At 38.5% G+C, this 71254-nt stretch overlaps 4 protein-coding genes and 2 long non-coding RNA genes across 12 annotated transcripts; 5 read left to right on the top strand and 1 right to left on the bottom strand.

Annotated features, from left to right (window-relative positions):
- Positions 1 to 4231: 4231 nt before the first annotated feature.
- Positions 4232 to 7919, top strand: LOC131329568 (receptor protein-tyrosine kinase CEPR1). Its single transcript, XM_058362771.1, has 2 exons — positions 4232 to 6836; positions 7294 to 7919. The coding sequence occupies exons 1-2, from the start codon at positions 4358 to 4360 to the stop codon at positions 7686 to 7688; spliced, it is 2874 nt and encodes a 957-aa protein (XP_058218754.1). The 5' UTR covers positions 4232 to 4357; the 3' UTR covers positions 7689 to 7919.
- Positions 7920 to 18491: 10572 nt separating this feature from the next.
- On the bottom strand, positions 18492 to 32540 carry LOC131328862 (xylulose kinase 2). The gene is made up of 11 exons (XM_058361820.1): positions 32189 to 32540; positions 31062 to 31713; positions 30537 to 30625; positions 29589 to 29653; positions 28463 to 28518; positions 27835 to 27955; positions 27384 to 27458; positions 27253 to 27306; positions 26676 to 26770; positions 26419 to 26593; positions 18492 to 18992 (listed from the first exon to the last, which is right to left on the bottom strand). Exons 1-11 carry the CDS (start codon positions 32245 to 32247, stop codon positions 18760 to 18762), a joined length of 1674 nt encoding a protein of 557 aa, XP_058217803.1. The 5' UTR covers positions 32248 to 32540; the 3' UTR covers positions 18492 to 18759.
- Positions 32541 to 33827: 1287 nt separating this feature from the next.
- Positions 33828 to 38349, top strand: LOC131329548 (snRNA-activating protein complex subunit). Of its 3 annotated transcripts, none has more exons than XR_009200788.1 (3): positions 33909 to 35973; positions 37340 to 38118; positions 38210 to 38349. XR_009200788.1 is itself a non-coding variant. In XM_058362725.1 (1 exon), exon 1 carries the CDS (start codon positions 34082 to 34084, stop codon positions 35993 to 35995), a length of 1914 nt encoding a protein of 637 aa, XP_058218708.1. In that variant the 5' UTR covers positions 33828 to 34081; the 3' UTR covers positions 35996 to 36100. The 3 variants fall into 3 exon arrangements, 1 of the variants encoding a protein (XP_058218708.1); XR_009200789.1 differs by having other exon boundaries at positions 37340 to 37619; positions 38210 to 38279; XM_058362725.1 differs by lacking the exons at positions 37340 to 38118; positions 38210 to 38349 and having other exon boundaries at positions 33828 to 36100.
- Positions 38350 to 45573: 7224 nt separating this feature from the next.
- On the top strand, positions 45574 to 46790 carry LOC131329505 (uncharacterized). Of its 2 annotated transcripts, XR_009200779.1 has the most exons (3): positions 45574 to 45704; positions 46222 to 46360; positions 46554 to 46790. It is a non-coding gene; the product is annotated as an uncharacterized LOC131329505 (long non-coding RNA). The 2 variants fall into 2 exon arrangements; XR_009200778.1 differs by having other exon boundaries at positions 45580 to 46360.
- Positions 46791 to 50766: 3976 nt separating this feature from the next.
- On the top strand, positions 50767 to 53056 carry LOC131328804 (probable inactive poly [ADP-ribose] polymerase SRO2). The gene is made up of 4 exons (XM_058361712.1): positions 50767 to 51797; positions 52132 to 52373; positions 52472 to 52611; positions 52729 to 53056. Exons 1-4 carry the CDS (start codon positions 50845 to 50847, stop codon positions 52822 to 52824), a joined length of 1431 nt encoding a protein of 476 aa, XP_058217695.1. The 5' UTR covers positions 50767 to 50844; the 3' UTR covers positions 52825 to 53056.
- Positions 53057 to 56078: 3022 nt separating this feature from the next.
- LOC131328805 (uncharacterized) lies at positions 56079 to 61972 on the top strand. 4 transcript variants are annotated; one of them, XR_009200519.1, is made up of 6 exons: positions 56079 to 57401; positions 58413 to 58695; positions 59888 to 60246; positions 60331 to 60621; positions 60909 to 60999; positions 61119 to 61744. It is a non-coding gene; the product is annotated as an uncharacterized LOC131328805 (long non-coding RNA). The 4 variants fall into 4 exon arrangements; XR_009200517.1 differs by lacking the exon at positions 61119 to 61744 and adding an exon at positions 61932 to 61972 and having other exon boundaries at positions 56079 to 58695; XR_009200516.1 differs by having other exon boundaries at positions 56079 to 58695.
- Positions 61973 to 71254: the final 9282 nt, after the last annotated feature.

Below are 71254 nucleotides of genomic sequence, written 5' to 3'. Positions count from 1 at the left end.
GTAGGAGTAGAATTTCATATTCTGAGCTTAACCTAGGATCTTCGATATGTCGCTCACGACGATAGATCAATCGTTGAAGATTAATGGAAGTCTCTTTCATTTGTCTTCAATTTCGTTCTTAATATCACATTTGACTCGATTGTCATTTCTCTTCCGGTGAAGTCCTGAAATACGGCATGGAACCACGGATCTGTCTTGTGGAGACGTAGCCGCATTCGCCCTTATTTTTGTTGTTGGCATTTTTTTTCCGAAATCTCTGTCGATTTCAATCGAGGAAAATTTGTAAACATCCCCCCTCTCTCTTCTCTCCCAAAAATACAATAACTTAGAACCCTTGGCATTGTAACATAAGACTGATCATGATCTTGCTTAACAATTCAAGCTGTTCATTTTGAAAGCTTCGATATGCTTATCACTTATGGCTAAAAATCAACTTGATGCAACATCAGTATCGAGCTGAACAAAGAATAATTGCCAAATGTGAAATAGACAGTCAGTGTCTAACTGTCGATTTCTCTTACGATCAATATGATCCGATCAAGCAAATTTTTGCCATGAATAATACACACATTTAGACTTATAAAATGAACGGTTTAAATTGTCAAGTGAGCTCGTGTTAAATCTCATTTCGGATTAACATGAATATCACATGAGGCGATGTTACATGATACGATCACGATTCTTTTTTATTTTATTTTTTTCTCCACTTCCAATATGTACCCTTTTACCATAGTTGGATGCCATGATTCACCCATGGAAAACAAAATGTTCACTAATAATAAAATACATAAAGCCATTCGGTCGGATCACACTAAAATAAAGTGCCAGCTCCATTAAGACAACTTTGTTTATTGTAACCTCTCGTTGAACACAAAATTAGCATGATGAATTGACTCTCCATAGCAAATCCCATCTCTTATTAATGCCTTAAAAAAAGAACTAGAATAATCTGCTATAATGCGCTGCGATGCGGCTTACCGCAACATGCAATTAAAATTTGGCAAATTTGTGGCCATTTTTAGGCACTTGACAAGTACTTCTGATTCTTGTTCCCCGGTGCAAATTGCCAACCAATGTCCATTAAGGAATTCCTATCACATCCTTCCAAAGTGGGGTCATTCTTTCCACCTTGCATTTTGCTGTTGTGCGCTCATTATTCGGGTGCTTCTCTTATAGCCTGATGTTCGGGCCTGTTTGCACGCACCTCGATTAATTGTCCCAAGGTTTGAAAGATATGGCCTCTGTGAAACTTGAACATACGACCTCATGGAAGACAAACACTTATTGCTTTTCTCATTCCCGATTGGCCAAGCCCTTGCGGTTAGGTGCTTGTTAGCACCCTCCAATGGGAAATTTCTGCAAAAGCAATGGCGAAAGCTATTTAGAAGGATTTGACATGGCATATTGCTCAATACCAAGCTTGCAAATTAATGGAAAAAAACCCAATACTTAAAATAAGGGAGTGGGCATCTTTGCTTTGCACTTCATCATTGAGAAACCCTATCCACCAAAGATTCCAATCTATGGACTCAACAGTCAACAACCCTAGGTGTCACTATGGTTTATCTACAAGCTTGCTTGGAGTCAAGTCTCTGTCTTTTCACGCCGATCAAAACAAAAGTCTGTGCCTTCTCTTTACCGAAAGTAAAACTAAAAGCTAGGAAAGAAGTTCTATGAAAACCAAAACTATTTAGGAAAAGAGATGAAAAGAAAAGAAAAAGCTAATTCAAACAAGGCAACAATAAGGTAAAAGCGAGTAGAAAGGGAAAAAGTTACATCCAAATCAGGCCAAAGTACTTCTGTAAGAGCATGTTTGAATGACCAGATTAGATATGATTGAATTTGGACTAAAAAATTCGTGAAGGCGTGAAGACGGAATTTTAGCATTTCAATACAAAATTGGTGGTGGAAATCCAACCCTTTGGGTGATGTATGACTATCAGTTATGTGGGATTACTCATGACACGGATCAAACGAAGAGAATGTCAGAATGAACATTAAAAGGAAGTAATAGTGGACATCTGAGTTATAAAAAGAGAGAGGAAGCAACAGTAAACCAAATGAAATTGGATTTGAGCAAATATTGAGAGCCGATGGGGGATAAAAATCAAGAGAACATTGTTTATATTGACATCACTCAATGAGGGTCCCACTAGATAATCTCCAACACATAACAACAAAAATCATCACATTTTTGTATTCTTTGATTCCTGCTATCTTTTATAATGGTCCATCCCATTGCATTTGTAAACATACAATAAGGACTTCAAAAATAAATATTTAGAATATAGTCCCAGATTATCCAATTCCATCCACTCAGGGTTCCTGCTAGGCTACCTGCCATTTACAATAAATATTGCAGAAGAACATCACAACCTAGTTCCGTACAGGTTGTACTGTACAGGGCCGAGTGCCACTAAACAATTTGGTCCCAAATAGGCCATATATTGAGTGGACATATATATAAATACTTTCATAAGCATATTTCCATTAAGTCATCACCTTGGTTTTGATTGAACAAAATCGATGGCTTGGTAATATGGGGCACTTACCCCATTATTGAAGTTGATAAATTACAATCTACCTTTTTCTCATACTTAGTATTCGATCCATTATCCATTGGACCGATAAAGTTAGGGACCAATCCTACCATCAACTAGTGGGGACCCAATTAATACCACGGGAATCAATAGAACTATGGTGGGAGGCGAATGCCGTACCAAAATGCTTCCTGAGGCCCTTGGTTGCCAGCCTAAGTGAGTACCACTGAGCCAACGCCACGGCGTCCCAATTTGTCTTCCTATTTCCTCTACTAGACAAATGTGTAAGTAGGAACACCACCTAGTGTGTGTGGTTGGTTTCTTACTCTCCCTCTTAAGGAAGAGGTCCTGAGTTTGAGTCCTCATGATGGAGATGTTCGACTCCTGTCGTACTCCCTCCGTCTTAGTTTGTTTGTCTAATTTTGACATACGTGTCTTCTAAAAAATTGTCCATATCTCACAATCTATAATGTTTTACATAATTTCGAAAACATCATATTTTAGATCTAATTAAGATATATTAATTAAGATATATCAAATAAGATCCATATTGCATATAAAAAATATTATAAATTAAAACATATAGACAATTTTGTAAGAGGTTCCAAATAGTGAAAATGGGCAAACAAATCGGGACGGAGGAAGTAACTACTAACAACTAACCCCTAACATCCTATTATTTGGCAAAAAAACCAAATTTGTAAGCGGTTGTCTCTCACATGTGTCAAAACCTCTAACAATGCCCAAGAGCATGCATCCACATAAAGTACGGGTTTGCCTCACTGTTGTGAAGAAAAGTGCGCATGTCTCCAAGGCCTAGCTGTTTTATATCGAAGCATTACCCAGGAAAGAAGAAGGAACTAAAATCACTATGATGACAGATGCATGGTTGTTGGAGGAACTAATAAGCAGAAAACATAAAGAATTGGACTAGTAGTGCTGCATGGGCCCTTGGCCGTGTCATGCATGCAACACAAATTTTTATTTTTAAAACTGAGGAACAACCCTCTAGCTAAGTCACTAAATGGACCCACCTGCACAACCCAAAACCTCCGGAGGAGCTAGCGCGGCCACACCAGTCACGACCTCCCACTTACTACAAGATACTCATCCTGTGGAAAAATCAAACCCCAGACCTTGAGGAATGCTCCCAAAGCCTGGGCATCTACCCGAATCACTGGGCCGGCAACCCCTGGGTGTGTGCAACATATTATTGTTACATATACACAGATTAAAATACATAGAATGTTAAGGTAATATTAAGTGTTAGTAAACGTGAACTTAGCCAAGAAAAAGAAAGAAAGAAAGTTCCATAAAGCAGATGACTACATTGGGGTGAGGCCTTTAATTTGGAGCTCAAAAGAGGCAATCACAAGGGAACAATTCTTGGAGTAGCATGCAGTCTCAAAAAAGAAAGGGAAAGAAAATCGTGATCGTATCGAGAGGTTCTGATCAATGAGAGAATTGCAGCGATTAGGTTCGGATGCAGTTTATTCAGACATACTATCCGTATAAAGGCTTCAAAACTGATGTTATTCTCTACAATGGTTGGTGGGGTATAAACGTAAAGCTTCTTTTTGCAAAGATATGCCCTCTCTCTCTCTCTCTCTCTCTCTCTCAACACAAGACTGCAAGAACCTCCTTTTTTTTCATCATCACTACTATTACTGCTGCACTGCACCCAATGATCCCCTCAATCATGCAATTTATAAACTTCTTCGCTCCATCACCTCCTCTGCATCAACCAACATATCTCTCTCTCTCTCTCTCTCTCCATATTAAAAAACCCCCTCTCATTCTATATCTCTGAGTCTCCCATGGCTTTTTATTACACAGTCTTTCTTATTCTGTTACTACTTGTTCCACTCAACCATTCTCAATCCACGGTAACTAACCAGTCTAAGTTCTTCACTCTAATGAAGAACTCTCTCACAGGAAACCTGTTGTCTAATTGGGATGTCAAAAAGGAAAAACCTTTCTGCAACTACACCGGAATCAGCTGCGACGAAAACGGGTACGTTGTGCAAGTTGACATCTCCGGTTGGTCACTATCCGGTCACTTCCCTGAAAACGTGTGCTCTCACTTTCCTGAGCTACGAATTCTTCGCCTTGACCATAACTACCTCCACGGCGAATTTCCTGACAGTATCAGAAACTGCTCTCTCTTAGAAGAACTCAACATGAGCTTCACATACCTCACCGGAACACTCCCAGACTTTTCCCCCATGACATCTCTCAAAGTACTTGACCTCTCATACAATTTATTTACTGGTGATTTCCCTATTTCCATCACCAACCTCACCAATCTTGAGGTTTTGAATTTCAATGAAAATGGCGGTTTCAACTTATGGAAACTACCGGAGAGTTTTTCCAGGCTCTCAAAGCTCAAGTCCATGGTCTTGACAACGTGCATGGTGAGTGGTTTTATTCCGGCGTCACTAGGAAACATGACATCCGTCATTGATTTAGAACTGAGCGGAAATTTCCTAGTGGGCCAGATTCCAGCAGAGATTGGGATGCTTAAACACTTGCAGGAATTGGAGCTTTACTACAACCAACTTGAGGGCGAAATACCAGAGGAGCTTGGAAACCTCACAGAGCTCATAGACTTGGACATGTCCGTGAACAAGTTAAGTGGGAAAATCCCCGAATCCATTTGCCGACTTCCAAAGCTCCAAGTCTTGCAGCTTTACAACAACAGCCTCACCGGAGAAATCCCGGACGCGATTGCCAAGTCAACAACCTTGACCACTTTGTCACTCTATGACAATATGTTGACAGGGGAAGTTCCAAGAGGTCTAGGAGGATCATCTCCCATGATTCTTTTGGAGTTGTCAGAGAATCGACTTTCAGGGGAATTACCCACGGAGGCTTGCAGTGGAGGTAAATTGCAATACTTTCTTGTTCTAGAAAATAACTTTTCTGGGCAAGTGCCCGAAAGTTATTCAACTTGTGAGTCTCTTCTTCGGTTTCGAGTTAGCGATAACCGTTTGGAGGGGTCAATACCCGAAGGGCTTCTTGCTCTCCCCCATGTTTCAATCATCGATTTTGGGTACAACCAATTGAACGGCTCAATTCCCAAGACAATCAGAAATGCTAAAAACTTGTCAGAATTGTTCATACAGAGTAACAAGATATCAGGTGTTCTGCCTCTGGAAATCTCTCAAGCTGCCAACCTGGTGAAGATTGACCTCAGCAACAATCTCATGTCTGGTCCTCTACCATCTGAAATTGGTAAACTGAGGAAGCTGAATTTGTTGATGTTGCAAGGTAACAAGTTTAACTCTTCCATCCCAGATTCATTTTCTTCACTAAAGTCTCTAAATGTCCTTGATCTCTCCAATAACCGCTTGGTCGGACATATCCCAGAGAATCTCTGTGAATTGCTACCAAACTCAATGAACTTTTCTGAAAATCTACTTTCTGGTTCTATTCCTCTCTTATTTATAAAAGGAGGGTTAGTAGAAAGTTTTTTAGGCAACCCAGGTCTATGTGTTCCAGCTTACCTCAATTCATCAGATACAAGTTTTGCTATATGTTCAGAGTCTCATAATCGAAAGAAAGTAAACTGTATCTGGGTGATAGGGATTTCAGTGGGAATCGTTGTAGTTGGAAGTATTTTATTTCTAAAGCGTTGGTTTAGCAAAGGAACTTCCATGATGGAAAATGATGAGACCAGGTCGTCTTCATTTTTCTCATACGATGTGAAAAGCTTCCACAGGATAAGTTTCGATCACCGTGAAATCATTGAAGCCATGATTGATAAGAACATAGTAGGCCATGGGGGGTCTGGGGTGGTATACAGAATTGATTTGAGCAATGGGGAAGTCATTGCTGTGAAGAAACTGTGGAGTCACAAAACAAAAGATTCTACTTTAGAGGATCAATTTGATTTGAACAAGGAGTTGAAAACAGAAGTTGATACTCTGGGAAGCATAAGGCACAAGAATATTGTGAAGCTGTACTGCTACTTCTCAAGTTTGGATTGCAGCTTGTTGGTTTATGAGTACATGCCCAACGGCAACCTTTGGGATGCACTTCATAAGGGAAAACTTCTTTTGGATTGGTCCACCCGTCACCGGATTGCGCTAGGAATTGCTCAGGGCCTGGCCTATCTCCACCATGATCTGAAGCCATCTATCATTCACAGAGACATCAAGTCAACCAACATTCTACTGGATATCAATTACCACCCCAAGGTTGCAGACTTTGGCATAGCCAAAGTTTTGCAAGCAAGAGGAGGAGAAGATTCCACCACTACCGTAATTGCAGGGACTTATGGCTACTTGGCTCCGGGTAATATTGTGTTTTGGCTCTTAAGTAATTCATGTTAGACCACATATTTATGCAGATATTAATTGATGACACTAGGATTGGAAATAGTTAAGTTTCAACTGTATTAGTATTGCATACTCCCTCTATCTCACATACTTGGTTTTTTTTTTTTTTTTTTCTAGTCGTCTTTAATTCAATCCATATAAAAATATATTCATGTGTAACAAAATTTGAAATTTTTTCCACAGATTAAAAGATCTCCATTAGTCGATTTGTTCTCGTAGACAAAGTTTACTAAATTTTCTAAAAGAGAGTAAAATAAGAACATATAGACAGCTTGTCAAGATGTTTGGAATAGCGAAAAGGACCTAAAACATGGGATGACGGTAGTCATTATTTGATTTATGCTATAGAATATAATTTCTGTAGTATGTTCATCAGCCTAACAATTCCTCATTTTCATTCATGCTTATAACAGAATATGCACACTCTTCTAAAGCAACACCCAAGTGTGATGTCTACAGTTTTGGAGTAGTATTGATGGAACTAGTAACCGGAAGGAAGCCAGTGGAGGCAGATTATGGAGAGAGCAAGAATATCATATACTGGGTTTCGACCAAAGTGGAGACCAAGGAAGGCGCCATGGAGGTTTTAGACAAAAGATTATCCGGGTTGTTCAAGGATGAGATGATTGAGGTACTCAAGATTGCTATTCGCTGTACATACAAGACACCTGCCAATCGCCCAACTATGAATGAGGTCGTTCAGTCGCTCATTGAGGCAGACCCATGTAGATTAGACTGTTGCAAGTCATCCGGTAAGGCCAAAGAAACAGCAAGTGTCACTAAGACAAAGAACCAGTATGATATATGATTGCAACAGGGTTTTGGTGGGTGGAGGTTTAAAGTGGAGTCTTATTACTATAGAACACGACAAGCACTCTAACCAGTGAGAGACTAAACTATACTACATATGTTTTTCTTTTCTGAAGTGGTAAATAGATTTTCCTTGAGGCTTTTTTTGTTTTTCTTTTTGTCGCCTTGGCATAATGTAAAGTAATTTAGGAAATAAATTCCAATAATAAAGATAACTGTGGTATAGAAAGGCATGGCATCTATATTTTTCATTGACACATGACAAAGTAATTACCCAGCTTTTCAGAATTTTGTTTTTTCCTATCCTTATGGATGCTCTTTATTTTACGAGTGCAATCCAAAAAAAAGGAGGCATCAAGAAAAGGCAGTGATATAGGTGAGGGTGAAGGGTGTGATTCCCATGTCACTTGCTTTTGATCTGAGTGGCTTCTTGATTCTACATTAAAAATTTGAGAATGATTTGTTTGTGGAGGACCCTATTCAGCTTAGCTATCCACTGCAAAGAACAAAACAAAAAATAAAAAAAGAGAGGAAAAAAGATGAAATAGGCTCTCAGTGATTGATTAGTAGCATCTTTGTGTCCATTTTAGCTAGGGACAATGGAGATGGCATAAGCCTTTTATCTTTTCCTTTTCCCTGTTCCTTCTTTTCCTATCCAAGTTTTATTGGCTTGTTGGGATAAGGGTGTAAAAAGCATGAAAAAAACCTCAGCTGATTAGGTCAAGTTATCTTTCGCTTCCTTGACTTTGATATCAAAGTTCTTCTTTCCCCTTATTTTGTCCTAAGGCTTGTCTTGGGCCAAAAAAGCCAACTCTTTTCTTCCTTTGTTTGATGCTTTCCTATCTCCAGCTTCTTTTCTGGAACTATCATTGAAGCCTTTTTCTCATGTAATACTTGATAGGCCTCCTTCCCATCTATCTTGACCGGGAAGAGGGACGAGGATCTTGCGTTAGTCCTTCCCACCCTTCTCTATTTTGAGAGATCCCTCATATTGAGGATTCTAGGCTTCCCAGACTCGTAAGAGAAGGCTAGGAACAAGAAGAGGGTCAGTAGTCTCTGCCTTATCCATGTAAGGAAGTTCAACTCCTGCACTACCAGGGAAAGAGAGAACTTCACGATCCACAACTTGATTGGTTTCTTTTGTGCAGGTTGTAAAATAAATGATTAAACACCTACCCTAACAAAAAAAAATGCCTAGAGCAACCACAAGATAGGTATTAAAATAGTTTCGAACCGATATAATATCTTCTAAAACTAGTAGGCATTGCAAATCAAGATAGAACGGTATTCGGGGACGGGATAAAAAAAGAACAACATGTAACACATGTTATCATCACTGTATGCAAGGATGAGAGCATGCATTTGCACGTGTGAGTTTCAACTTTGCAAGTGGTGGGCTAGCTAGAAAGAATAAGATTCATGGAGACAAATGCTCTTCTTTTGGGCATGGTGGAGAGTCCATAAACAAAAGGTGAGAAGCTAGTTATATTCTTCATCAACTGAAAAAGACAGACCAACAAAGAAAGCCTAGCTATAGGAAACAAGTACAAGCACAGCAATTCTCTAGACACGAGACTGGTATCCGTATCCCTACCTGTCATATGTACAATAACACAGAAAGGATCAATCTTTCAAAATGGCTTTCATTCTTTCCACCATTCTTTCAGTCAGTGCTTTCTTTCTCTCGACCAATGTTTCAGTGGAACAAGGGAGTATCTAATGATAGCTTTCACTGAATTACATAGCCCCAACAATATATTGGTTCTGTCCACTCTAATTTTTGCCCTTTTTTTCGAAATCGTGCTATTTTTTGGATGAAGAAGCATAGCACTTTCCTGCATAATTTTAAAGATTTTTTCCGCATTAATTGAAAGAACTAACCGAGATCTTTAATTGGTACAACGAAAGTTAGTACTAAAAGATAGGCACTAAAGTGCTTTATCTTTTTATAAAGAAGAGGTTAAAAAGTCATGCTCATGCACAAAAGTGTTTTAACTTTTTATTAGCACAATTTTCAAAAGGACCAAAACCATGGAACGGAGTATATCTTTGTATATCCTACATATGCACATACTATTGTTATCCCATAGAAGACGGCGATAAATTCTAAAACCAATTAGAGCATCTCCAACCAATCTCTATTTCTTATACTATCTTTTCTCCACTTTTTGTACTTTTTTTAGAGAATTTGAGAGTGACTCATCATCCCTTTTAGATATTAGATCTCCAAATATGGTGACCACACTTTCATTTTGGAAACAAAATCTCTACAAAATATAATGGATTCCTCCAAGATTCTTTCAAAAAGTACAAAAAGTGAAGAACAGCAAAGATAAGTAACAAAATCTTCCTTCAACATGTCATATCCATTCTTGAAGAAATAGAAATGGATTAATGATGCTATTGCAAACAGAAATGCATAAACACCGACACGAGTAAAGTTACTACTCCTAAAGAAGCAGTAGAATAGCATCACACTCGAAATGAAAAACCAGAAAGATGTACTAATAGAATTACTAATAATTCTGGGCCAAACGGTGACATTGGAACAACAAAATAAAGAAAGAAAGACAATGAGCGACAACAATCACTGACCCGGAAAGTAATTTCTGATGGTTCACAGTTCTTGTGACGTGATCCACGTTGAGGTGCTTTAACTCATTGAGGCATTTCCACAAACGCGTTGTGTGGGTCTTTAGACAAGACTAAAAGTATGTTTTGAACCAGAATCAGCACTGCGTGGTGACTGGCGTGTCAATATATTACTGGAAAGATGGCAATGAGCTTTGATCAAGCATTGGAGAATTGCTTGCGCTGTAAAAGTTTAGTTCAAAAATGGGCTGGGCAATCAAGTCCAAAAACAAAAATGCAACCCGAGGTGGATAGAAATCGTCAGATATCCGAGATGCAGGGATCTGGACATATCTGTACACTTTTATCTGCGTTTGTAGCATTGTTCGTCAAAATTGGGGCATCATCCAGCTCCTAAATTGCTCCTACTAATTATTTTTTACTAGTAGCAATAAAAATATGAAAACAAATCTAAACTATTGAAAATGCTAATCGACAGTTGCAATCACTTTAACTAAACAAGCCAGATCCTTTCAATAGTTTTGGTGTTATTTTGGCACCCATTTTTTTAGATACAGAGTATTAGCTTGAGCCATTTTTTAAACTTTGACGGTCTAAATGGTCTCATGAATGAACTTCACTATTACTGGCATAGTTGTCAATTCCGTACGCGAGGCTCAAATTTCGGATTTGCACCCGTGACGCGCACCTGGTTAATTGGTTTCCGAATCAATTTTTCCAAATTGCCTTCGGCCACGGCCCATTTTCCTAAGCGTGCGAGACCTCTTCTTGGGTCCTCATTCACAAGTCCACTAGTGTGCAAAGTCATTTAAGATGGAAAAGAATTTTGTAACTAGGCAATGCGGGACAAAAGACAAATACATAGGTGTTTTATGATGAATTGCATGGTATGAGAGATTTTTTTGAATTATAATTATATATAATTATTATATATATTGTAGTTGCGGTAAATTTGAAACGGTACCCGGTATTTAACCGGTACTGGTACGTACTGTTACAGTAGGAGAACCGGTACCCTGGCCGGTACGGTATTCAAAACATTGATTACTAGTCGAAATCTAAAATGTATAGAGTTTGTTTGTTTTTCTTTTAGAAAAAAAAAAAACTAATTAAAACGAAACATATATTTGTTGTATAAAGTGTTAAGTTAACTTGTCATATGTTCAAAAATCATGAAAACAGATATACGTTAAAAAAAAAAAAAAAAAACTTTTCATACGTTAAAAATACACGAAAACATCATGTCTTGTTAAAGATATTTTGTGGTTAAAGACCTTGAATTTGTGATAATTTTGGTATTCCAGTGGGATCAAACTAATATTCCATTTTTCCCATAATTTGAAGTAGTTAGAAAATATCATACTCCTCTGTTTTGTAGTCAAAATAAAAAATATACCTTCATTCATAAATTTGTGAAATTTTGTCGTACAATTCATATCAGTTTTATCTTTTTTGTGTGCTTGTTTTATGAACTTTGCTATTCACACAAATGAAGTGAGAACAGATCATCCACAGATTTTTTTGCGGAGCTCATTTCGGGTCCCGCAAAAATAATCCAAACTGCTCAATTTTCTTAAAATGTTGTTTTAGGGATCCTTGTAAATAATCATCTCAATTGGATATCGGTAAGGGTCTTTTCAAAATTCGTAGGATGAATCAGTCAGTTTCACTCTACGAATTTTGAAAAAGCCCTTATCGATATCTAATTGAGATAATATTTTATAGGAATCCCAAAAAATATATATCTTAAAAAAATTAAGCAGTTCGGATCATCTTTGTGGGGTCCAAAATAGCCCCGTAAAAAATCTGCGGATGATCTGTCCCAATAATTTTTACAGGAATCTCCAAAAAAATACAGTACTAGTTGTTTTTTAGTTCTCTTTCATGATTTTGTTGGATTCATTGGCATGTGGGAGTGTTCTCAACAAGTGAGAGAACCCTCTCCTAGTCGTAGGTCCAAAACCCAAAAGTTCTTTGTATTGGGAAATTTTGAATTGGGATGGACTTATAAAGCCCAGTATTAAAAATAACAAACAGACTAGAATTTTTGCGCTGTTGAGAACAACTAGCCTAAAGGCCCAAAACATATATACAATTCTCAGACTCAGATATGAACCTTCTCTAAGTTATGTACATGCCCCGGCCCCTCCACCATCACACCGACGTGTAGTGCTGAGGAGGCTTGAGACACCACGTCGCGGTGCCGTTAAAGGCAGTGATTGATCTCTCCTTCTGGAAGGTGCGGAATTGGCGTCTTTTGTGTTAATTTCTAAAAAAAAAACTTAACGGACTTTGCCAAGTCCATCCATTGCTATTAATGTACCAACACTATGGTTTGGTAATTTTATTTGCAAATTTAAAGCACTCCCATTGTCATTTTTTGACATCAAAAAATATCCATGACATCTTTGGTGCCCCATATTTACTGCGTGGGATCAACGCGTATTGAAAGATTTTCGAATCTGTGCATATATGCACGTTTCTAGTGTGTTTCTCTTTGAGTGCATCCAAAGCCTTTCACTTGGATGAGTTTATCTTTTTACCGATGTAGGTTATAATAAGTAAAAAAAAAAAAACTTTTTTGGTTCTTTAAATTTTCTTATTTTGTTTTCATGAATTATTTTTTTTTATCCTTCATTCAAAATCGTTTTAGTATTTCTATTCATTCTAAGATAGAAAAGTCATGAAAGTACAAAAAGATACGTGGGAATAATAAATTTGAATTCAGTAGGCTTTTCGGCACGTACGACATATTTTCTTTTACTTTTTCAACTCCATTATTTAATATTCTTAATTCACCAAATTATAAAGAATTTACAAATACTGTGATTAACCATGTTAATGTTTTACATGCAACTCAAAGAGGTGCGTTTACTATATATTTGGGTTCAATGATTCTATAGAAACATGGTAATGATGTCATATAGTAATATTATTCCACGGGGATTACTAATTTTATCATCATAAGTTTTTCTAATTTGATGAGCTCGCTTTCAGCCTCGAAAAACTTGGGACAATTCTCTCCGTCGTGGTCTTTGCATGCATAGCATTTAGACTCTCAAAATATATTACTCCTACAATTCAAGATCTAAAAAGTAAAGAAAACAATTTTAGCACTTTTACCATATCGTTTTGCAATTTTTTAATTGTCCATATTCATGAGAAAATTTTGAATTATTCATACTTTGTACTATACAATTCATTATATTTAAAAAATACAAGATAATTTTGCATAAATAATGACAAGCAAAAGTACAGTGGAAGAATAGGAGGGAAGTGTGGTGCGGACGAAATCATTCAAATCGGAATCTATTATAGGTCCACAAGCCCATAGGTGGAGGCCATGGCCGACCATCTATGTCTACCATAAATTTCATTCAACATATACCAACGTCACCTGCATCAAATAATGTTGAGTGTAAAATATGTGCGGGAGCACAAGCGAAATCAAAAATCGGGAGTATAAGCGTGAAAAACGTTTTTTACAAATATCGTAAGTTACTAAAATTAGTGAATGTAAAAATTAGGAGTGAGAACACAGGACAAAAATAGAGAATAAAAAACTGGCTTGGTGACATTTGGGACTGCAACAAAAATCCATTGAATTGCTAAATTGGTCCATCCGTAGGTTTTAGTCAAGAACCATGGATTAATAGTCAGACACATAGTCAAAAATTAAAAAACCGTGAGATATAATTTGGTTCACGAATTTTTGCCATAGAACCATGGATTAGCCAAACCGTTCACACGCGCGGGGTATTCCATTTTGTTTCCGTCTTATCTTATTTGTAGTGCGGCCTATTATTGAAAATTTGAAAACCATAAAGTAACTATGAACCGAACCGTAAATATGTGAATTGGTTCGTTTTTCCTCGGTCCGGTCTGAGATTTTAATTTTTTGGAATCGTGAGCCTTACTTCTTGAATTTGTACGAAACCGAACCAAACCGGATCGCGTGTATTAAAAGATCAGAATTCTTTTCCAAGTTTGGCATTTGGGTAGAAGTACAAAATTTGAGTGCTCCCAGGAAAAGGAACAAGGAAAAAGTTGAAAATGGCCTTTCACCGGCCGACCCAAAAACCCAAATCCAAAATCCCCCACCTTCCCTAAAAGGCCTACAGGCTATCTCTCAGTAGACCCACAACCGATCAAGTCCCCACACCACCCTCTCTCTCTCTCTCTCTCTCTCTCTCTCTTAACTCCCTATTTCACCCCCACACCTTCTCTCTCTCTCTCTCTCTGTCTAAAGAATCCGTCTGCAATGGCCTTTGGCGAGAGAATGTTGCTGTTGCTGTCTTCTACGGCTACCTCCGACAGTACTGTTGGCATGTGCAATGACCAAGCTACCCTTGTCCCCAAAGAGGTACTATCTGACCATTCCTCTGGGAATCGAACGTCGTTTTCGCCCATTTGCAGATGAAGGCGACAATGTAGGTCTCTATCTCTTTCTCTCTCTCACTCATGGGGGGGAAAAAAGGCAGACAGGATGAAGCCAGGCATTTAATGTTTTGATTTTTTATTTTTTTTGAAGTTTTCATAGTTTCACTCACAAAAATTCCCACACCCCTTAAGTTACTTTTATGGGTTTTTTTTCAGGAAAGATTTTATAGTATAGATTTTCGATAGTTTAGAAGGAGGTGAAAAGGCGAAAGATTCAAAGGATTTGTCTCAGGTCTTGGTAATGCAGAGGCGTTTGAATCATTTTGATGGCCTATTTGTTTGTTTGCATTTTTTACCCCAAATTTGCTATTGGTATTTGGTATACTTGAAGAAGACATTAGTTGTTCATACCTGGTTTTCATGTCTTGTTGTTCCAAATTTGTTCGTTCCGCTAAGGTTCTTCTTTTTTAATTATTTATTTTTCGTTTTACAAAACAAGTTATTCTCTCATAATGCATTGCCTTTAATAATCCTGAGTCTGTTTATTGTAATAGAAATTGTCGGACTATTAGGTGGTGACGGGAGAGAATCAAGACCCTTCACTTATTATTGTTATGGGTTTGTTTAGAGGTAGTTGATGTTGTATATGTAGATGTTTCCATTTGAGGTTGGGGATTTGGGGGTTCAAGTAAATTGTGAAGATTGCATATCAAAGAGAGAGAGAGAGAGAGAGAGAGAGAGAGAGAGAGAGAGAGAGAGAGAGAGAGAGAGAGAGGGAGGGAGAGAAGTAAATTGTACAGATTTGAGTGGGAAGTTAAAGAAAATGTTTTTCATATTGTTCTGCTACTTGAATGGCTAAGGCTTGATATCTTATCTCAGGTAACTTCACTAAATGTTTAGGAGTTCAGTCCACATCATTTGCCCTTGTTGTATGCATGCCTATTCGGAGGCAATCCGTAGTGTAGACTGCACTGTTTCCTTGCTTCAGTTTTTCATATTCCTTGCTATTTTCAGAGTTACTTTGTCTGCAGCCATCTACTACACATGGGTCGAACGAAATCTCCGTCATCTTCCAAAACTAGAGTAGCGATTGCCTTGTTCTTGCCCAGAATGTAATTAGAGATTAGAGATTAGAGCTTGTCTTTGTTCTTAGAAAAAGCTGGTATTTCCCCGGCTGTGAAGGATGCTTGGGTTGTTCCAATCAGATGATGTGTATGTGCTTGAATCCTCTGTCCTTCTGTGGTAGGCTTGTGTGTAGATCAGCTGCGTATTTTGGTTTGGGGTCTCCCCATTTTGTTTGGTTTGTTGGATTCTCAATCTATCCCTGTGGTCCGGTTCTTGGTTTGCTTGTTCTAAGTAGAGGGCGTGATATCGACAAAGGTAGCTAGAAACGATATGCACATCTATAATAATCGAGTAAAAAGAACCAGGCATCCTAATCCTACTGGGGTACAGTACTTGAAAGTTGAATAAAATCCGTGTCTGTTTCTTTTAGTTTCCCTACGTTTTTTGTCCGAGGAGATAAAATGATCTCATGCACCATTCCATCTTGTAATATCTCATTATCTCCACCGCTTGGTGAGTCTGATTGATCACTAAGAGGTAAGTTTGATTCTCTAAACTACAGTCTCTGTTTCTCCAACAAGATGTGTCCTCCTACAGTCTTGCTTGTGCTGTTCTGCACATTGAACCATTTACATTATCCGCATTGTTAAGACTTTTTAGCTGATTTTATGGTTTGATACTTCCGGGAACATCAGCTGACTTCTTTGGATGATGATAACTTCAGAGTGATCAAATAGTTACCTTGAACTTGTATCCAGAACTTGAAGGAAACAGAGGCTTTGAGTTCAGATCACTTGTTTCCTTTAGCACTAAGATGTAAAACCACTGGTCTTCGGGGGTTCAGACGTGAATTTCTAGTTGCGAGGCGATAGAATAATTCATACAACTGTTTTGATTATGTTGATATCTCTCAGTACCGTGGAAGAAATGTAATACATAAGCATTTCTTTTCCTTTTTCCTTTTTTTTGTTTTGAACATTATGGTGCAAAGATTTTTGTGGTAATGGATGGTTGGGGGCAGAATGCTTTCCTTTAGACTTACTCGTGCGAGGTGTGATATTGTGAATTACAGTAGTCTTGCTTGTGTTGTGTGTAATGTCTGCTTTAGAGTGTTCTCTAGAGATCTTTTGGAACTATGCATTATCAGGTGGTGAAATGTGGCAGGAAAATATTTTCGGAGGCGTATGTATAATACGTTCCGATTCAATGTTCCTATGCTTATTTTCTAAACAAGATTGTATTCCGAAAACATTGTTGTCCGATAAATATGATTTTTGAAGTGGATGATATTCTTGACAAGTTCTAAAAATAATTCTGATTATTAAAGCGATCCGGGGAAGGGCCCATACTTAGCGTCCAACCCATTTTACTAGTAACTGGCTAGGGAGGAGCTAAAAGAACCCTTAAGTTCCTTTGGGTGTACCAGAATGTTGGTTGACAAAACGTAGTTCAGAATGTTCATCCGTACCACTGAACTTGATCATGACCTCTCTTCTCATGTAATTAATCCATGCCTCTGGGGCAGCGCCACTTAGTGCCCCATACACTTCTATATCACGCATTTGTGTGGGTTTCATACAATTTGTTGCGAGGATCACACAAATGTGTGACTGAGGAAGAGTTTGGGGCACCACGTGGCGGTGCTAATTTTTCCTCTCATTGACTTTCAACCTTTAAGTTGTACTTGGTGGGTCACTCTGTTTTTGCCTCTTCATTATGGTAGGTATTAGGTCGCAAAGTAAAGGTTTAAAAACTTCTGTAAAAATGCAGGGAGGCATTTAACCTATTTGACCCAACAGAACAGCGCACTGTTCCCTCCTGGATTGCATTTAAGAAGTGCTGCTGTGCGTTAAATGTGTCTCCTGCAGTGCTTTGAATCAAATCTGTCCCTGTTTTGCCGGACATCTTTATATAACTGAGGTGTTCGGGCCAGTCAACGCACACCGACTAATCCTGGAGGCCGTCCACTAGCCTGATATGTGCCGAACATTGTTCCCTATTTTGCCGGACATCTTTATATAACTGAGGTGTACGGATCAATTAACGCACGCCGACTAATCCTGAGGGCCGTTCACTAGCCTGATATGTGCCGAACATTGTTCCCTATTTTGCCGAACATTGTTCGAAATTCCCACAACATTACATTCGTATGTGCACGTGGTCCTGAGGTGCCAATTCAACAGTCCTTGATCAAAATATAGTGATCCGAGTGTAGGGAATCATGACTCCCATTTTTGCAAACAAGAAGCATTGAAGCCATACACAAGTGAAAAAAGAAGCTAGTCTTTGATCCATGGATGTTCTCCAGGAAAATTAAATCTAGAAGTTGAAATTAAAGATTAAGATTAAGATTACTTGGGCATGTTAAATTCTGCACACCCAAGGGTCCTACTGTGAAGTGATTCTCAATTTTGAAATGTTTCGAAAAGTTTTCTATGTTTTCGAAAGGAATTCGATAACATAGAAAAGAAAATCATTCTAAAGAAACAGAATGTATCTTTAATCGAGGAATTCGATAACACAGAATGTATCTTTAGGCGATCGGAAATAATATAATTAGGTTAATGTCAACAGAAAAAATCAGTTGTTCTTTCATTAGTCGTTACACACGTACAGTAGAAATGATCAACAAATTGTATGTACAGGTACTTGTGGAATTCCAACATGTTTTTTTTTTATCAGAATTCCAACATGTTTAATCGATCCAAAATGCGACTCCAATCGCATGTCATATATATCATTTCTCCTGAAAGATTAAAGGAGAAGCCTAAAACTTAAATGCTATAATTTCTCAAAATATTACTAGTATCCAAATCATCAGGAAGTATATGGAACATTTTCCCTACTCAACAATTATTCACAATTTATTCTGTATAGGACAATGTCTATACACAAGTTTATTAGTTAAAAAAAACCACAAAAATGTAGATGATACTTTTATAGCTTAATCGCATACCAAAATCCCAGGCTAGATAACATTGGATGCCAGCCACTCACATAACCCTTTCAAGCTAGTGCCTTGTACTGCAACCTCACAGGCGCCCTAGCTTTTGAACAAGGCGATTCTCGATTTCCAGTCTCTTGTTCATGAATAAACCGTACTTGGCGACGAGTTCTTTGTCTCCAGCAGCTGCAGAAAGCTTGCAGCCAAGAGATGTCTTGTCCAACTTGTCGGCGTACATGAGTGAGATGGGCACAAAACTGCCCTTCTTGTTGCACAACCAACCATGAGCAGCCCTCAGTGCAGCTCCTAGGGATGCAGAATCTGTTGAGCAAAGTTCAGAGATTTTTCTATCAGAAGCAAGCACAAATTTTCATTAACTTCCTTAGATGGCTTATATCTTAGGATTCGCTCAAATTGGGGAGAGATACAAAAATTAGCTTTGGATATTTCAAACATGCTTGAAATAGGGTTTTAAGCTGATTTGGGGGCTTAAGATGACCACCATCTTTCTGGGTTTAAAACTTAACCTACCGAAAAGCCAAACAGAATAAACCCATGTGTTTGGAAATCCAATGTCAAGCCTGCCTTTTTTACGGGTTTCTGAAACATGTCTACCAACCTAACCACTTCCGCATTTTGTAATCCCATATAACTAAAAGTGCTAGGTTACTCATATATCCTTTGTTGTCTTTATTTTTAGTTTTTTACTAAGTTGGCCGAAACAACTTCCCTTCAAACCCCTTCGTGTCTGTATTAATTTATGACCGGGTGGAATCTCCCTGAGCCAATTTTCCGTATTGATCGGTGAATCATAACCGTCCTCAAGCATTGTGAAATGCGATTTTTGCTTTTGCAAGTCGATGAAGACAAATCCGTGCAGGGGCAGAGCCATGTGGTACAAGTAACCCCACTCACTTTGATTTCCTACCAAGACAAGTTATACTTTGGAACCAAATTTTACAATTTTGATGACACAAAAAACCCCTAAATTGCCCCAACTTGCTTCAAACATCAAACACAGTATAAATTCTCAAGCATTCTCTCCTCCACATGAGTTGATATCATTACAAATGTGTTAGAATATTGATGAGTATTAGTCTTAGTCCCACATTGGTTAAATGAGTTATGTAATAAGTAATCTCATAATATATAATATTGTTTTGTGTTAGGGGTTCATTAACACCCTATACACTTTTCTTATCCTTCCAAACAACATGGTATCAGAGCCAAAACCCTAACCCTAACCAACCCTAATGCTACCAGCCACAACCTGTAGCCACCGTGAACAGTCCTAAATCACCTCACCCAGCACTTCCGAAACCCTAAACCATCCCTACAGTGTTCGAAATCCCAAATCGGCAACTCTACAACCCTTTAAAACTTCAATCGGCACCCTTACAGTGTTGGAAACCCTAAATCGACCTTCAATATCCCTCGAAAATCAAAACCCAGTTGATTTCGACCTTCAAAACCCGTTGAAAATCAGGAGCCAGTTGATTTCGGCCTTTATACTTGTTCGAAATTCATTACCCAGTGACTTTCGTCCACTACAAACCCTTGAAACCCTAATTCCCACCTTCGAAACTCACACCCAGTGTTCAAAAATGTCTCTGTGCTCGTGATTGATGTCCGAAACTGCTTGAAATCGCATGAATCGCATGTCTTTGCTGCCAATTTGTGTTCCAAATCCACCAATTGATGTTCTTTTGCCGTCGGACACGTCTCTGTTCTCACAATTGATGGTCGCTTGCTGTTGATTCGTGGCTGCTTCTGGTATGGCAGTATGTGTTCGTTTTGTGCTCTAGTGTTGTCTGGTTCAGTGACCATGAGTTCGCCACTGTTTTCTTTGTTCAGTGAGTTCTTATCAGCCATAGACTTATAGAGTTTGTTGTTGCTCTATGTTGGTTGATGGCTGTTGGAGCTTTGTTGGGTTATTGCTATCAGATGTTTTTTTTTGTTTGGTGATCTATTTCATCGCTTATTAGTTGTTCGGCGGTTCGTAGTTGATTGTTCGATAGGTAGGTTGATTTGTGGTTGGTTCTTTATTGGTTGGTAGTTGGTGGAGTATGTTTTGGTTAATCTGTTAGTTGCCTCCATAGTTGTCAAATCGTGAATCAAATCGAGAATCGAAATGGTCATTTTTCGAATCGTGAATCGCTCTGATTCGGTCATGACTTCTATAATGCATAGAAACCTATGCTTATTGATTAGGGTAACAACAATATATACTACACATGAAAGATTTAGGCCTAAATCAATAAATACTTTCTTCTAAATGATGATTTGACAATAATGTGGAATATTAGGTAAGTTGCTTCTATTGCAACTACCAAGAGATGATGATTCGTAAAGCCTACTTATGGTTCTTTTTGTACGAAAGAGTTATAAGTACAAAACAAACCCTTGGAAGGTCTATAGGGTTGTTATATTTCATTTGTCTTCCTCATTTTCGATTCACTCTCGTAATAAATCTATTTTTCTTATTATTTATCCATATAACATAGACAAAAGATGACATATAACAATACTAGACCTTAAAAAAATATTTGAATCCTTTTCAAACAACAAAAGAAGCAAAACAAGAGTAAAAAATGAATTTCAGAAATTTTAAGTGAATCCAACGATTCGCTGATTCACTTACGATTCTCAGCTATTTCTGATTCAGCAGCCTATTCGTATCGATTACCCACCGAATCGTATCGAATCGTACGATACGAATCGTAAATCACCGATTCACTTACGATTCTCAGCTATTTCCGATTCGGTAGCCTATTTGTATCGATCACCCACCGAATCGTATCGAATCGTACGATACGAATCGTGAATCGTACGATTCTGTTGCCTCTTATTGCACGATAACATGTCTGTAGAAGAGACTAAGTCTGGTTCTTCTTCTACTGTTACGTGTAGTTCGTTCAGTTCTTCACGGTTTCGGGAGAAGCTTTCTATTACCTCTACCCTATTGAATGGTAAAAATCATGCTGTTTGGGCGAAAGCAGTTGAAGTTTATTATCTGGGCCAGACACAGTATCATTATTTGATCGATGATTCCCCCTCAAAGACTGCCTCTACTTATTCGACATGGGAATCTGAGGATGCCCGGATTCAATCTAAGTTGTGGAATAGTATGGAAGAACATATTGCGAGTACCCTTGTTTTCTTAGATACAGCCAAACAAGTATGGACATAGGCTCAGGAGATGTATTCTGGTGTTAATAATCTTCGTCGAACGTATGATCTTCATCAGTCTTTCTTTTCTATATCCCAGGGTGATTTGTCTTTGGAAGCTTATTATTCCAAATTTCGTGGTATTTGTGCAGAGCTGAGTATTTGTGAGCCTATCTCTTCTGATGTTCAGGTTATGCGATGCCAGCGTGAGCGTATGCAGGTTGCTCGATTTATATCTGGTGCATCATCTACTTATGATGCTGTTAGTCCTCAACTCTTGGGATCTCGAGATTTACCTTCTCTAAGTGAGGTATTTAGTTGCCTTCGTCAGTCTTCTGTATCTGTGTCTGTGCTTGCACCTTCTCCTAATCGTTCAGCATTAGCTTCCGCTGTTTTTGGTGGTTCTGGCTCTTCCTTCAGCCGTGGCCGTGGTCGCGGCCGTGATTCAGGGTTTAGTGGTCGTGGTCGTGATTCTGGAGATAGTGGTCGTGGTTTTGGTGATCGTGACTCTGGTTTTGGTACTCGTGGGGGTCGCATGTCAGGGGGAGGTAGCCATGGTCGCGGCCGTGATTCCAGGTTTTGTACTCGTTGTCGGGGGACCAATTATACGGTGGAGTTTTGTTATGATCTTCATGGTTTCCCTCAGGCTCATCAAGTTGCTATCTCTCAGGATGCTGGACAGCTTACTCATTCTTCTGCCGACAATGTGGTGACTCTTTCTGCAGAGGAGTACCAGCGCCTTCTGTCCATTCAGTCTCCAACTGCAGCTTCTTCCTCCACTGCTACGCTTGCTCAGAAAGGTCCATCCGTTACTTGTGTTGCATCTTCTGTTACTTCTACTCCTTGGGTTATCGATTCTGGTGCCTCTGATCTTATGACTAGTACTTCTACTCTATTTTCTAGTCGTTGGTAAACCATCTCATGTTACCTTAGTAGATGGCTCTTCCACAAAACTTACTGGTTTGGGTTCTGTTCCAGTCACTTCATCTCTTACTTTGGACTCTGTGTTACATGTTCCTAGTTTTCCTTTTAATCTTATGTCTGTTAGTAAACTTACAAAGTCCTTAAATTGCTCCATCACATTTCTTTCTCATGGTTGTGTGTTTCAGGATCTCCAGACGGGGAGGAAGATTGGTGGCGGTGCTGAACGTGGTGGCCTGTATTACCTTACCAATGGCGCTCATCCTCAGTCAGTTGCTCTTCAATCATCAGTTTCACCATATCAACAACATTGTCGGCTTGGTCATCCATCTCTTCAGAATCTGAAGCGTCTAGTGCCTTCATGTAGTCGTCTTAATAATTTGTCCTGTGAAGTCTGTGAGTTTAGCAAACATCGTCGAGTACCCTTTTATCCCAGAATTGAGCGTCGTGTATCGAGTCCTTTTCAGTCAGTTCATTCGGATATTTGGGGGCTTGTGCATGTTCCCAATGTTTTTGGTTTTCAGTATTATGTTATTTTTGTAGATGATTTCTCCCGTGTTACATATCTTTATCTTATGAAACAGAGATCTGAGTTGAAGTCTATTTTTAAGTCATTTTATATGGAAATAAAGACTCAGTTTAATACTTGTGTTCGTACCCTTCGTTCCGATAATGCTTGTGAATATTTTCATACTACTTTGTCTCAATTTTTTTATGATCATGGTATTATTCACCAGTCATCTTGCGCTCGGACCCCACAACAAAATGGGGTTGCCGAACGCAAGATTCGACATTTATCAGAAGTTATGCGTGCTATGTTATTTCAAATGCAGGTCCTTAAGTCCTATTGGAGTGATGCTGTCCTTACTGCTTGTTATTTGGTTAATCGTATGCCATCCACTGTTCTTGGCGGTCAAATACCCCATAAGGTCTTGTTTCCTGGACCTCTTCACTCATTACCCCCTCGGGTATTCGGTGCACGTGTTACGTTCATGCGCTTGATCCTAACCGGGGTAAGCTTGAACCTCGATCCATCCAGTGTGTCTTTCTTGGTTATTCGCGCACTCAGAAAGGGTATAAATGTTTTTCACCATCTTTACGCCGACATTTTGTGCGCTCTGATGTTACGTTTAATGAGTCACTGCCGTTCTTTTCTGTTCCTGTCCCTATAGATGATCTCCCTATGGTTGAGTCTGTTTTTCCTGTCTTCGTCCCTTCTGGTTCTAGTTCTGGGTCTCTTCTGGTTCTAGTTCTGGGTCTGCCCCCCCCCCCCCAAAAGCACTTTCGAAGGTGTATGTTCGTCGTCGCAAAGAACCAGTCCCACCTGAGCTAGCAGACCCACCTCAGCCCACTGCTCCATCTTCTCCTCCGTTCCGAGATCCAGACGACCTTCCTATCGCTCTTTGCAAAGGTATTCGGTCTTGCACTTTTCATCCTATTGCTCAATTTGTTTCTTATGCTCACTTGTCTCCTGCTTTTCGTGCTTTTACTACTTCGGTTTCGTCCGTTTTCGTTCCTAACACTGTTCAGGAGGCCTTATTTGTCTCTGAGTGGCGGATAGCTATGGAGGATGAGATGTCTGCTCTTCATCAGAATGGCACATGGGAGGTGGTTCCTCTTCCTCCTCCTGGTAAAGCTACTGTTGGCTGTCGTTGGGTATTCACTGTCAAGTATCTTCCTGATGGCACTGTTGAGTGCTATAAAGCTTGTCTAGTTGCCAAAGGCTACACTCAAACTTATGGTGTTGATTATTCAGAGACGTTCTTTCCGGTTGCCAAGCTTGGTTCTGTTCGAATTCTTATTTCTCTTGAAGCGAATCTGGGTTGGCCATTATTTCAGTTGGATGTCAAAAATGCCTTCCTCCATGGGGATCTCCAGGAAGAAGTCTACATGGAGCAACCACCCGGGTTTGTTGCTCAGGGGAAGCATAATCAGGTATGTCGCCTTCGTAAAGCTCTATATGGGCTTAAGCAGTCTCCTAGAGCATGGTTTGTCAAGTTTAGTGATGCAATTTTACGATTTGGCATGCATCGCAGTCAATCTGATCACTCTGTGTTCTCCCTCACATCAGACCGAGGAAAAGTATTATTAATTGTCTATGTGGATGACATTATCATTACCGGTGATGATCAGCGAGATATTGATGAGCTAAAAGCTTTCTTACATCAGCAGTTTCATACTAAGGATTTGGGAAAACTATGATATTTTTAGGTATTGAGGTGGCACGATCTAAAGACGGTATTAGCTTATCACAGAGGAAGTATGTGCTAGATATTCTTGAGGATGCTGGTTTGTTGGGAACTAGGCCTGTTGAGACTCCTATGGATCCCAACGTCAAATTGTGTGTTGACCGGGGGAGTTGCTCTCTATTCCTGATCAGTATCGCCGTTTAGTTGGTAAGTTGAATTACCTTACGATTACACGTCCGGATATTTGTTTTGCAGTGAGTATGGTTAGTCAGTTCATGTCTGCTCCTCGTCATCCACATTGGGAGGCAGTTATAAGAATTGTGAAGTATCTTAAGTCACACCCAGGACGTGGTTTGTTTTATCAAGCGAGTGGACATTTACGTGTTGAGGCGTTCACTGATTTGGATTGGGCAGGAGGACCATCAGATAAGAGATCCACTACAGGATATTGTATCTTCCTTGGTGGAAATCTTGTCAATTGGAAGAGTAAGAAGCAGACAGTAGTTGCCCGGTCTAGTGCAGAAGCAGAGTATAGAGCAATGGCACACACAACGTGTGAGGTTGTATGGTTGCGTTCATTTCTCGAGGAGATAGGATTCAGTTTGTAGTTGCCTGTGCCTTTGTACTGTGATAACCAAGCAGCTATTCACATTGCATCTAATCCGGTATTTCATGAGAGGACTAAACATATTGAGCTTGATTGTCATCTAGTGCGTGAGAAGTTAATTGGTGGTGTGATAGCTACCCCATTCGTGACTACCGGTGCTCAGTTGGCTGACATGTTTACTAAGTCATTGTTCAAGCCTCGGTTAGAGTTGTTGTGTGGCAAGCTGGGTCTTTATGATATCTATTCTCCAGTTTGAGGGGGAGTGTTAGAATATTGATGAGTATTAGTCTTAGTCCCACATTGGTTAAATGAGTTATGTAATAAGTAATCTCATAATATATAATATTGTTTTGTGTTAGGGGTTCATTAACATCCTATACACTTTTCTTATCCTTCCAAACAACAATACTATGATGCATCGTTTTCAATGTTGTGAAATGTCCTCCTGGTTAATTATAAAGCAAAAGCACATAAATTATTACACATCAATCTTTGATTAACCTCTTAATTAAATCATTTTTTGATTAGTAAATAAGAAAAATAAGTCGATATAATTGTTGCTGTATTTGACCCCACTAACTGAAAATCTTGGCTCTACCCCTGAATAGGTGAAGGCATTTTGTTTGTCGGCCTGCTCAGTTTAAACACTAAATGAGAAAAGCCAACCAGAAAAGCTAAAAGGCCTATTGACCCACTGCAAAATCCCCCCCCCCCAAATTAAGCCTCTTTAGGAGCCAAGAAGCCTGATTTTAAGCCCATACCAAAAGCACGAGGACATCCAAAAAAGCCTATGTTGAGTACTCGAGTTGAGTAACTCAGTAACCACATAATTTTGTAGAAAAAGAAGGGAATGTCCATGTACCTGTTCTTTGTACTGTATAAACATCACAGCCAAATATGGCAGCTATTGTTTTGAGAATGTTCTGATTTGCTGATGCTCCTCCAGTAGCTATTATACGTTTAGGAGGAGAAGGCATTCCGAATCTTTCAGCATGGCCTCGCATAGAGAGCAACTGGCCCTCAACCAATGCACGAATCTGCACTTTGAATTTACTTAGCCATAAGAATAATGTTTTCATCCCCGGACCTCATGAGATCTCATGTGAAACTACTACTAACCTCAGACTGAGAATCAAATTCCTCCACTTCATGTTCACTTGTGCCATCTAAGGTGTCACCAGTGAAGTTCTCAAGAATGTAGCGGTGGAAACCAACTGGATACATCAGCAACTTTTGAGTTTATAGATAATGAAAACCAGGAAAAAAATTCATGGTCCAGAGCATCTCAAAAGCCTTAATCAGAATTCCATTTTGCTAGGCAAATTGAGCGACCAATTGATGCCCAAGATTTCCAGTGTACTGAGTAGGACATAATAATCTTATAAGAGAACAGTGGGACGATAGTGTATGTATAACTTCCTAGACTTCTATATCCTATTTGGCAATGAAAAATTAAACTAGGAAAAATACTTGAATGGGGTAAAAATTACTCCGAGAACAGTCTCGTTCAACTTTAAATTCTGTCTGTTTGTAGAAAACTGAAGATGTACAATGACACCCCAGGTATTGGCTTTGGGATTACAATTATCTTCAAGGTTGAAATGTAGGCAATGCACCAAACTCAGTATTCTTTAGAAATTACTGTTTTCCGGAAGACTACTGCCGAAACATTTGGAAATCAAAACCAATGACTCACCCGGGAGGGGAGGAAGTATTTCATACTCCTTGTAGTAGAAACCAATCTTTCCACCTATACCGGAGAAAAATGTGAGAAAATACAGTAAAGAAAACACTCCTATGAACTCCTTCAAAAATGTATTTACTTACCATTCAGAGGTGGTGTTTGTTGTAGAAATTTACCAAAAACTTCCCAAGATTTATCCGCACATTGATTACGCACATCTGTGGCAATATTGACCGTCAGCAGTAGGAACCTTCAGAAATTTAGTTGTTTCAACCAATGTTTAAAAAGCAGGACCAGACCTGGTGGTCAAACAGCAATGATACTGAATCAATATCCACCAGATTGGTCTATCCCCTCATTAGTAGTTATTTATATTCCTAGGTCATGTAATCTCCTTTTGCTGATTTTTTTGTCAAAATCATTACTTGACTTGCAACGATCCCTTCTTTTTTCTTTTTCTTTTTTATCTTAATTTACCAATAATCAACATATCTGCTAACCCACCTCTTTACAATTCAAGGAATGATCCAATTTTGAAAACATTGGTTGAAATGTTTGAATGATATGTACAGAATTCAAATACGAGTAGTTCACCTTCACGAGTCAAAGAGCCATTCTTATAGACCAACATTACCATGTAGCCTTTTGTGTCAACAGGATTAGGAAATACATGCCCTTCTAAGCTTGGTTGGGGGTCACTGGTGATTCCAAAAACCTGAATGATAAAGATGAACATATCACTGACGAATGTAACACAGAATCTCAGAATATAGTAAATTAATAGATACTGATGTTCCACTCATCACTTGAAGGACCACAATTGGAAATTTGGAATGTGAACGATATCCAACACTAATCATCAATTAGCTCATTCACATCTATTCATTAATAAAACTAGGAAATAATAATCAATATTTTTTTAAGGCTGAGGTTGAACAACTCTAGAACTTATGATGGGCCTCCATAAACAAGTGTCACGAACATCTGAATAACCCTACAAAGTATTTTGTGGAGTTCAGACGCAGACATGATTGACAAGTTATGGTAGTAAAAAACGGATTTGATTTGGCTTGTTAGCATGCTTCAACTCGGACTATCTCAAACCATAATAAGTTTATGTCCTTGAAAAAAAAAAACCAAAATTAGAAATAGGATTAGATATACAGAAACCAACTTCAAGAGCATAAACAAGTAAATTAGGACTGTCTCTCTGGTAACTTACAGTGTCACTAGTGCCGAGACTGATTGCCAGATCACCAGGAGTGTTTAGAGTCAAACCTACATAGTTTCAGGTTGTCAAGTCAGTATGCAGTTATGATGAACTACGAGAACATGAGAATAGAGGCAAAAATCAAGAAGACAAGCTTTCATAAAGGTGGAAAGAACATAAGGAAAGAAGCCAGAATCCAGTCAAGTAAAACCTACGTAGCACCGACACAAACACAGGACACACCCTGGCAAAACACGGATAACAGAAAATTCCAAAAATAGAGGGCATGACATGCTAGGGGACATGTTAATTTTTTAATATTTTATATTATGTATAGATGTTTTATTTAGACTAATGAAAAAATATATGAAAAAAATAATCTACAAAAAGATGCACGTTCAATTTTATCATAGCATACATACTCTGCATTTTCACCAGTTTTCCATATTTCTACACATATTCTCGGTGAATTAAGAGAATGTAGGAATTGTAATAGTTGTGAGAATTGTAATAATTTGTGGTACAACGCACTCAAAACTTGTGAATCTTATAATTTAAACCCACTTAAAACGCTTTTATAATTGCATCTGCGTCCCAAGTTTTCCGGAAAGTTGTTGAGCATGTTCTTGGGGAGTCCAAGCATTTTGGGAGAGTGTCCAGACTCCAACTGAAAACAAAACAAAAAAATTAGAACACTTTGAAATTGAGTGTCTGACACATGTCCTTGGAGTGCCCGACCGTGTGAAGAGAGCGTCCAAGTGAAATGCAAAAAAAAAATCCGGACACTTTGAAATGGAGTGTTGGACAGGTGTCCGGAGCGTGTCCTTGTCCAGATAGTGTCCGATACCAGTACGTAGCCTTGGACGAAGTGTCCGTGCTACATAGAGTAAAATCAAGCACAGATACAGCACCAGGAAAGGATTAGACTTCGCAAGATAATGCAACAGATGCAAGATTGCGTTCACAATCAATCATTGCTCTACTAAGAGTGATATTGATGGAATGGAGGAAAAAGATGCTCCATGCCTCTTTAGGAAAATAGTGGAAAAACTTCTCAGTACGTAACATGCACCATGGCAGCTGAATCAGCAAAATTAAACATATTAGCAGAACTAAACGGATCAAAATGATCACTTACCTGCTAGGCTGTTAGGATTGTCTCCAGACCACTGAACAACCAAACAGTTCTTGTTGAAGCGGAACCTGAAAGTAGGTGGATATGATACCTAGCAGTCAAAAGTGATGTCAAAATAGTAAAAAATGAAAGAGCAATGCTATGGCCTTCCGGATTCATTCATCTTTTTATACCACCAGGGACATGGCAAGGCATCATCTTCTTCCTTTTTCTCTTCATGATTATCTTCTCACATAGGTGTCTTCCTTATTCTCTTTATATAAAACAGTGAGAAAAAACTGGTGCTCTATAGCATTTTTCAAAACGAAAAATATATTTTGACAAATGCCTATCTGAATAAACAAACGAACCACAAAAGAAAATACAGCATACAAAACTTACGTCAATGAGAAATTCAGTACGTGCCACTGTTTTGTAAAAAACGTGCCGGGAACTCTTTAACTCAGTACTTTCCTATGTGGTGGTTTTGTATCGTGACAACTTTTTATGAAACACACTGGTACGGGAAGTTCTTGTCATAGTTTTGTGTTTGACATTGGAGGCGTGAAATCTATCAACTCTAATTTGAAATTACCGTGCAGCATGCCCAATCTGCAGTTGAAAAGGGAAAAACCATGCGATCCCAATATGAACTTGACATAGTTAAACCCACCCGAATTCATGCACTTTGGACTCAAGCACATTAAAATTCCAAGGGACATGCATTGACTATCCTAGATATCATAGAGTTTAACTATGTTGAATTTCAGTAGCAGGCAAAAAAAATTGGTACATTTTGAATCATGCCTATGAAAAAAACATCAAACAACCCACATGATAGTAATGAAACCACAAATCAAAAGGAGGATACGTAAAAGGACTACTGCAAGTTAAAAAAAAGAGAGGGTAAATATCAGGATCAAAAAGTAAAAACAACGTTTAAGGCACTACTTGCATGCAGTTTTCACTAACCGATCCACAAAATAGGAAGCAATAAACCCAGCAACAGCATGTGCAGGAGCTAATTTTCCAAGCTTTTCCTCCAAACCTGGTGCAGTGGCCTGTAATGAACATGAAAGCTCAAGATCAACTAAACAATGAGCTGTAGCCTGTAGGATTGATCATTAGTCAATAGTACAGTATCAAAATACAAGTATTTGACGGACTATATGTTACACTTACATAGACTCTTAATGTATGACTAACCCGCATAAAACACTCAAGTCTCAACACCCATATTTTATGCATGAAATCCGTATGGCACTTTATAGACAAAATTTATATCCTTGAGAAACAAAGATAAAGCATGAATATTCTGGCATCCCCATGCCCTTGATATGGAAAGTTGGATGAATCCGACACACCACAACCAGGTCCAACTAACATACCCATCTAATGTGGCAGAGAAACATAATAAATAACACCACATGAAGAAAATACGGTAAGTACCACATGAACATGGAGCTGTAAGTGTTGTCTCAAAATTAAAATACAAACCTCCAAAGCAATTTTAGACCAAGCCCTTTGCTTAATATCCATCAAATTCATCCCAGCGCCATCAGTCTCATCAATACAAGCATATCCCCCTATAAGTAGAGATGCTACAAAGGAGCTAACAAGGGAAATCCTCTCAGTATCATGATAAACTTCGGGTTGTGTCTCAAATATCCTTCGAATTTGTGAGCCAGTAAATCTCTCGTGTGCCCTCGACCCAGAAATTCTAGATAACTCCAATGCACCTCCAACGGCTTTCTCAATCGCTTTGCACTGGTCTGTGGTGCTGCTGTCCATCCATATGGGTGATTCCTTTATCGAAAAGGCATCAACAAGTTGATCCACCAGCTGTTTCTTCGAGTCCAATGCTGATAACTTCACAGAACTTCCAGTTTTCCAATAAACACTGCCGTGCTGCTGCCCGCTTCCGGAAACAGCAGCAATTTTCGCAAAATCAAGTTTTGATGAGAGTCTTTCAAGTATGAGGTCCAGTGCTTCCACCCACATGAGAGTGGGCGAAACGATTCGGCCGGTGACTGATGGGTCTCTGTAGACACCATCTTTGGTTTTGTAATGGGGCAATTCTGAATCAAAATTGACTATATCCGAATGGACAATGTTGAGAGTGGCATCTAACACAGTAGCCTTCAAGGACCTAAACAATTAAAGAAGTAACAAAAATTGGTTAAAATCTATTGTGGTACTAAGTTGTAAAAAAAAATCGGTTATTCAGAGAGTACATGATTATTATTATTATTTTTTTTCAATCGATAGATTTGGTCATCTACATCATGTATGAAAATACAAAGTACAAACATGAGACAACATCAATTGTAATAACAGTTGGAGGTAACCAAAGCCAACAGCTCAACCAATACGAAAAATAAACCCATCTAAGCTCAACCAATACGAGAAATAAACCCATCTAAGGAAGAATGAAAGAAAGAAAGAAAAAACCATCTAAGGAAAAGAACATCCACACGGAGGGGAGTACATGATTGAAGAATCAATTAAAGATTCTAGGAAATTCAGATACAGAAACAAGGCAAACAAGTACAATTGTGATATGGGTTTAATGGTAATTCGTTATACCAGAAGCGGAATGGAGTTGATCAAGGACGGAGACTTACTGAGTAGAACTGTCGAATCCAAGGAAAAGAGAGTCTTGGGGGAAAGAAAAATCTTCCATTGTAGCAAACAAAATCACAGCGAAATTCTGAGGTGAAATTCCGAATACAATGGGAAGATGAATCTAGTGGGACTGTCAAACTAATTACTCCGGATAAGAAGGTACTCTAAAATATTGGCAGGATAATTACGAAATCCTAAAAAGAGGGTTAATCCACGTAGTTGGATTAGGGGTCTGTCCACAGGGAAATTATTCAGTACCGCACGGACACTGATGAATCGGATTTTAGTCCGGAACTGGATCAGCATTTTTTCAGGGCGACAAACGAGTTGAGTTGAGTCCAACCGAGCTCGAGTCTAAGTTATACTGTACTAACTTGATTCGTTTTATTCCTGAAGTGTTCGAGCACAGTCCGTTTATTACACAAGTCCATACAAATGAGTCGAGTTTCAACTAATTCTGCTCATTTAGACTGACCCCATTTTTTCTAACTTTTTTGTCATGTAGTATTTTTTTGATTTTTTTCTTTTGTGATATTTTGTTTAGCTTTTGATCGTAATTTTTTGGATTAGTTATTGGTCTCAACCAGAGGAATTAGAAATGAGTAAAAATAATATGGATCAAAATTGAAAAAAATTCATACAAGACGATACTTTATGAAAAAAAAAAGTACGAGTTGTTTGGTATTTTTGGTCTTTGGTGAATTTTTCAATTTTGGTCATAATTTTTTTTACATTTTAAAACTCCTTCCATCAAGACGGGTGCTTAATTCAAAAAAAAAAAAACGTGAATTTAACAAAATTCAAAAAAGACAAACAAAAAATACAAAAACGAGAAAGACAAAAAGTTAGGAAAAAAAAATTGAGCTCAAAACTTGAGATCAAGCTCAATCCTTTATCAAAACAATAGAGCGGGGCGTTCGTGTTCGTTTACTAGTCTTAGACTCCTGAAGGACCTAAACTCCTTCCTACCCTCCAAAGTCCAAACTCTCACTTCCACCTGAATAAAAATTTGTTTCGCAAAAAATCAACTTAAAGCATATTTAAATAGTTCAACTGAATAAATTATGTTACTACTAATATTTGATGAATTAAATAATTTGAAATATTTTTTTTAGAAGAAATGAATTTAATTTTTTTATATTAATGGTACAATAAAACTATGGGTGCATCATTTGTTGTACACCAAATGTACATCGCGTTGTGTGAGACCCACTTTGAACTCTCACAAGTTATTTAAAATATTTTTTTTTAAGAATATTTGCAAAACAAAAACTTACTTCCACCCTCCATTCCACCTCAATTTTCTCTCGAAAAATAATTTTAGTACTCCACATTTAGGAATTGAAACTCCACTTTTGTTTTTATACGATGTGAAATGATCAAATTATCTTTTATTTTGTTAATATTCATCCATTTTTTCACACATAGAAGGTTATTATTGTAGCTTCAAATAGAAAAAGGCAAAAAATGGAGTGCCAATAACTAGTTTCATTTTCTCTCGCTCTATTTGGAACTCAAGAGAAATAAAAGAAAATAAAAAAAATTTCCCTCCTATTATTTGGTTGGATGAGAAAGAAAAATAAAAAATAAAAAATTTAAGCTATAATAAAATTTTCATCCCATTTTTCTCTCATTTTCCTTCGGTTTTCTTTTCCTTTCTTTCCCTCGTCCAAACGGCTTCTCCGGTTCCCCAAATGTGTGTTTCGATTGTATTCTCGTAAAACCCTAGTCTCTCTCTCTCTCTCTCTCTCTCTCTCTCTCTCTCTCTCCCTCTCCCACACGCACACACTCTGCAGCGAGGACAGTGAACAAAGTTTCAATCTGAATTTTCATGTCCTGCTAAACAGCAAAACCCGTAAAGCTGTTAGATTTCGAATACACCTATCCCACACATGACGGAATTTGGCGCTCGATATGGCGGCGGCGGCGACACCGACGATTCAATTCCTCGCGGCGGCCCCATATTCGTTCCAGACATGGTCAGTCCTCTAACTAGGGTTTCTACCTTCGAGTCTTATGTTATCCAGGAACTTCACAATCTCCAAACGTGTTTAATTTCAGACTCCATCGAAGCGTTCGACGACGAAATCTCTGTTGATGAACTTAAGATTGTTACGGAGGAAGAGTTGGCAGTTAAGGCAATTGAGGAAGTGTTCAAGGATGATGGTTCCTTGAATGCCTCTTCTGTCCGAAATAATAATGAAGTAATCGCGAGGAGAAGCGAGAGAATCAACGGGAAGAGTCGGGATAAGGAAGTTCGAGAATATTGTGGTGAGGGTTCGGGAGTTGTGGAGGAAAGGAAGAGAATCAATGGGGAGAGTTGTAGCGGTGAAAATCAAGAAAATGAAATAATTGAGAGAATCAACGGGAAGAGTCGAGATAATGAGGTTCGAGAAAATTGCGGTGAGGGTGTGGGAGCTGTGAAGGAAAGGAAGAGAATCAATGGGGAGAGTTGTAGTGGTGAAAATCAAGAAAGTTGTGCTGGAAATTTGGAAGTTGTGGAGAAAATGGGGAGAATCAATGAGAACAGTTGTAATGATGAAGACCGAGAGAATTGTGATGAAAATTTGGAAGTTGTGGAGAAAAGGAAGAGAATAAATGGGAACAGTCGTAATGGTGAAGATCAAGAAGATTATGAAGAGAAGGTGAGAATCACGACGAAAAGGAAGAGAGGGAAGAATGGTGACGTTGGAGATCAAGAAAATAGTGCAGAAAATGCTGAAGTTGCTAAAGAAAAGAAGGGAATCAATGGGGAGAGTAATAATGTTGGTGATCAAGAAACTTGCGCTGAAAAATGGAAATTGAAGAAAAGGAAAAGAATGAAAGGGAGCAATCATATTTTTGAAGATGATGGTAGTTTTGATGCAAAAGTGGAGCCCTTTCTGAAAATTAAGCAAAAACAGGAGGAAGAAAAAGCATCAGCGAGGTTACATTCATTCAATGGTAGTCTCCAGAAAACCAATGAATGCGAAAACAAATCCTCGGATGATATTGAAAGGATGACATCTCTTAGGTCCATTGATGGTGTAACCAAAGTGAACACTTCGAATTATCACGGTGATCATGTACCGGTGATTTACCCTGAAGTTGTTCTATGCGTCGAGGTTTACAATAACAAGAATCAAATTAGGATGAAGACACAAGAATTCCTTGTTTTGGGATGTCAATTCTTGAGTGAGTTGAGAGACAAGATACACTGCTTAACTGATCAGGTTATGCAAAAGGCTGGACAACACGACCCTTCTGGGTATTTCCTTATAGAGGATATATTTTGCAATGACATGCGAGACGCCAATGCTACAGACTACAGCGAGCCTATTCTCGATTGGCTTAGAAATTCCAAAGACGAAGTGGTTGCGAAATGGGAGTGCATTTTATCTGGTCAGTTGCAGAAGAAGCAGAAGGCCCTGCTAGGGGACGAGAGAAGTCCAAACTTGCCTTGTTTCAGAGCAGTTGAAATGCAGAAGACGCGATTTTGTGATTTGAGTTTTCGAGTTGGTGCTGGGTATGTGTACTGTCACCAAGGGGATTGTAAGCATATAATTGTGGTGAGGGATATGAGGCTTATTCATCCGAAAGATGTGCAGAACCGGAGGGTTTATCCAATTGTCATGTTTCAAATGAAGGAGCGGCTTCAGAAATGTTCTGTTTGTAAGATTTGTATAGCGGAGAAGGTAACAGTGGACGACAAGTGGGCTGCAGAGAATCCATGCTATTTCTGCAAGAACTGCTATTACATGCTTCACTATGTCGATGGTTCGTTGCTATATGAAGATTTCTCAGTGTATGACTACGTTCATGATTGATTGTTTCAGTTTTCAATACAGATTCTTATACTATATTTTAATTCTGATTCTTCAATGTACAATTTTTGGGGAGAAATTAGAAGAGCTGATCATTATTCGCGACTACTTCGAAATCACATGTCAATTATGCAACCCCTGCACTTGTAGTTCTACTTGGAACAAATTTTTATCTCTTGTCAGCATAGAGTGATGAATTTTGAATTTGAGAGGTTCTTTTTAAACTTCATAACAGACAAGCTAAATGGCTATTGAATTCGCTTTGATGGAGTTCGATTGTCATTTCCATCTAAGACTGGATACCATAGCTTAACTGCTACCATGTCGCAGCTTCACTTATCTATTTCATGAGAGCAACAGCCACAGGATGTGGCAGTGATTGCAAGGCTGCTGTCATAATTTAGTATTTACTCAACACTTATTGTTTTCTTCTTACTTTTCCTACCCGAAAAAGGAGGGGGAATAAAAACCTTTTCAACTCCATTTTCTGTACTAGTGTTTTCTTCTTCTTCCTTTACACTTTTGTTTTCTTCTTCTTCCTTTACACTTTTCCAAACAATACTTTAATATCAAATAAGGGGTCGGAGAAAAAAAGTATGATGATGTGCTATGCGGTCTGGCATTCAGGAATACGACTAACACAAAAAGTGCTCCTGCCAAGGCTGTGCTGCTGGCAGCTGTTGAAGCCCTGGACTGCCTTGCTGCTTAAAAAATATTGTCATTACCAAACCTTCCTGGATGTTCACAAAAAGCCTTCAAAGTTCGAACTCTATCATTTGGAAGGGTATTCTTGACCTATGTAGCATGGATATGGATACGGATACGGGACACGGGATTTCTTAAAAAATGGGGACACAGACGCGGAAGGGGGCATAGCAAAAATAAATAAATGAATGAATAATATTTATTTTATACTAGTGGAAATATAGTTAGATATATAAGCATGAGCTTCAACATATATAAGCAATTATCAAATATATATCATCTTACACTTTTAACCCAAAATATTTGAAGTATATTTAACACCTGCTTGTCCCCATATGTGTCCCTCCCGTGTCCCCGATGTGATGGAAGTAGTTGACACTCTTCTTATGTACCTCTATAGAGCCTTTTATCCGGTAGAAGATATGGAGAGGCTTGCATCGTATGAGAACAGCTGTGTAGTGGTATATTTCATCTTCCTTTTGCTTCTGGTTTTATTATCACTGTTTTGCTACTATACTCTGCATATTTTCCTAACCCTACTTATGGAGAACCTACTAAGGCATTTGTCATTGATCCGCATTTTGAAGTTTTGGGGGTCACTAAATTGACTGGTGATCTGACACTTGAAATATGCTTATTTAGGATGATCTGGAAGATTCTTGTATCAGCAGCTCTACTTTCTGTGACTGAAGCTTGAACTATGATCTCCTTTTCCATGGGTGATATTGTAAATAAAGGAAGAAAGAAAAAGGGAAGACTATTTGTAGACTTTTCAAGTTGTAGGAGAAATGGAGTATACAATCCCGATCGTATCTGGGAAAAAAAATTAGAATTTCTTACACCTGAGTCGATGTCCTTAAGGAAATGAATTGCACAAATTTTCAGATCATCTAGCTCTTTCTTTAGGGAAAAGGGAACGGTGGTAACCAATTTATTACTGCCCGATTGAATAATAGTCTTTTAACTACAGACAGCTCTTCTGGGTGTCGCTAGTTGCAGTGTGAAAATGGTGATTATCCAACTGTTTTGGCCACTTACTCGGTTACGGGTTACAAAAAATATTTATTTTTGTTAGTGTTAGGGTAAAGTTCAAGTTTGTCTGTAGGACTCAATACAATGCACTATGTGCAGTTGTTTGTATAAAGTGGAATGTTAGTATTTCAATATATTTCACTGTGGGGGGCCGGTCAGATGCTTGTTTTCTTCTATGCGAGTAAAGGGATGAGCTCTAAGGCTCTTGCTATATGGCGTATATTTGCAAGAAATTATTCATCTGGCCACTGGAAAGACAATACTGGGGAACAGACTCACAGAAGTCCACCACTAATGTTATATTTGGTAAGGATATTGCAGCAATCGAGGTGTTGAAGATCCTTGAGAAGTCCTCTGATCAAGATTTAATACTGCAGCATCTTGGATGGGTATGCATCAATTTTTTTTTCTAGTTTTTTCGATGTCGGATGAAAGATGCTGTTCTGATATTCTGAATCTAGTGGTGGTTTCTCATCTTAGATTGCAGATATATACCAAGTACTTGCCATTCGAGTATTAACATCAGAGAGAACTGATCAGCTTTCACCAGGCAGGTCCCATAACATGAAACAATTCATATTTCTTAGTTTTCTGTTCATTCTACTTTCATTATGTTTGAAGTTATATTTCACATATGGGGCCTAGTACTTGTGAAAGTTTTTCGCACACACATACATGGACAGTCGGACACACACACATAGACACCCATTTATGTGTATTTATGCATGCATGTCTGTATGTCTTACGTACTTTACTGGTGCTTTTTTCCTTGACAAGTGAATGCAATCTATCTTGTAGTTCGCCGGTGCTGTATGCCCCCCCATCGCTGTCATATTTGTTAGTGGAGTTTTCAAACTTATCCATTGGTGACATCAAGAAATAATAATTGCTAGAAATACCTGTCCAACTTGTGCTCTTTTAAACTCAGAGTCAATCCAAAGAATTTAACTTGATGTGAAATGGAGTAACTATGAGCAGGGCATGCAAAATTTTCATAGGATTAGTAAACAGGCAATATACTTGCTGAGATGTCGTTAATGCACTAGTTTTCTTAATCTTGTCTAGATCATCCATCAGAAGATTTTTTATGAATTCGAACTTGAATGATGGATGTGTAGAGAGTGCTTTAAGTGGGGGAAGTTTGTAATGTATGACTGCAATAGGCGTACAATCAGCAATGAATGCAATGATTGAGGTTGAATATAGCAATTAGCATCTTCAAGAGGGAGCATGTAGGTTGTAATTTATTCTTCAAGTATTTGTTTCTATTGGGGAAAAAGGGGTGTAAGCACCAATTATCAACAAGAAAAGAGAAATTTGACAAGATGGCCAGTATTTGTATCGAGAATACTGAAGACTACAATGACTTCCCTATTCAGATGTGGAAAATTGGACTTGATTCTATGGCCAAATGATTTTGGGGGATAAATGGTATCCGATGTTCTCTCTATCATTGAGATGGAAGTATTAATCACAATAGAATGTGGAGTTACCAAAATGTTTTCGGGCCTTTGGCCATGTGTAACCTGGACTAATTACTTTTAGGTGTAGTTTGACCATTCTAGAGATGTTTCTATAGCTCTTCTTTGGCTTTTCTTGATAGTGAGAAATTTATGGGAAAAACTCACCTCCCACTTTCTGTTAGCGGTTCTATTGCTAGGGCATCTATGTGGTCCACCAGGGTTGTTAACCGCATAAAATTGTTGCAGATGCTTTTGGAGAGCTGGGTAGCAAATCAACAATTGAGTTTCCTTTGTTCCCACCATGTTCTGCATTCACTACAACAAACTTAAGTTTCAATAGCATAATCTTATAGCGTTTTTAAAAAAATGCTATGGTAGAGTTGCATCTATAGCGTGCATGGCACTATAGGGGAGCAGAAGGCTTTTTGATAGCGTTCCGCTGACTCAATTATAGCGTTCACCCAATTATAATAAGATGGGCGCCAGTCTCAATTCGGGAAATCCCTTCTCCTGATCTCACCATCGACATTCTCTCTCTCTCTCTCTCTCTCTCTCTCTCTCTCTCTCTCTCTCTCTCTCAGAAACACACACGAAGAGAGGAGAGCAAAGGATTGGCGTGATTCAAAGCCACCCTTCACCAATCGAGCACCAGCAGTACCACCATCCGACCTCGATCCCGTCATCTCCAAGCCCCATCGCTTGTCTGACCTCGACCACAACTCGGTAAGTCGAATAATTGCGCTCTCAACGTTTATTCTTGATTTACTTTGGAGTTTTGATTCAGGGATCTATTTTAGGGTTTTCAATTTGGGTTCTCAATTTTGGGGTTTTGTTTTGGGATTTTAATTTTGAGGGTTTCGATTCCAGGTTTAGTTTGGGGCTGCTCTTCTTTGAACTTTGTTGATATGTTCTGGGTTTGAACTTTTTATGGGCTTAATATTTGAGTTTGAAATTATATGTAACACAAATCTGCCCGCCACCTATTCAACTTTTTTTCCCAATTAGTTTCAGTCTATGGAAACAATGGTGTGGAGGGTGTTTAAAAGGGATGGTTATGCAAACGGTAGAGGAGGAAAAAAATGAAATGGGTGTGTGAATTTATACGTGGGTAATCTCAAATGGATGTTGTTTTGCTAGGCCAAATATTCAACCACTATGAACAAGTGGTTATTAACGTTGCCCTAATATCAACATTCTCCTTTGTGTATGTCTATTGGTGCGTGCTCGAAAATATAACCCAATTGGTTAATGTAGATGATTAGTGATTCCAATTCCTTGAGATGTTTATTCTTCTTATTGGTGGAGTGTGTGTGTGTGTGTTTGTCACCTTCTATTGAGTTCTTTATTTGTGTACAGGCTATGGATGTGAAGATCGATGCTGGAGGACGTGAATTCCTTGACCAAGCTTTTGCAAAATTTTCGGGAAATTGAATTCTACACTCCCTTTTTTGACATCTACACTCTCTTTTTTGGATTCTAGCAAAAAAATTACACACTTTCAACACTAAAATCCAAAAAAAGGAGTGTAGATGTCAAAAAAGGAGTGTAGAATTTAATTTCCAATTTTCGTTGCTAAATCTGCAATAGTTTGTTTGCAGGTTTGCCTAGTGTTAACTGTCATTTTCCTTACCATATTTGCGCCCTCATGAAGCTTTATTAATGAGCTCTTCTCCATCACAATCAGTTTTTCTCAGATACCCATGCCATCACTTGTGCTTTGTTTTCTTTCCTCCAAATTGTTCAAAATGTTTGGAGGAGAATAGTAATAGGGAATCCAATGTTTTGTGTGAGTGAGTGAGAAGCTCAAACTGCTACAAGTTGAGCTCAAGAAGTTGAACACTAGTGAATTTAGTGATATCTCTTCTAGAGTTTTAGATGCCAAGAGACAGCTGGAGATTGTTCAACATGATTTAGGAATTAATCCAAGTGATCAAATCAATCAAAATTGTGAGAAGGAGTTGTTTAAACAGTTTCTTACCCTTGCCAGAGCTAAAGAGAGCTTTGCTAGGCAAAAGTCTGGAGTCCAATGGCTTAAACTGGGGGACCAATGTACTTCCTTTTTCTTCAAATCAGTGAGCAATTCTAGAAATAGAAACAGAATCACCAGCTTGGTTCTTGATGATGGTTCTATCACTCAAGACATGGATGTCATCAAGAATACTTTTGTCTCCTTTCATATTCCTAGATGCAGTGTTATCACTTGGCTTGCCTCACTGAACAGACTTTCCACGGAGGATAGACTTGTTCTTTTTGGCTTAAAGCCATCTTCATCATGCATACTATGTTTGGGAGTTGAAAGTCATGAACATTTGTTCTTTGACTGTCCTGTGGCTACCCAGGTTAGGGGTATTCTTTCTCCTAAACTTCCTATGGGTTGGGTTATTCAGTCTTGGTCACATTGGATCATGTTGCTGTCTAGAAGTGCCTACTCCTACACCACACTACACTGATCAGAATTGGAATGAACGAAAAAATGTGAGTAAGTTCATTAAGGAGGAAATTATAACTCATGTTTTTTAATCTCCTGAAGCATTACAAATCAATGCTAATTTTGTCAATTAGTAGTATGCGGTGAAAGTATGAATCCTTTTGGTCCGAACTTTTATTTATAGTCAATAAACAAATCCTAGAATAGTAGTTTGATTTAGTCAATAATAGTACAGTAAAGTACGTTACGGAATGGTTTCCTGAGTGTAGAAGTTAAGCTTCTTACCAAATAACTAAAGGAAGGAGGATTATGAGGAGAATAAGAATAACAAGTCAGAACCTGGTTATGGTTTACTCTGCTACTTTTCGATCTTCATAAATACTAATTGAATGACAACAACTTTGCAGAAGCTCAGAGTTTCAGTGTACCTGTTGGGTTGTTTTCGTTGGCCAATTCTTATATGGAGTCCCTGTGCTTACTTGTTTTTTGATGCCAAATTAATTTGTTGATAATTTTCTGCAAAATTGCTTTGGATTTTCAGATAGATCCAGCGGTTTGGGGTTTGTCTGCCGGCGAAAGCAAGTTATCCAGTTCAATCTATAGGTTTCTCTCTCTCTCTCTCTCTCTCTCTCTCTCTCTCTCTCTCTCTCTCTCTGTTTGTTATGTGTCTTGTTGTCTGACTTGTTCTACCACTCTCTAGTAACCGTTGAACCCCGAACAGCCCCTTCCCCAGTTTTATCATTTGCTGTGATTGCCTATTGCTGGATTTATTGGGCTACTTTATTGTTATCAATGCCTATATGTGATGGTGTTGATGAGAGACATCCAGAAAGATTTTTTTCCTTCTATCCATGAAATTTTGGCATGATTTTGCCACATTTTGGTATATTGGTATATGGAATTAACTAAATGGTCTCAATTTGTTAAATGTCGTTGAATATATTGGTATATTGGCGTTATGACGTATCATGTTCTCACTGAATACTTTGACACATTCGTATGATTCTTAGGTATTCATATTTTAGAATTTCCTGCAAGTTAGTGTCTTTTATTAACATAACTATAGGTCATAGAAATTGCAATTGTCTAGGCATCTTATTGTTCTAAATATGAAACCTTTGAAGAAGATGGAACTCCCCCTACAAACGGGACCAGCAAAGAGTCAGCTGCTACTCTCCGATGGAGAAAAGAGAGGATAAAGCAGAAAAGGCTGCAAGCATTGGGGGATTGCATGTGGAGATCAATCCAACTCTGTGAAGCTGCTTCTCATGCTAGAGACTCTTATGGTAATACATAATAGTCTAAGAATTTTCTTTCTGAAGCTGTCTTTAGTTTTTGCACATGGTGCTTGTGGTGTGTTGGAAATGCTGGTGGAGTTATCTGACTTTGTCCTTGGCATATAGATCATCGTTTCAGCCTAGCATCTAATTTATATTCCTTCACCCTGAAGCTGATCAGGTTATGCCTTATGATGATTGACTTGGGAATATCAGCCACTTAAGCTGGGCATTGTGCCTTCAATTTTTCACTAATAAGTGGATGGAGCCCTTCTCTTCCCTCCCTAATATGTATACATCCTTGCTTGAACAAATGTAATGCAAGTCTTAAATCCTATTGGAAATTTTGTACAGGACCTGCAGCGTACTTTGACTCGCTGATCCTCAGAAAATAGTGACAATTTATCATTTCTCTTGTACAAAGTCTCAGACTTCCTGATGAAAAGCACCCCAATCTCATACATGCAATAGTTTCTCTGTTTCCCATGTTTTTGATTGAATAGATCATTGCAGACATGCAATTGATTTGGCCATTTCATTCAGGACTATCTTTATGCAAAAACCATATAGATGCCTCAATTGTATATTGACCGAACTCTGAAAGCAATTCATAATTATCCTTTTTCTGTTCCCTTTTCCTGAGATAATCCTTAGCACTTTCCTCATTTTACGGATGAATGTTTTTATTATGTTAGGAGCCGTCCTAAACATAGATTTCTCATCGAACAATATAGTCATGTCCTCAATCTTAATTTGAATTTTCTTTAATTCATCTTCTATTAATGGTAATCTCTTTCTTTCTTTTTTTTAAATCTCGAACACTTCTTCTTTATACTGAACTGATTTAGTCTTATCCAGTTGTTCACTGATGTTAGTATTATCTAGTTGTTCACTGATGTTAGTATTTTGTTGTGGCGATAAAGAATTGTAAAACTTATTCCAAAACCTACAAAATGTCAGACGTCGAATAGAATTACTATCTTTATGCAAAAATCATATAGATGCTACAAAATGTCTGTGATTTGGCCATTTCTCTACTTTTGGTAGACATCTCCCCAATCTCATACATGCATTATTTCCTTGTTCCACTGCCAAATGGAATAGCATTACTGTCTGTGTTAACTAAGGGAAGTAGGCATTGGAGATACATTGCAGTTGGCGGCATGAGGGATCTCTCGATGGTTCCAGTACTAGCAATGGCTATATGCTAAAACCCAACCAGGTTCAACTGTAATTGCACCTCAGGTACGTGATTTGGTATTTCTTTAATTGGCTCGTGCAATCTCTTTCTTGCTTACATGGGCAACGTGACTTTGAAATTTTTGGCTAGGTTTGTGCATGGTGCATTCCTTTTATCCATGATACGCATTCCTTTTATCCATGATACAGTTATGTCCGTGATGCTTGATGGCTAGGTTGGAGAGAAAGTAACAGAAGAATAAAAATTGGCCGATAAGAGTTTGCCAAAATGGCAATAAAGCACAATGTCCATAATGTTGAGATTACCGAAATGTATTTGAGGCCTTGCTCCGTATAAGAAAACGGACTCGTTAGAAGCTGCTTGAACACAGATTTGCCATTGTAGTGACAAGAGAAACAGAGAGCAATGCCTGTAGATTCTGCTGCTTTCTAAGTGCTGAAGATTCTACCATTTGGTTTGTTGCTACTTGTGGTGATGTATTGATGGTAATGCCTGCTCTTGTTTGCTTGGTGTGGATATCTATTTTGGTGTGGATGCTATTATAGCTCTTGCTGCAATTGTTTTTCTTTGGACTTCTACTACATGCTGCATCTTTCGGGGATGATTTTTGCTGCTACCTCTAATACAACTTCAACCTACGGGCATGTTTCCATATTTTGGAGGGTTCCAAGTAGCCAATTTATGTCGTTGGCTTTGGGAGCGGAAAGGGTATAAGCTCGGCAAAGAAGTAAGCTTCAAGTAAAGAAAATCTGCGGAATAATATGGTTGGCCTAGTGCATGATTACATTTTCAGGAAAGCAGAATTACATTATTTATTTTTCAATGAGTCCAATTAGTCGGACTCTTTTATGTAGTTTTTGTTGGGAAATTGTTTTCCAAACTAATGTAATGAATCTTTATTCAATGGTTGAATTATTTATTGTATATTGACATTTGGATATAGTTGGTGTTGAATGAAATAAATCATTTTTGTTTCTTAAATGAAATTACCATAATCTTATTTGAAAATGCTAATATATTGGTATTTATAGAATTTATAAAAAAAATTAAAAAATTGGCTAATGTAGTAGCGTTCATCAAATGCTATTGTTTACTTTCAATAGCGTTCATTGAATGCTGTAAAAATAGTATAGTATAACAGTTAAAAAATGCTATGGAAAGTATAATATAGCGTTCTAAAGAACGCTGTGTTAGTCGATGCTATTAAAAAGTCTTCGACAATCGATAGCGGGCAAATATCGCTATTAAAAGTTTATCAAAGACAACATTCAAAAAACGCTATTAAAAGTATATCTAAGACAACGTTCAAAGAATGCTATAAAAAGGTCGTATACAATAGCGTGCAATGAATGCTATTAAAAGTCTTGACTTTTAATAGCATCGGCTAATACAGCGTTCCGGAGTTCTCCGGAACGCTATCTATGACATTCAATAGCATTTTTCGCACGCTATAAAATGTGGTTTTTGTTGTAGTGATTAAATGGTGATTTGGAGCTGGTTTCTTTTTAGCCTGTCATTAATGTCACTGATGATTCCAAGGTACTCAAGAAGATTTTGAGGGAAGGGGAAGGGATTCTTACTGCAAATGAGTGTGCAGCTGTCAACGGTGAGTATCCTTTTGTGCACATTAAGTTTTGAAGCAATGTTGTCAAGATCAATCTGGATTTGAAAATTTTCTTGATATAGCTTGAGTATGAAGCTTCTACAGTTACAGCCAGTGGCGTATTAGATAGTGGCTTGAATCTAATATTCTAGTCCGGCCCATAGCTTTTATTCAATTGAAAGAGATTGTGTTGCAAAACGGGTATTTAGTATTCGTTTATTACGAAATGTTTCGATTCTATCCTTTCGTAAAACTCTATCTCAAGATGAACTATGAGCATATGCAACCAAGTTTCTGCAACAAGCTGAATCATGCCTTTATAAACCATCATAAATGACATTAACAATGTTCTTAATGCTTTCTCCTGTCTTTTGGCAAACTGTGTATGTCATACTCATAATGTTGTGTTCTGCTTGGTGGTCTTTCTGAAACTTCAGGAGTTTTTCCCACAGGCTAAAAGCCTATATATCTATCATTGATGCCTTGGATAATAACCCCAATCCCTCTCTTGTTGCTGTAGTCGCCCAAGCAACGGGCCCTCAAAATGAACGACTCAAGTTTATCCTGTGGATATTTACGGGGGGTGCTATACTGCTATGCCTATTGGGGATGTACTAGCTCCCAGATCCCATATCGGTTATCTGTATTGCCCTATATAGGTGGGCATAGTTTGAATGAGTTTCAGTCCATCTGTTCTCCCTATATGCCTTTGGGAAAATATGATTTTGGCTTGATTGTTGGGGTATCGGCAAGACTTTATTGAGATCAATTTTGATGATTCGTTCGCTACTGGCAACATGGGTTGTACATGCTGTGGTGGCTCTTCAAAAGACTTTTGTTTTCTCTTTGCAGGAACGAGCCCATGATGGTCTTGGTTTTTATGGCGAAAGCATGCGTGGATCAAGCTTTGCCCCCTCTCACCGCTTAAAAACCTGAGGCAGCTAAATCACATGCCTTCGGGTAGCTGAGGGGAAATCGACTGGATTTCTGTGTCTTGTGTCTTTCAAGGGCGATGGTCCACCATATCAAAACAATCAAAGTAGGAGCATGACAGGGAATCATCATCAGTACCTTTGAGTCGTCGTTGCTTCTTAAAGCTTCCTTTCTAAAAATTTAAGTAGCCTAGAAGTTTGGTTGCATTTATTTATCATTATCGGTAGGACGGCCACACTGCCTTTGCATCTCTCAGTCCCTAGTGGGAACTCTTTGCCTTTGTTTTTCACCTCCAATGGTTACAGTTGCTTAGAGTTGTCTAGAATTCTTAGCTGGTGACATTTTCCAGTTCCTTTATGCTTTGTCTTCTTATTCCAAAGGAAAAATAAGGAAAGCAAAAGCAAAAGTAAGTATAACTTGCTTTGTATTGTGCATGAATATTCTAGGAAGGATGAGGGGAACAGATGCCCTTAGATTTTTCACTATGAAAGCATGTCTTTCTTAAGTGCGAAATCAAATCGGGACAATATCTCAAGAAACAATATTAATTCTAGTTCCACAACCAATTTTACGTGCGCACATACACTCGCACAATTGTCGGTATCCCATACCTACGCACCCCTATGTGCAAAATAGGGGTGTGGAATTAACTAGATTAATTCCTGCAAAGCCAGGCCTTTTTTTTTTTCTTGACAACTAAGGAACAACCCTACAGTTAGGTCATTAAATGGACCCGACTGAGAAGCCCAAATCTCCGGTTTTAAATAGCACTGACAAGCTTCTCTCATCGGCTACAAGGGCTCCAAAATGGAGGCGTTGAATATAGAATCGAATTGAAGACCACCTCCCCCTTCCAGGATTTTCACTCAAAAGTTGAGCGCGGCCACACCAGTCACGACCTCCCACTTACTTCAGAGTACTCACCCGGTGGAAAATCAAACCCCGAACCTTAAGGAGTGCTCCCAAAATCTCGGCATTCGCCCGAACCGCCAAGGCAATCCTGGGTGTGTGCCAGGCCTAGGCCTGCTTTTAGCAATGCAGATCTTTATTTTCCACACTCAAACAGTTATAGAATGAGAGAGGCGGAGGCTTCTGGAGAGCTTCTCTAAGCTCTTTTTTGCCCCTCCTCCTGCCATCCCCCCTCCCCCGGCGGAAGCGGGGGTGCTGTTCCCTTGCCAAGGGGACAACAACCGATTTTTGGGCCCATTCCGGTCTCGCTCCGATGATCGGAAACGTTCACTTTGTAGAGCTCGTCGAGTAAAATAATTATGCAAAAAATCAACTTAATTGGATATCATTAAGTGTTTGATTGGAGCCCATATAACTCTTTGTCCATGGGTTACAGTGGATTTGATCCAGTATTTCGGATCCATTCTTTTCAAGATAAAAAGGTCCCTATCAGGCACTTAATAATATCCAATTAAGCTATTTTTTGCATAGTTGTTCTACTCGACGAGCTCTACAAAGTGAACGTTTCCGATTATCAGAGCGAGACCGGAGTGGGCCCAAAAATCGGGCACAACAACACGTTACTGCCCCAAGGGGACAGTAGCCCCCCGCTTCCCTCCTCCAGGCGGCTCCCTCGTCTTCTTCCCTCCTCCTCCTCCTCTCCTTCCTTCATGGCTATGAGATGGTTGAGACTCTCTCCTTCGGGAGAGTAGATCCCACTCTCCCCATTATATTTGGATTTCGGAGACACAGATCTGGAGTTCTAGGTCTGGGTATTGGCTCTTGAATCGGTCCGGGAGACGGTGTTCTTGAGCTCTCCAAACGGCGACGGTGGTGTCGTCAAGATGCAGATCCAGTGGTGATACTGCGGCGGGAACTGGCGATCCTTCACCCATCTCTTTGAGCGGAGTATTAGGTCCTCATCGGCACTGCGCAGTTTTTTGACTTTGTTTTGTTTTTGTTGTTTTTTTTAGACCGGTGGTGTCCTTTCTTGTACTTTGTTTTGATGTATATATGGAATTATCTTATTCTTCAAAAAACAATTACTCCGTATACAATGACAAGAGGCTATGCATGCAAATAGAAGTGTAGCATTTCCTATCATGGGGGATGGTTGCTTGCAAAAATGCTGCCCGCGCAACCGTTGTTGTTGGTTGTGCGCTTAATTCTGGCCGTCCAGATATGTTTGGACGGTCTAGATTTTTAAAAAAAAATTCTTCCAAGAAAAAATTTAACTTTTCCGGAGAAAATTTTGAGTGAATCCTCATCATTTATTACAATAATGAACAAATAGAAATTGATTGTGTATTGTGTTTTACACGACGATCGTGTATGTTAACACTTGGAGTTGATAACCCCATCCCTTAGCCTGGACCATTCACATCAGATGGTCAAGTTAGGAAACCACAGGTCGACACAACAACGTTAGCAATTTGATTTGATTACCAGTGACATTGAACATGTACCATTTCGAAGTACTAACTCCATTAATTATTCAACTAATTATTTTTCCTTAAGTATCAAGTTTGATGCTTTAAATTTTGGATAGCGATAACCCATTCTTAACATAATTTATAGTATTATCTGTAACGAATCTACAAGGATCTACATTTGAGGAAATTCCAGTAAAAAAATTAAATATGATATTTAATATTTTAACACCAGATGCCTATTAATTTTATGAAATACTATGATATTGCATCTCACTCCTTATCTCACGTCTCTATCCGTGTATCACGTATTTATTATTCATAAATTTTTCAATATCGTCAAATAAAGTGTACAGGATCTAAGATACATAATTCTCTGATGCTACCCGTCGCTCTAGCTCCCAAATCTCACGTTATGCTTCCGCTCCCGCTCTCATTTCAGGAATAATTTAGAGGAGTACTCTTTTCCCACTCACACTCGCACGCACAGGGTATGTAACGGCTCTAACAGGGTGTTTCCACTGAACTAAATAAACTGAAACTCATATTTTCACGGATTTTTATATAAAGATTCTCCTCAAATACATTAACCAATATACAAAATATCATTTAACGGAAATAACTTGGCTATACAAACAAAAAAATTAGCGGAAACGTAACCGTAATTTAGGTGTGGTCCTACATCATTCTTTTGAGAACAAAAGTCAATTAAAGACACTGTTAAGAAATGTATAATCCCTGTATAAACTTTTATGGGGAAAAATTGAAAACGTCAAAAGGTGGACTTTATTTTTTCCTATTTTCTTTGGGCCGAAGCAACCACGGAAAACGGCTAACGTTGCGTTCTTATGAACCTTAACAAATTTAATTTAAATTTAGAAATTTTGTCCTTATTTAATTTTTTTTAGCATTTATTAGTTGTGCGCCGAACTTTTGTATGTTATTGATTTATCTTGATGAGAGGAATTGAAAAAGTAATTTTTTTTTACTTAGAACAAAAAGTGACATTTTTTCTTTCTAAAAAGTGGTTATTTGTCAAAATATTTGAGTAAAAATAAGGAAATTAATTTTAGCACTCTAAAAATTGATGGAGGGGCTCCAAAACGATGTCGTTTTGTGTATCAAAACTGTTCAGTTTTGGAGCCCCTTCATCAATTTTTAAAGTGTTAAAATCACAATCCAAAAATAAAATTTTCTTACTTTTCAATTCCTTTTGTCGAGACAAATTAATACTTTACAAAAGCTCAGCGGACAAAATTTTGAGATTTAAATTAAGTTCATAACAACGCAGCCTAATTCCAGCCCCCGACCGGTCCCATTTAAAAAACACACACAAAAGAAAAGACAAAACAAACTTAGCGCACAAGTCAACTCACCCGTACCCCGTCAGCACCTATAAATCGCCCCCGACAGTTTGCCCCACAAGTTACCTATAGCAATTACCCAAATCACCCCTATTCAATTCAAATCCAAAACCTACAGTAAGTCACGTGCTGGCGTGCACGAGAATTAAGAGCGCAAACGCAGTACAAAAAATGAAAATAAGAGCGCGAAATATTTTGAAAGATTAAAAGATTAAGAGCGCGAGGACAGTATGGAAGTTGAGAGTAAGAGCGCGGACATTTTGAAAGATTACCTGAATTAAGTCCAAAACAAACGTTGCATACTCACCACCGGGGCAAAATAGTAAATTCAACGGCCAAGTCTCCTCACGGACCCCCTCTATATATACGCACATGCGGCAAAACTCTGGTTCTCAGAAGTTCTTCGTTCACCTCTCGTGGTCGAAAAAATCACTTGTGTTCGGAGCTTCTCACAAATAATTTCCAGCCATGAATTCCCGTGCAACGGCGGCGTTTAACCGGAGAAACTCCGTCGTGAAGGCCATCGCCGTTCGTCCCAAGCTTTTGTCGCCGTCGGTATCCGTGTCATCAATCCCCGACGATTCCGTTGATTCCGATTGCTGTAACGCTGAGATGCTGGTGCAGAACTACTCCAATTTCCAGCGGAGTGGGCCCCCGGCCCGGCTGATGTACTACGACGACAACGGGTCGTGGTCCGATTTCACCGTCGACGTGGCGGATTCGGTCCGGTTAGGGTTTCAGGAAGGAAAGGCGGTGGTGGAGGTCCGATTCGGTAAGGCCGTTCACCTGTTTGATCTCTACCGTATGCTGCAGGTTGACTTGGATACCGGCGATCAGAGGTCACTCGCCTGGATTGACGCTCACGGCAAATGCTTCTTCCCCAAGACCTTCGTCGGCAGCAGTGGAAAATTTCCAAATTCCGCCAAAGAAACAGTTGAAATTGCGAAGGTCAGCGTGGATTCGAAGAAGAGGAGGATAGGAAGCGAGGTTATCGAGCCTGAGGAAAGTCGTTGTGGAGCGAAAAAATCACGGACTAGTGATGATGACGTGGAATTTCAAACGCCTGCGTGGCCCAAGACGAAGCTGTTGAGGGAAGGGGAGAAGGCTCATGCGATAGTGAAGAGCCTGTTTCTGTCGGGGCTGGGGTTTACTGAGTCATCGGGAGCTAGGATCACTTCGATTCACCAGTGGATGCGGAGTGGTTGTTTGGACAGAGCTCGGTACGAGGTTTTCCAGAAGCAGCTGGAGATTACTAAGGTTGCCAGGGGAGATTCCAAAATGACGTTCGCTTGGTACGGGACTTCAGCCAGAGGCGTGGCGAGCGTTTTGAGCCACGGGTTCTCGGTTCCGAGTAAGGTCCCGGGCCCCGAGGCTCATGGAGTCGGTATCTACTTGTCTCCTATACGCTCACCTCACTTAAGGTATACACTGCATACATTATATACACTCTGTGTTTATCGACGAGTTGTTTTGGTTGATGATTATAAATTGATTGTTGAACTGTGGTTTTAGTGCTATGTTTATCCAAGGTAGATTTAAAAAGAACAAATACATTCTCTGTTTATCAATGAGTTGTTTTGGATGATGATTTTCGATTGTTGGTATTAGAGAGTGATGGTTGAATTGTGTTTTTAGTGCTTGTTAACCAAGATAGGTTTGAAAAGAAGAAGTACATTCTGTGTTTATCAATGAGTTGTTTTGGTTAATGATTTTATTGTTGGTTTTGGAGAATGATGGTTGAATTGTTCTTTTAAGTGCTATGCTATCCGAGGTAGATGATAATGGCGAAAAGCATGTTATCTTGTGTCGGGTTATATTGGGGAAATGTGAGAAAGTGGAAGCGGGGTCCAGACAGATGTATCCTTCCGGTGTGGATTTCGATTCTGGTGTGGATGATCTTATGAATCCTAAGTGGTACGTCGTGTGGCGCGCCAATATGAACACCCACATACTTCCCGAGTGTGTCGTGAGCTATAGATCTTCTGATTTTGTGCCAGGTAAATATAACTCTTGCCCTTGGTGGCATCAATTTTTTGTGCACATTTCTGTATCTCCTTCTTTAGAAACTAGGGTTTTTCTATTTATTTGTTTTTAGGGCAAATTGGAGGGCCATCTTTTGTTAAGTCTGCTAAGGATTCATCCACTCCGTTGTTTGCAAAGCTACAATTGAAGATTGGGACCTCTCTTCCTTCCTCAAGAGTTCAGGAATTTCGATCTTTGTGCACTGCATACAAGGTAAATTACGCAAGTTTTCTTGGGGAAGAGGTTGTTTGCTTTTGTTTAAGTTTGTCCATTATTTTATAGAATAACCATAGTTCTTGATGTTGATTGTAATTGTCCATTTTCTCCCAGGATGGGAAAGTGGCGAAACATGCTTTCATGAAACAGCTGCGATCAGTTGTTGGGGATGATATGCTGGCTTCGGTGATTCGTGAAGTTCGTGGCTGAAACGAGGTTTTCCAAGTTTTGTTTCAGTTGGGGTACTTAGATTTTGTTCCTGTTATACACAGTATACCATTGAAACAAACCATAGAATGTTACCAGAAGGGATTTCAAGAGGAAAGCCTCTTAGGTGTTCAAGAAAATACTCAGTTTTTCTTTTTAAAAGCTTTACTCCATCGTGAATGTAGCAACTAGTGACAATCTTCAATTTCATTTGGAAACTTTTCATTGGCTATTATTGTTTTTGTCTAGTACTTTCGTGATGCTTTTTATGTTTCTAAGTAGATAGAAACTCAGTGAATGGACATCCATGAGTTATGGATGAAGATGAAGTTGCCAACTTGACAATAGTCAAGTCTCTGTGTGCTTACGATCGTCATATTTGCACAATGTAAGAGAATCTGTGCTAATATGGGGGAGCATTTATACTTGCATCTTCGTGAGAGCAGAAGGGGAAGTACTACGTTTTTGCATGCATGCATTATATTTGACGTGAATATCTTTAATGCTTTTGGGGCTTGTTAGAGCTTGTCCCATATTAGTTAAATTATAATCTCAAAAACTACTATATGGGCCTAAGCGGCCTCTCCATTCATTATTGGTTTTGAGTTGGATGCTTTAACATGGTATGGTATCAAAGCTAGGCTTTTAGAGGCTTTTAGACAAGACTCTCTTAATTGATTGCCCCATTGTTTGTGCATTAAGCGCACCTTGTTTCATTGTTCGTTGTGATCTCAATGTTACAGATCCTTACTCCTTTGTTTACCTCTCCATGTGTGGGTCAGGGGTCGTACGTGCGATGGGGTGTTAGAGCTTGTCCCACATTGGTTAATTATAACCTCAAAAACTAATACATGAGCTTGTGCATCTTCTCTGCTCATTGCCAATTGATTTCTAGTTGGATGCTTTAACAGTTCTCATAGTCTTCTTCTTCTTCTTCTTTTTTCTTTCTGATCAGCTAGTATTCTTGGGAAAACTTTTTAAAGCAGCATGCTTCTTTCTCTCTCTCTCTCTCTCTCTCTCTCTCTCTCTCTCTCTCTCTCTCTCTCTCTCTCTCTCTCTCTCTCTCTCTCACATCGATTGTTAATACAGAATGTCATTTGTTTAGCGTTTGAAAGTTCCTGATGTGGATTTAGGTTATTCTTCCTTAACAAGTGGTTAGTAATCATTATTATTTAGTTTAAACCTAGATTCGATGAGCTATCCTTTTATTTTTCAGACGAAATAAATTGCCATAATTGCATGCCAAAGAACCACTCAACGTGATATTTGCTAGTATACTGATTTCCCATGTATGGCAACTTTAATGACCATATATCACGCCAAAACAAAGTTCACCAACCATGTTTGCACCCTAAGGAATAATCAGCTGGGAGAATCCCCCATAACCTTCATTATGTATGTTAACTTCCTATTTGCCATAAAAACCTCTATATTTGTCCTTTTGCAGTCTCCAACATTTACAACCGTATTTCCGTGACACTCCTTCGGTTTCTCCTTTTTCAATACAACTTATCCTGTAACGCCTTGTTAAAAATGTCCAACTTCCTAGTTCACCCACCGCACCTGCTTTTACTGTGATGAATGGAAGTGTAATGAAAATGAGAACCCAAGACGCCAAGAACTGACTCACAGTATAGAGAAAGCTCTGTTTTCTTGTTTAGTGATCAATATTCAACTGAATTGTCTTAAAGCTTACAACTCATGTTGTAGTAGAAGAAACCCTACATACTATAACGTAGGAAATAAAGAAAAAGGGATCTATATCGTCTACTAATTCTTGTTGACCAAGCAAACATGGAAAAGGAAAGTCAAATCCACTCAAATCAGGAAACTAAATCCTCTAGACTACCCAGTTCTAATATTGCATCATTCCTAACAAAATAATAAGATCAGTTTATAAAATCAAATATAATATTGCTAAATTTAGATACTATTTTCTAAAAACCCAATCTGCATCATTCTCTCTAGATTGAGAAAACTAGTCCTCGAGTTTCCATGACTTGAAGCTGTTGAATTTCTATTCGCCTATCTGCATCAATTTTGTGCTTCAATCTAATGTTTTGGAATCTAAATTGTGAAAAGCCTTCAAAACCTAGATGAACAATTTTCTTTCCCGTATGGTAAAAAACATCGACTTTTAAACCAGCCAATTCTTGCGCACGTTGAAATGGTGGATAATTTCCTTTTCCATCTCATCTGAAAATGGAGAGACACCACTGCTTGGCGCTTGCTCCAAAGATGAATCAACTACAGTCTCTTTAATAAGTCCTTCATCATAATTAGACAATTGACACCAATCCACAATTGGATCTTGAATTATGTTCTTGCTTCTTAGTGAATGGCCACTCAACCGTGACATCTTCCACAATGGAACTGAATCCAGTGCTCCTTCCAGGTGCACGCAACCTTTGATTGTCGATGTGTCATTTTTGAAACAAGGCTCTCGTCCCTTAGAATCTGCTCGCACCATTGGTTCTCAGCTAGCGGGCCTCCATTTTCTTCCTTGACATCATCATCTTCTTCCTCCTTCATAACCTCGTCCTCCTCAAGATGTCGGTTAGAATAACGGTGGTTAGGCCAAGTTCTAGGAACTAGAGCAGCCACCAACTCTAAATTTTTTTTATCAACGCATGACTTCATTGCCATTTGACTTGCCTCCATCCATTGCAACCTCTCCATCCGTGCAGTGTCCTCCTGCGCATACATGCCGTCAATGGTATCCTGCCTACCTCTTTTGCCTACAGCTCCACCTCCTCGAACCATCTTTTAGCATTGAAACTCATTTTAACTGATGCAGGGACATGTATTGAAAAATAAGAACAATGCAAGAACAAACTCACACTATAGAGAAAGCTCTTTGTTTTCTTATTATGAAAACTTAACCAAATTGTCTTAAAACTGACAAACTCAATTTGTAAATTCAACTAGTATTAAGTAGGTAGTAAGTGTGTCGAATATTGATGGGCAATAGGAGCCTTGAAGTGGATCCGGGGTAACCACTGGGACGCTGAAGACTTGGGGTGCCGAAGGCGGATGAGGAGAGAGCCAAAGACAAGTCCTAGAGAGAGAGAGTGGCAGTGACGAGACCAAGAGATCCGTATGGGAGTAAAAGAGGGTATTGGGGAGGGTAAGATATGTTTGGCCGTTATGATAGCCCAAGTGTCCACGTATAGGGGTGAGGGATTTCCCCGAAGGAGGTCCGACTGAGGGGATACGTGACCGCTTCCTTATGGTTGCTCAATTGAGGGTCAACAACCAAGTGTCATAAGTCAAAGGTTATTTGAGGCTGGGGTTAGCTGGCAAGGGGGTATGTGGAGGGTTGTTAGTGGTTAGTGGTTACTGGTTTGGCAAAAGGGAGGGTATAGCCATGTGAGGTCTAGGCCCTAGGCTTGAAGGTTCATTGACCAGAGGTCAGTGATATGTGGAGCTTTAAATCATGCAAGCTTGGGGATCGCAGGAGTGTCGGATGGTAGGTGAAGGCTGATTATTGAGCCTGAGGCTTCAATGGGTAGGTATGATACAGATCTCGATGAAGCTTGACCTTTGGTCAACTAATCTCTCTCTCTCTCTCTCTCACACACCCTTTTATGAAGGGAGCTCATTCCTTCAGACGATCCCTTGAGCTCTAGCCTCCATTACATAATCCTCCTTCAGTCTCAAGCAACTTGGGCCCTGCGGTCCCTGCCTTCAACCCGAGTGTGAATCTTTGCCCTCAGGGGCGGGTTACCTTTGCGTCATGCCTCAGGGATGTCCTTCGGCCAGGATAAAACCTTCATTCCTGAAGTTGCCTTACTTCAAAGTTCAAATCTTAGTATTTGGTACCATGTACCCACAATAAGCTACTTAGTTTTTGTGAATTTTGTAGCCTATATGTTAAGAGGCACTTAAAATTTTAAGCAATGTAAAATGTGATTATCAAACCAACTTAATTAGTAATCACTTAGTCCATTCAGTTTTAAGTGTTAAATTGTGTCATCAAACAACCCTTCACATAACTAGTGATAACAAAAACTTTTATGTAGTTGTGAACAAAAGCTGCAAAAACATGCTATTTTTTTATTATTATCTATGGCTATAGCACTACTGGGCTTCAAGGCACTTCTGCCCTTGAGCCAATCAATCACTTGAAGTTCAAGAGCGGAAATGATCTTCACGCGCTCCTTGGAATAAAGAGGTATATATAACCCTTGTTAAATGAATTCAAATAACCACATAGCATGGTCTGGTATAAGCTTCCCCACTTTTGTCAGTAAGGGTTCCCTCATTGAAGATTTTATCAAGTAAAGGATATCAATGAAGGGGTACCAAAACTGCTCTTGCTAACATGATCCATATGTAGGTGTGTGTCTTTCATTCCTAAATGGTTTTCATGGAGATGTGGAGGTTAACTATCGGCTGTATAAATCGAAGGATATAACTTCTTAATTGGATTGGACCAAGTACTAAATGCAATAGTTTTGACCTTTTAGGTGGTGGAAAATTTGCAAACCTTCGAGCGTTATTTCTTGTTCGTACAGTACTATTTAGCCAATCCTGGAAGCTCCAGGAAGGCAGGAACCATAATCTTGAAATGTTTCTTGGTACTTCATTTCCTTCTTTCCATTTTTTGATATTCATGAAATATTCGACCTTTTCGTTAGACTACCTTTAGTTATGTTTTCGATGGAATTAAAACCTTGCATTTAGTGAGATCCAAAAAGTCCTTGTAGGAAACAAGGAGTGAACTATTTCAAAGAGTGATCTTTTGGTGGTTCGGATTCAAAATGGGGATTTAGTATTCTATACATTTAGATGAACTATGAGCATATGCAAGCTAGTTTCTGAAACAAGCTGAATTATACCTTTAACCGTCATTGTTAGGTTTATAGGTTATTTGAAGTAGTTTGTTGTGTTTCTTATTTGCCACTGGAGAGCAAGCTGTTTTAAGCTTGTCCTAGTTTGTTGGCATTTTGGAACTTCCAAAATCAATGGCATTAAAGGCATTTAAAATTCATTGGCCTATATATCAAGTTGCTTTAGATGGAAATTTATACTTTTATATTATGAAGTTCAATTAATATGTTACTTAATAGTTAAGTCTAAGAGGGATATAATTTGCAATTATGGAGCCACATTGTTGTTAAGTTTGGAAATTGTTAAGTAGGAAATATCCACTCCTTACATGCCACTATTTTTATTCATTTTTGGAAAATCGTCCCTTTTAGAAGAGTGAAAATGCATGTTGTTACAGTAACATAGATGGACATTTTTGGCAATTTCAGACTGCTATTTGAGTGAATGCATTTATTGCATATCCCCCTTTTCTGATAAATAAAATAGAGGGGCATTTTTGGGGTTTAGTAGGTGAAAAAACAGCTCGGAGTCTGGGACATGGGGATCGTTTTCAAAATATAAACTGTTTTTTGGTTTTTAAAATTCTAAGGAAATGAGCTTGTTGCTAGAAATTCTAAACTCCACAAAATGATGTATGTTAATTTCAACATGCTAGCTTGTTAATAATAATCAAAATCATTAATCTTGTGCCCCTAGTGTTTTTAACTTCATGTATTTTTATTGGAAAGAGTTCAGCAATCTGAACATTCTGCCTCTAGTTTATAGGAACAGCAGTTCTCTCTGGCTTTGATCTAAAATGTATATCACAAACAAGCATAGACGAAGAAGAACTACAGGTGGTGTTCATGTTATGGAACTTTCTCATTTTTTTTTTTTTTTGATCAGTATGTTTTATTGTTGAGTTGCACATTTTTATACTGGCTTGATTCAGTTAACTGGATGGATCTATTGCATCTATTGTGCAGCGATTATTCTGTGTTTGCAGATGTCATTGTGTTGGTGGTAGGGCACATGAAATGTGAACAGAAAAGACTGGAAAAGGTAAGTTTGATCATTGACAAAGTGTTGTTTTCAACAAAGATGACTACGATCCATGGTGCGAAGTATCTTTGACTGTGTTTGGGGCATCGAGAACTAAGGGGCAGTCTATGTATTGTGTCTGAAGTAATTTGTGCAACATAGTTACCGCCCCAAACAATGCCCCCACAGATGAGCACAATGAGAACTCATTTGTATTCACTATTGGTAACATCTGAAACGATGTTAACTAACAAAGCTGATAGACATAGAGGGCGTATTGAATTCGAGGAAGCTATGATCGTGGAAATGTATTATCAGATGTCTTTGAACTACGGTGCTAACATCTCTGGTGTCTGTCTGGTGTCTGTATAGTGTATATCAACCTGTTATGTTTTTCGTATAGAAACTGGAATTATTTTTTGACCAGTTGGTGATGGAAAGGAAATTTGCTGGTTGGGGTTGGTGCTGTTTTGGTGCTCTTAATTGGTTCCTTATGGCATTGTTTTTCATTGGTTGTTACTTCATATTGTTCCAGGATGGGTGTCTCAGGCATGTCTAAAACTTGAAAAGTTTCCCCTTGTCAACTGGTTGTTGAGGACTTTCCATATCTGAAATTCTAGACTGCTTAGTTAGAAACCATCAGCTTACGTGTTCAGGGTAATGTTTTCAGGCTTTATGTTCTGGTTAAGTAGATCGAACCTGCAGGAGATCTGGAAATACCAGAGGAAAGTTCTTCAAACAATCAACTAGAAGTACTCCCTCCGTTCCTAAATGAGAGTACATGTTACTATTTCGGACACTTCAAAAAATTATTTATATCTTTCAATCTATAATGCTAAAAATATTCAATATGGATCTTGTTTGATAGATTTCAATTAGTTTTATTCAAAAAAAAATTTAAAATCATAAAAAATATTAGAAATTGAAAGATATAAACAAAATAAAAATCACAAGAAAAAGTGAAAGTGGACTCTCGTTTAGGAACAGAGGGAGTGTTAAATTGGGCCTGGATTTTGTTGAGTCTGTCAAGATTACAAGGCTGAGAAAGAAAATTCAGGCTACTAGATTACAAGGCTGCCTGATGGTACTGAAAACTTGGACCTGGTTGTTTTGTTATTTCTACTCCTGCATCATGCCAGTTCTGTATTCTTTTGTAATAGTTGTAGATTGCGCGAGCGGGAATAAGACTTCATATCTGTCTGCTTGACTTCAGGTTGTGGTATTTGTTCTGCGACAAGTGGTAATCTTAGAAAAGGTTAAGCAATTCCGTTCTTTTGTTTTTCCGTTTCTGAACCAATTTTGATACCAATAGCTTGGATTAATAAGGTACAAAAGAGTAAACTGATGCGATCTTCCTGATGTCTCTGTAATTTACATATTGTTATCTAGTCACTAATCAGGTAAACATGGTCCTCTTATGTTGCAACCTTTAGTTCCTTTTTCCCCCTAATAATTTTTGTAGTCACAACTACGTTCGATTTCTTGCGCACCAGACGTAGCTTGTGATTTGGTTTTACCGGTTGGAGTTTTCTCTTAAGCTCGGGAATGGGGAATCTCTGCAGTGCATACTCGGTATGTTTGCAAGGTAAAGTAGGAAGTCTTCTGTCTTATAAATGTCCGAATTACTTTCTTATATTACTTATTGTATGTTCGCAGGGTGACGTAAGCAGCCTCCGGTATTATAAACATCGGAATCAAGTTTGCCTTATAGAAATTGCTCAAGAATATCAAGTTGTTCATGTTAGAGAACTTCTCACAAAATATTAGACTCTTAGAGGTTGAAATGTGGGAGGAACGCTACTAAGTAATGTTTTCTTGTTTGGGGCCAGGGCTTTCTGTGATTTTGACCTCTATGATTCCGAACTGGGTGCTTATTTGGGGTGTTGCAGCTTTATTACTGAATTTGGTTGATCTAATCTGGAAGTTGCAATGACAAGAACAACAAAGGTAGTATGGTGAATTGCTTGTGTTCTGTTCTTGTTGTGAAGTTTTTCCTATCCATGGATTTCTGGGTTTGGACAGTTAGCGCTTAGAGCGGCAGTCATTTTTATGCATCTTTGGTCCTCCCTCTGGACAAACACTCGCTACAAAAGTAAAATAAAGCATGAGATATACCCATGATAAGTAGTGTGGCTTTGTAAATGATGAAGAGGAGAGCATGATTGTACATATCAAAATTCGCGTTGTGCAACAGTTCCTTTCAGTATCTAATGGTCATGATCTTGTCTCAGCAGGTGCACGTTCGGATCCATATATAGAATCAGCACTACCGGGGTTTTCCAGACATGGAACAAACTAGAAGCTTGACCAGAAGTCATAAATAGGGTGAGTATTTAAGCAGGAACTCAAGCAATATAATACCAGATGCTTTTTTTTTTTTTTCCTTTCCGTTAAAGAATACCAGATGCTTTGTTATTTATTCACTCTTTTTCCCGACGTTGAAGGAACTGATCTCTCCGTGAGAAGGAGAACGTTGCCATTTCAACCTATAGTGGGGAACCTTGCCAAAATTTGACCATTTGTCCATAGATAAGATTTCAAAAAAATTTATGTGGTACCAACATGAAGACACAACTATCATATGCATTTGCTATTTGGATGAATCTGAACTTAGGTATTGGGTAGTGGAGGAGAATCGAAATTAAATATGAACCAAGCTTTTAGTAAAGCTTTCGCATGATTAGAAGTTTGAAATATGGGGTGATCGTGAGTTGGAAAATGGTTTTTATAATAGTTTTATGTATCATGTGGTTGTGGCTTATGGTGGTCCAAAAGATTCAAGAATCCACAAAGGCCGCTCGATGGTGGGCTCAGAGGTTTCTTACATATCTATTTTGGAGGTTCTAAAATAGCAAAGGCCAATTCTGTCCTAGAATGGGAAGAAAGTTTGAGGCCAGTTATTAGAGAGAGAAAAATCGATACGAAAGATGGAATATCGAAACAAAAACTAGTCTTTCACGAGTTGCATTTTAGGAATTGAATGAAGGGGATATTTCAGTGGGAGGTATATCATCGAAACTTATTTTCGTACGGACTCTTAATCTCAATGTGGATTGGTCGAATTTTGTGGGTCCATCATGGCGTTCACCTTGTTAATTTGAGCCGTTCATCTTTTAGACTCGTGTGTGTAGACTGTAGACTATTTTGCGATATATTAAATTGGTCCAATAATTATAGCTAAACAATTTTAAAATAGAAACTAAATGTTATTTTTAGTAACAAACCGTCTATTTGCTGGACGTTTTTGATGAATACAGGTTTATTATCAAGGGTCCAAGGTTCATGTAATGCACCTTGATCGAGACCGATTGTCTTTGTCTTAAATCGTACTGACTCCAGTTTTTTGAAAACAACCTCCCTCCGTCCCAAATTCTTTGTCCAGTCCGCAAAACGGAGTGTTAAAAATAATACAATTTTTTCAAGAAAAAATTCAAAATTTTTTCACAAATTAAAAATACTCATTGATATTTAGTAAGTTGTTAAAAAACTTTTGATTTTTTCTTGCAAAAATTGTATTATTTTTAACACTCCGTTTTGCGGACTGGACAAAGAATTTGGGACGGATGGAGTAAATGGTTGAATATTGTTCGATGAGATTGGTACTAATTTATTTTTATTTTTTTGGTAAACTAGTACTAATTTAATTGATGCTTCAGATTATCATCTCTTTTTTTTCTTTTTTTTTTTGGAACATCAGAAACTTCCTTCAGATCATCAACTTGTTCTTTTTTATCGAAAGCCCATTTCATTAATAGCCAAAATAGGCTAAATACAGCAAATCCATCCTAAAACAGAGAAAGGGAACTTACATCAAAACCATCACCGAAGGAAAAACACTAAGCACAGGTGACCCAGGAGCAGTGGTAAAAACCGCACGCGATCTTAGATGCCCCTTAACTGGACAGTCGAGTGAAGAGAAGTTGTATTATCATCCTGTGTACCTTTCAGAAGTAGTCAACGTCTGGCCTTAATGGTGCAGATTCAGATTTCCAACACCCAAGATTTTTTCCTCCATCCTTAACGGTGCAGATTCAGATTTCCAAGACCCATGATTTTTTCCTCCATCCTTAACGGTGCAGATTCAGATTTATCTTGAAGTGGTGGTGGAAAACGATTTCAACTTTGCTGTTTCGACAACGTAAGATACTGACGTTTCCTGTCCATTTGCCCAAGTGGGTTAGGAGTATATTTTTCCACGATTCTAGCAGAGCACTAAACACATAAAAAAACGAATCACTAATGAATTGGATTCTTTGGAACCGCATTGGCGTTGGTATCTCTTTTACAGTAATAATTTCTGTGGTGATGTTAATCAGGTAGGCCATGGGTGATGCATGCAAACAGAAACAGCTGCATATAATATTTCACACTGGGTTAAAAAAATATACGTTTGAGTTGCTTTCTGAGCTTTAGCTTAGCTCGATGAAGTGAAATGCCACATAATTCCGTGTGTCGTTATTCTTAATTTGAGTGTGGTTTATGTGTTGCATTTGTCAAGTTTAGAACCCAACTAGCAACCGCTAGGGTTAGTCCAGTTGGTTCGTGGGTTTGCTCCCCACAGAATTGATCAGCGTTCGATTGCCGTCTTTGACGAAGGGATTAGTCGAAGTGTGCATCTGGACACCCCTGAACGTCGAAAAAAGACAAAAAAGAGAGCCCAACTATTGGTATCAGTGCTTTCAGGGAAAAAACTAATGTTGAATCCCCAATGGATCGATTAAATCACATTTGGTTTGTTGGATACTTGTCTGTTCTGTCTTCTAAGGGAAAGGAAATGTGATGTCGCCGTTTCCTTTCACGGTAGGTAGAGAAGTGTGATTTTCTTATGACATGTCTCACAGTCTTAAAAAAAGCTGGAATCTGATCATTTCCCTTGCCTTGTCGTAGTAATTTTTCTGTAAAAGGGTATGGTGTTTTTTTTCTTTTCTTTTTTTTGTCAATCGATAGAAGAGAGATATCAATTGCATGAGTTCACGAGACAATCAAGTCTAACAACTCATCGAATACAAGAAATAAGTCCATTGTAGGGTAGAAACAAACAAAGAAAGGAAAAGCCGTTTCTGAGGAAAGAGCACCCTTACGCAAGTGGTGAAATTCGAATTCCTGACTTCCTTGTAAGATACAAGAGTCCTGATTAACTGAGCTAGTTGCAGTTGGTTATAAAAATATGGTGCTTAATAGATAATAGCATAAGAAAAGTTTCTTATCTTAGCATATAGATAAGATTCCTTAGCTAATCAAACACTGTGATGGGATTGCCCAAGAACTAGAATACTAATAAGTACGTAGTTGATTCCTGCGAATTAAAATTTTCTATGTGGGTAGGTATTCTATGTTTTTTCCTTCATGCAATACGTAAGTAATGCTTGTGATCTTGTTTTAATAGCCGAGCATGCCATGGATGTGTACGTGTCATTGTACTTTCTTTAATTAGTAGTAGTACTATGTTTATAATGAATTTCTTGTCTCATCCTTATAAAAACTAATTTGGCAACCGATAAATAAATAAATAAATATTGCATACCAGATATCACAAACCACGGGAGCTCTATTCTTTTTTTCAAATTTTATGCTAAATTATAGTACTAGCAATAACAAATCAATCAATGATTAAAATTTGAAAGACAAGTGTTCTCTTGTTGTAATGATTTCATTTGTTTGTCCTTGTGATAAATCTTTTTTTTTTTTTTTTTTGGGCCGATAAAAAAAGATTTGAAGACAAGTGATTAAGATCATTTGGAGAAGCATTGAAACATTCTACGAAAAAAAAACAAGAGTTGTACTTTGCAAATTATTTTGTGAAATGCCGTTTCAACTAATTTAAAGATTTAGCTGATCACAAAACGAATCTCAAGTCGTTAGGATTGAATAAGCATTACTCCGTATTATCTAAATGAATTGAGTAGGAACAGGTTTGAGTATGATTTGAAAGCTTAAAGAACTTTGATTGTTTATGCAACAACCAAACTCGAATCACCGTTTAATAAATGATCATAATTAAGCTCAAACTCGATTAATTTGGTTCCCTCGTCAGATTTCAATCATTCTACGATGGGCAAATTAATGGAGTTTGAGCTTGTGGTCATTCATTAAACGACAAGTTTGCGCGCGTGATGGGTGCGAGTCAATTTGGCTAAGTAGGCACCTTTATTTACTCTTTAAAGAAAACAAAGGCATGAGTATAAACGACTGGAAATTGGACAGCACTCAGGTCTTCTCCTCCATAATTTTTTGGGTCTTCCGGGCGTTTTGTTCTTACTCAAAAAAAATTCGCATTTGTTAGTTTTGCGCCAAATTTTTGTAAATTATTTATTTAGTTAAAAGTAAAAATTTAGGATTTTTTGATTCCTATCGTCGAAACAAATCGTCAATTCACAAAAAATTAGCGCAAAATTAACGCGATTTTTTTTTTTAATAAGAACACAATTGCAAAAAGCTAAGGAGGAAAAGGCTTCAATCCACTTGTGAAAAAGTTTCTCACACCCAACATCACAATCACATGAGCCATGTTTTTTATACACCCCAGTAGTTGGAGAGATGTCTGTCTCCACCTTTGGTTCTTCTTTTTTATTTGTGCGCCCATGTGGTCGAAAGAGAAGTTAGGTTTTGGACTTTTTGATCACTACAATTCTATAAATGAATGACTGAATTGACTGGATTAAATAGAGAATATAGTATGACCTGTTGTCGAAAAAGCCAACAATGTAACTCCGGTTTGATCAAATAGACACGAGAAAGCAAATATATGATTCTCTTCTGTGAAATCGCATGCTCGAATCACAGGGAGATCAAACATTCCAAACCTTGATGCCACGGAAGCTTTATCTGATCGTTAACGTCAAGACCTCAAAATTAATTGATCGGTGCGCAAGCTGGCTTCAACATCCGGTTATGAAAAAGACATAAAGAAAAAGCCAACAATGTAATATATAGATGCACGCAACACTGCAACAGCAAGCGCATGAAAAATATTGATTAATGAATTTTGTACCCACCAAAAGGTGTTGAATTATCCAGAAGGATATATATATATATATATATATATATATATATATATATATATATTCATCCATCTCTGTTAAAACAAGGTTCAGTTTTAATTTACAAAAATTATTTTTGGTTGCTTCAGGGCTAGGACTGATCAGTTACCCCTTGAGCAGAAAAGAAAATTATTCCAGGGGACATCAATATATTGGCCGGTGTCAATTTTTGTGACATTAATACATACTCTCGCTTATGTCGAAGCCAGTTCGGTGGACGAACTACTACTCAAATCTCTATTTTATTTTCTCCTCAGCGTATGCATGGATGGGCTTGGTAAAATAAAATTGAGAACCCTAAACTCAGAACCTAGTCAATTTATTCCATTGTGCTATAGATTTTATTTTTATTTTTTATCCTCCCATTGTGCTATAGATGCTGAATGCTTGGTGTTCCGGTTTCTTAAAAAAAAGAAGAACTTTTTAAAAAGGAAGGCAATTTCAAGCTCAAAAATCATGTGTTTACGTAAATAATTTTTCTATCAATATGGATCTTGTTTGATAGTTTCATTGAGATCTTTTAAACGGTGCAAAAAAAATTGAAAAATTATTTTTCATTTTCATTATATTTGAGCTTAAAATTACCTTCTTTTTTTAAAAATGAAGGTTTAAAAAGAAAGCGGAACGACACCTAATAAGTCTTTTTCTTTTGACTATAGTATTATCATAAATAGTCATAATAATAATAATAATAATAATAACGACAGAGATTATGAGAGTGACCCTATTGGATAAGTTTTGCTAAAGTTTGTTGTGCCATATATCACAAGACAGATAAGCCTGCAAAAATCATGACACCATCTCTCCTAAGATTTCAGGTTTGAAATCTCTCAGGTACTATAACTATTTCGGGCCTCGTCTATACGAAATTTTGCTCCGACTTTAATTGGACTCCCCCGAAACCCCCGCACGTTGGTGGTGGGATTGGGCCTCAAGATTAATCGAGATGCGCGCAAGCTGATCAGGACATTTAGTTTAAAAAAACAAACTTATGACAACAAAAGACTCATAGTTTAAAATAATCTGGTGGTGCACCTAAGAATCAAATTATTTTTCTCTTTCCAAATCACGTATAGTAATAAACAATGGAGAAATGACGAGGAGAAGTTGACGCGTTATGTATATGGACTCGAACCAAATTCGGCCAACTTGCTTAAAATTACCTTTTTTTTAAAAAATGAAGGTTTAAAAAGAAAGCGGAACAACACCTTATAAGTCTTTTTCTTTTGACTATAGTATTATCATAAATAGTTATAATAATAATAATAATAATAATGACACGGAGATTATGAGAGTGACCCTATTGGATAAGTTTTGCTAAAGTTTGTTGTACCATGTATCACAAGACAGATAAGCCTGCAAAAATCATGACACCAAACCCAAGGGAGAATTATGGGTCTGTTCTTTCATAAGGTTTCAGATTTGAAATCTCTCAGGTACTACAACTATTTTGGGTCTCGTCTATACGAAATTTTGCTTCGACTTTAATTGGACTCCCCCGGAACCCCCGCATGTTGGTGGTGGAATTGGGCCTCAAGATTAATTGAGATGCGAGCAAGCTGTTTGAAAAAACAAACTTATGACAACAAAAGACTCATAGTTTAAAATAATCTGGTGGAGCACCTAAGAATCAAATTATTTTTCTCTTTCCAAATCACTTATAGTAATAAACAATGGAGAAATGACGAGGAGAAGTTGACGCGTTATGTACATCGACTCGAACCTAATTCGGCCAACTTGATCTTAGAGACTGGAAGGTCTTGTTTGAGATGATGATCGAAACGGCTCATTTTAAATTTTGTTGAGAGCATTAGTGTAAGGACTCGGATCTTCAAACACCTATAAATAATATTCCCTCTGTTTCGAATTGTTGGTTCTATACGAAAAGAAGTGCAATTTTTAAAAAAAATTTTGATACCAAATTAGAGATCTCAATTAGTTCTTTAATTCAGTGTTAAGAAACTTGAAAAATTATGCACGAAAGTACTTGATTTTTTTTATTTGAAAATCGCACTAATTTGGTATCAAAAAATTTAAAAATGTTGTGCACGAAGTACCTGATTTTTTATCCAAAAATTGCAAGTCTTTTCGTATAGGATCAACAATTCGGAAAGGGGAGTAGTAACGAAATTTCTGCCATTTGTTCACATATTGTTGAAATCAAAGAATACATTTGTCTTCTAAAATTAGTATTAAGAAAAACACTTATCTCAGCCTCATGAGTCCTCCAAAATGTTAATTCCCCGCTGCCACACTCGCTCCTGAAGCCGACTTGAAAATTAAATATATATTACCAAAAAGTATACAATACAACGAGAATAGATTATCTCAAAATAAACGAGACCAACCAATAATAGGCACAAAGTTAAACAACATCCACAGAATAGGTGGCCGACCTCACGCCTACTATGTGGCTTAGAGCATCCGCACGTGGCTCTTTAAAACACACACCTCTCTAAACTAAAGTAACGAGCGAAAACAAGGAAATGGACAAAAAGTGCCTTGCACCAGCCTCTCTTTCTTCCTCTCCACTTTGCAAAATGAGTAGCTTTGCTACAGTGACTCATGTAAGAGCAAGTTTGATAAGCACCCGAGAATGTAATGTAGGGTGCGCTAGTGTCTAGTTTGAGTTCAATTTAATTGTTAATTAGTTATTTTTAATGATGTTTGCTCGTAGAGTGTGTTAGTTCTATTTTGTAGGAGAATCACTAAATAAAGAAGCTTTAAGGCCTAAGGCAAGTCACAAGGCGGAAGTCACCCGACGGCAAGATCAAGGCAAGGCAACGGCCAAGGCAGGCCAGCAAACCAAGCACTAAAGTTATGGGGTCCGGCATCGATGGGATGTAGTACGTTACATCGATGCCGAAGCAATTAGTGGAATTGGGCCTAGGCTGCTCGGCATCGATGGGAAGAATAACACTCCATCGATGCCGAGGCTGATAGGGACGCAGCTTATGCCATTGCCATCGATGCCGAAGGCCCTAGAAGGGATTTTCAGAGCTTATTTTGGGAATATTCAAAGCGCGGAATAAAAAGGCGTGATGTCATTGGATTGAAAAACAAGTAGAATAGATTGAGTAGTACAACTTTTAGATCTAGATAGATTTTGAATCTTTTTGCATTGTTCTTGAGTGTTCTTCATTTTCAACTTTGAATATTTTAATTTCTGCCTTTAGTTGTTAGTTTTTGATATTGTCGCCTTAATTAAAGTTGTCGCTTTACTCCCAATCTATCTTAATCTCTAGTTTATTTCAAGTCTTGTTATTTCATTATGTTAGCTAGATTTTTGCTTGCTCTTATCTCTCTAGATATGTGCAAGTAGTTTACCAAGGTTAGGTCATGGGGTGATTAACACCTCATGGCTCAAGTAGAATTGCGTTTTTCACCATAAAGTTTAAACCTTTGGTTCGAGAATCGATGTGGGGTTCGGGTTTATTTGTCAAATCGCTAAGGTGTTAATCTTCTTGATCATGTGTAGGTAGGAGCATCGTCTACCTACCACATATGATACTTGAAGCTCTGATGCACGAGGCATTTGCTAAATAAATTCTAGAGCTAGCTTGGTAATCGAACCATTCTATTTTCCGATTTGAAAACCTTGATTGTGTATCCTGAACCGCGTATTTAGGTGAGAAATGCAGTTTAACTTGAGTTGTGAGTGTTAGTAATTCCTAGACCTAACCTGCCTTGTATCTTAGTTTATTTGCTTTTCAACTTAGCCCTTTTCATTTCCACTACACACGTAAAATCAAGTTGGCTGTCTAAAAGCCGAAAGCCCTTGCTTGCATCTACAAATCCAGCAAAGCCGTATTAATTATTCCCTTGGGTACGATCCCGGATTTCCAGATTATCATGCTTCAACTGACATATTAGGCCCTATGCTTGGGGCGTTATCTCTTATATCGGAGCGAAAGAAGGATTTTTGGCGCCGTTGCCGGGGATTTCTTATTATGGCTTTCTTGGAGGTTCGACAAACCACTGTAAGTATCCCGCTTTCGTCTATTAGTAGTTTAGTAGTTTATGTGTTAGTAGTTCGTATTTAGTTCTGTGGATACCTCTAACTTGGTTTTACTAAACTTGAGGTGTAACGAAGCCAAGCTAAATATCGAGTTTGTTCTTAGTTAGTTTAGTGTAATTAATTTAGTTGGTTAGCTTAAATTTGATTGCATTGCTTAGCCGAGGTGGTGGCATAACCCCTCGCATATTCTGTTTGTTGAGTTGAGGTGGCGGCATAGCCCCTCCTGTTTGGTAGTTTGTTGGTAGTTAGTTAGTATTTGTGTTAGTTTATGCCTGTTTATCGAAGCCCAATTTCCAATCGACTTCATCGTTCTTCTTCACCGCCAAGAATCCGTAGCATTGCCAGGGCGTATCATGCCCATTCTGCGCCTCGCAAATTAAATCGCAATTGCAAAGGCCCAATGGCCGAAGAAGTTCCAGTTCGTACTCTACGTGATTATCTGAATCCAGAACGGGCTCCTTAAGTATCTCCTATCGTTATTCCGACTCCGACCGCTGGGAATGCATTTGAATTCAAAGCTGAGTATCTTCAGATAATTCCAGAATTTCGGGGGCGAGAATTGGAGGATCCTTATTTGCATATCCGGGAATTCGAGAATATTCTACACTCTTTCGTTATAGTTCCAGGGCAACTTGATCAAGCCCGCCTGAAATTGTTCCCATTTACTCTCAAAGACAAGGCGAAACAATGGTTTAACTCTTTGAAGCCACAATCTTTGTGTAACTGGGGAGAAGTCTAGGATGCTTTCACCACTAAATTCTTTCCAGCAAGCAGGACAAAGTTACTTATCGATCAGATTCAATGTTTCAAGCAAAGGGATGGAGAGACTTACCACAAGTATTGGGAGCGATACAAGGACTTGCTTATGTCGGTTCCTCATCACAACCTTCCATTGTATCTCAGAGTTAACTATTTCTACACAGGGTGTTCTCAAGAGAGTAAACAACTTTTGGATACTATGGGTAGAGGTGATTTTATGGGGAAGACACCGGAGGATGCTTGGGATTACTATGAGTCACTAGCTGAGAAGACAAAGTCTTGGCAGTTTGCAGATCCAGGAGATAGAGCGATGTTCAATCAAGGTCCTACAGGAAAATTCTCTATTGCGGAGCATACAGCTTTTGAAACTCGATTGGAGGAGATTGCTCGAAAACTTGACAAGTTGGAATCAAATAGTACTCAATCTCAAGAAGTGAAAGTAGTGCGCCAAATGGAGGAAGTTTGTGTTATTTGTGAGATTGTGGGCCATTCTACCAAAGCGTGCCCCAATATTCCTGCTCTTAAGAACGTGATTAATGGGATTGCTCCTGAAGAAGTACATGCAGTGCAACGTTTTGACCCTTATTCTCAATCTTATAATCCGGGGACAAGGCAACATCCAGCTTTCCGTTGGAATCAATCTAATGAATGGAATTCTTCTCAAGTTCCACCCCCCGCTCCTCAATTACCTTGGAAACAACCTCAGAATGCTTTCCGTTTCCCTCAAGCTCAAGGTCCGCCTAGTTTTGCTCCTTCTGCTCCA

Source organism: Rhododendron vialii, chromosome 6a, assembly GCF_030253575.1.
Source record: "Rhododendron vialii isolate Sample 1 chromosome 6a, ASM3025357v1".
In the NCBI taxonomy this organism is placed as follows: Eukaryota; Viridiplantae; Streptophyta; class Magnoliopsida; order Ericales; family Ericaceae; genus Rhododendron; species Rhododendron vialii.
This window is presented reverse-complemented; position numbering and strand designations above follow the sequence as displayed.

What these genes read in the sequence shown, in the direction of transcription:
- LOC131329568 (XM_058362771.1), top strand. Translation starts at nt 4,358, where the DNA reads ATGGCTTTTTATTACACAGTCTTTCTTATTCTGTTACTACTTGTTCCA. An exon ending in TTATGGCTACTTGGCTCCGG is followed by an intron (nt 6,837 to 7,293) that starts GTAATATTGTGT and finishes TGCTTATAACAG; the next exon opens with AATATGCACACTCTTCTAAA.
- LOC131328862 (XM_058361820.1), bottom strand. Translation starts at nt 32,247, where the DNA reads ATGGAAGATTTTTCTTTCCCCCAAGACTCTCTTTTCCTTGGATTCGAC. An exon ending in GGTCTAAAATTGCTTTGGAG is followed by an intron (nt 30,626 to 31,061) that starts GTTTGTATTTTA and finishes TGTTCATTACAG; the next exon opens with GCCACTGCACCAGGTTTGGA. An exon ending in GTCTCGGCACTAGTGACACT is followed by an intron (nt 27,956 to 28,462) that starts GTAAGTTACCAG and finishes TTTATCATTCAG; the next exon opens with GTTTTTGGAATCACCAGTGA.
- LOC131329548 (XM_058362725.1), top strand. Translation starts at nt 34,082, where the DNA reads ATGACGGAATTTGGCGCTCGATATGGCGGCGGCGGCGACACCGACGAT.
- LOC131328804 (XM_058361712.1), top strand. Translation starts at nt 50,845, where the DNA reads ATGAATTCCCGTGCAACGGCGGCGTTTAACCGGAGAAACTCCGTCGTG. An exon ending in ATACGCTCACCTCACTTAAG is followed by an intron (nt 51,798 to 52,131) that starts GTATACACTGCA and finishes TGTTCTTTTAAG; the next exon opens with TGCTATGCTATCCGAGGTAG. An exon ending in ATCTTCTGATTTTGTGCCAG is followed by an intron (nt 52,374 to 52,471) that starts GTAAATATAACT and finishes ATTTGTTTTTAG; the next exon opens with GGCAAATTGGAGGGCCATCT.